Below are 60948 nucleotides of genomic sequence, written 5' to 3' on the forward strand. Positions count from 1 at the left end.
TAATATGGTTTCATTACATTGCTTAATTGTGGGTTTCATATCAATGACATTATCGTTTTTTTTTTTAAAAGCTTCCTAAATGCTCAGTGATCAAAGCAAGGTTTTGAAATATTTATCAGGGCTTTCTCTGAACTCGTCGATGCGTTGCTGACGTTCAAATATAAAAATTATCTTTGGTTCTCTTTGCTCTCATGCAGCAAAAATGAAATAAAAACATCCAATCAAAAAGATTTAATGAAAAAGTTTCTTGTCTGAGAGCCAATTTCAAGATTGCTTTTTAAAGTACTGTACAAGGACACATTCAGTGCTTCTCCTTCCAGAAAAGAGCTGAAGAAAGGTCATATTGTATAGTCATTTTCCAAGAAAGGGTGGCAGTAAGTTGAATGAAAGTACTCAATTAATAGTATCAATAAAATGTAATTATATTAACTTTTATTTTTCTTCTATAAAATGAAACTTTGTCTAATTGGTGAGCTTTTCCATGCTATAGTTCTGCCACGTTATACAAACAACTGGTCCTGCCATATATAATAGTACATGTAAAAATGCTAATATATGCTATATTATTAAATGAATACATAAATGAATCATGTAATAGCTAAATATATCACATCATTGTAATTTCTTCATTTGTTTATACATTTTGTATGTATTCTGTTGTGTATTTTGATGTATATTTTGTCATTTTCTTTCATCATTCATTTTGTGGTATATTATACAGTGTATTTTTTCATATATTCTCCCGTGTATTTAGCAATTTTGCTTTGTCATTTATTTATTTCAGTATTCAATTTTGTTATGTATTTTGTCATGTATTTTGTTGCGTATTTTGTCATTTACTTTTGACCCATTGGTTGCACAGTGATAAAATGTTACTCTGATAATCTGGTAATAAACAAATCGCCCAGTACGTGAAAAGATCAGCTAGTTGGACCGCCCCCCCTAATTTGAATAACATTTTGTTGTGACAAAATACATGACAGAATATACAACAAAGAACAGTACACACCAAAATATGGTACATGACAAAATAAATGAGGAACTACTTGACAATACACAACAAAGTACACTTCAAAACAAATGACAAAGTACACACAAATAACACTGAAAAAATTAATTAAAAGATACACAACAAAATTAATGAAAAAGTACACGCAGAAATACACAACAAAATCAATTACAAAAAACAAGACTAAATGAATAAAAAATATACAAGAAAATACACTACAAATTAAATGACAAAATACACAACAAATGAAATTACAAAATACACGACAAAATATACTGGAAATATTGAATGACAAAAGGTATACATTTACGAATACATTTACTCGATTACTTGATTCATTGATGTTTTCAGTATTTGTATGGTATATATTTGTTTATATTTATGTAATCATACATTTATTTCTACATATAACAGGAAAGGTAATAATGTTGTGCTTACGACAAGTATGCAACTACATACAGTAACTGCTGCACCATTTGTGAACTCATAGAATATTTTGAAGCATTTTGATTTCCGCATCCTCCTACTTGAACACGTACTTTTCCATTGGGAAAAAAGAGTGAGGCCACAAATCCTTGCAATATCATTCCGAAAGAGATCTGAGCATATCTTTGGCATTTTCTTGATCCTCTGCGTGGATTTCAAGGACTTCTGCCTCCCCGATGGTTTCTGAAAACATAAATGCTCTATCACATTTCGGCAACAAATCCACACACAGATACAAAACTCATTAAAAGCACAGCAAAAGGTGATAGACCAGGTGTGAGCAAACTATGGCCCAGGGGCCACTTTGCGGCAAGTCAGTCATTTTAATGCGTACCACCAAACTAAAATGTTAAAAGTATTAGGACAATTGATACAATAGTTAATGAAGTACAACAACAACAAAAATTATGTTTTCTTGTGTCAGCTATAGCCCCATTGTCCTTTTGTGTGTGTGCTACAAAGATACTACTGCAGGAATACTACAATATTACTACAACACTAAATTGAGTTTTTTAAAACAGGGACCCAATATATAATTTTGTTTTCTTTCTCATAAAAAAGAAATGTTACAAAAATTTAACACAACAAAACCAAATATCAAATATAGCTTGAAAACAGGCTTTTTTTCCACTTTCCCTTTTCTTTTTTTTATATTTTCCTCTTTTTCTTCTCTTTCTTTTATCTTTTCCAATTTTTCTCTTCTTCCTCTGTCCTCTTTTGTTTTATTTCTCCGTGAAAAGCTAAATGGTAAATGGATTGCATATATATAGCGCTTTGCCAGTTGCTGAGGACCACCAAATTGCTTTACAATACATTTCATACGTTAGTCATTCACACACACACACACACCAATCGTGGAGTGAGCCATGCAAGGCATCTACCTCCATATCAGAGGAATTAGGGGTTCAGTGTCTTGCCGTACGACACTTTGACATTTAACTTGGAGAACCTGGGAACCTGCAGAGGTAGCGCGCTCGTCTTGGGATCAAGAGATCGCAGGTTCGATTCCCGGCTCCTCCGTGTTATATGTCGAAGTGTCCTTGGGCAAGACACTGAATCCGTAATGCCCCCAATAAGCAGGTTGGCGCCTTGCATGGCTGCACGGCCGCTATTGGTGTGTGAGTGTGTGTGAATGGGTAAGTGTGAAGCACATTGTAAAGGGCTTTGGGAAGTCTTCATTGACTTGCAAAGCGCTATTTAAATGCAGACCATTTACCATTTACTCTATAGTCCTGAAACAACTGCTCTACCTCCTGAGCTACTGCATAGTATTGTGTTTTGGTCACTGAGTTTTCATAGTTTAACTTTTTCCTTGGGCTTCTTAGAACTCGTTTTCGGTTGCAAAACACCATACATAGGCAAGTTACTTTTAAAGTAATTAGTTATAGTTACTCACTACTTTTCCCAGAGAGTATCTGAGTTAGTAAAGGAATTATTTTGGAGTAAAAGTAAACAGTTAACAGGTCAAGTCTTTTTTTTTTTTTTAATAAGCTGTATGTCAAAAAATTGGGAATTTTTGAGCAAATACAAAACACTGTGGTGATGTCTTTGCTTTAAGTGTACCTGAAGAGAAGGGAATTCCGACTATTTTTAGAGAACCGGATTTTTCAACTCGGCTCACGAAAAAGAGCCGCCTCTTTCGCGTCCCAAATGGCTTTTCAGGTTTTTTTGTCTGTGCTTTAATTCCTACATTACAGATTATTAAGTAACCTTATACATGGTATGACTTAAAAAGGGGGAGGAAATATGGAAAAAAAGACAAGAAATGGAGGAAAATAAATACAATAACATAACGAAAAAGATAAATAATACAAGAAAAAAGAATGAACTTTATATTTTTGTACAAACACATTGACACAGAAAAAAACGGGATTTCGAAATCTGCAAAAAAAAAGGGAAAAAATCCAAAACACTAATTACCTTTTTACGCTGAACAAATTTAATGTCGTCAACACAGAATCCCCCAAACATTAGAGAAAAAAAAAGGCATTTCGGAGGGAGCCGCCTGTGTCTCTGGGTGGGAGTCGTCTCCCTTCGTTCACCTCCAACAGCAATCGCTTCCAAATAACAGCACTATTTATAACAGAATTATTCCCAACACTGGTTATATCTGACTAACAGTGTTATGTAACAGCGTTATTTTCTTCCAATAACGGGTTAATAACTTTCTACGCCGTTACAACGCCGTATCGTTACTGACTGTCAAAAGTGGTGTGTACTTTGGCTGTTGAACGCCAACGACACACCTGACGCTGTTTTCAGTGGCACGGTTTCCCCCTCTCTTTAGAGTTGTTTACGTCACGTCATGTCTTTTTGGATCATGGCACCATTCAAAATAGCGACTACCATATAGTTAGAGAGCGATATCATATTTACTCATGCGCAGAAAGACAAGGCAAATGCGTGCTGAGTTTTGACCTGTCTCGTGTCGTTCGCGAATGAATCATCTGTATGAGCTAGCTCCCTTAGTTCTCTTCCAAGAGCTGGCTCAGAAACGATTCAATCCCTATCAATCAACAGCTGGTTTCCTCCGAGACGCCTTTTTTCTCCTGTGATTGGTCAATATGCATTTTTGCGGATTTTGTGTTGTTGAGCATAAAAAAGGTAGCATTTTTTGTGTTCTGTCTTTTTTGTAGAGTTGTGTATATTTTAATTATATTTCCTGTTTTTCAGTGTTAATGGGTTTATATGAAAATGTAAAAAATTAATATTTTCTCAGGCGGCACGGCGACTGGCTCGTGAGGGCGCAGCTTCCCTGTGCGAAGTTTGCATGTTCTCCTCGTGCTTGCAAGAGTTTTACTCCGGGCACTCCGGTTTCCTCCCACATTTCAATAAACATGCATATCAGGTTAATTTGTCGGTCCAAAATTGTTCCTGAATGTGAATCAGCAGGTGAGTTGTCTGTCTCTGTGTGCCCTGCGACTGTCTGGCAACCAGTTCAGGGTGTCCCCTGCCCACTGCCTGAGTAAAGCTGAGCGACCCTACTGTGGATAAGCAGCGCCAAAAGTGGATGGATGGTTTATTATTTTTTTCTTCTTTTTGTTATTGTATTTTTTATTTTGTTTCTCTTTTGTCCACGTTTTTATCTCTTTTAAAATATATTTTCCCCTTTTTTTTAATTCATTGCGTAAAAAATGTTACATAATATTTTGGTAATGTATGGATCGTATTGAAAATATGATATAGGTTTATGTAATTGTAAATGTGACTGTGCCTCACCCGACACGAACCTCGCTGCACTTCACTGGATGCAAGTAAATGTGTCTTGACACTGGATGAAAGAAACAGCAAAACACGAGTGCACCACTCAGTGAAAATATGATCGAAGTTGCAATCATTTGTGGTGTTATCTCTCTTCTTGAGAGCAAAAAGCAAAAAAAAAAATCACGACAGCAAGCAAAAAGATTTTGGTTGAGTGCCATGTGAAAACTTTTCCCATGACAAGGCACCAGAGCAGGAGTCTCAAATTCAAGGAAACTTCTGATTCAACATCTTCTACTGTTCTCAAATATATATTTTCAAATTGGTAAACCAAATAAGATCTAAAGAGAAAAAAAAATGCTAGAATTGTTATTGGGGCGGCCGTAGCTCAGGAGGTAGAGACGAGCGTCTTGGGATCAAGACATCTTAGTTCGAATCCCGGCTCCTCCGTGTTACATGTCGAAGTGTCCTTGGACAAGACACTAAACGCCTAACGCCCCCAATAAGCAGGTTAGCGCCTTACATTGGGAAATGTGAAGCACACTGTAAAGCGCTTTGAGAAGACTTGACTTGAAAAGCGCTATATATAAATGCAGATCATTTCATTTATAAAAATCAATTCATCAGTAATGAAATGAACCCATAATTTGTGAAAGCTGCACATAAATAAAGGAACAGTATGTATTATTTGACCAGTGAATATCGCTGTGTTGTGTCTTGCAAATAAAATGTTTCGCTAAAAAGCAAAAGGAGAAATACAAACTATGTGGACTCAAAGCGACCAAAAAGCAAAATTGTTCCTCTCATTTACTTGCCCAGCCTTTTTGCAACTAAAAGAAAAAGGAAAAAGAATAAAATGATAAGAAAAAAGGGGAAAGGGGATAAAGGAAATAAGAGAAAAAAAGAAAAAGCTGGGAAAAGGAAAACAAGGAAAAAGGAATAAAGGTGAAATGAAAAAAGACGAAAAAGAAAACAAAAATGGATAAAAAATAAGAGGGAAAAAAAGAAAGAGAGAAGGCAGGGGAGAACAAGGGGGTACAAAAAATGATAAAAGAAAAGGACAAAAAAAGAAAAAGGGAATGGCAGGAAAAAAAAATTATAAAGGTGGAAAAAAGAAAGGGAAAGGAAGGTATCTTTAAAGGTGACATTGAAGAAGCATTGAAGGAGACCTTGAGGAACCTTGAAAGGAGACCTCGTGGAAGTTTTAAAGGAGGACTTGAGGAAGGTTTGAAGGAGATCTTAAGAAAGTTCTAAAGGAGACTTTGAGAAAGCTTTGAAGGGGACCTTAAGAAAGCTGTAAAGGAAACTGAGGAAGCTTTCAATGAGAATGTGAGGAAGCTTTAAAGGGGACCTGGAGGAAGCTTTAAAGGAGAACCTTAAGAAATCTTTAAATAAGCCCTTGAGGAAGGCTTGAAGTAGACATTAAGAAAGCTTTAGAGGAGACCAAGAAGGAAGCTTTGAATGAGACATAGCAGAAGCTTAAAAGAGACCTCAAGGAAGCTTTGAAGGACACCTGAGAAAGCTTTGAAGGCCTTGAGGGAGCTTTGAAGGGGACCTTGAAGAAGGTTAGGAGATCTTGGGGAAGTTATAAAGGAAACTTTGAGAAAGCTTTGAAGGAGACCTTAAGAAAGCTTTAAAGGAAACTGTGAGGAAGCTTTAAAGGAAACATGAGGAAGCCTTAAAAGGGTCATTGAGGAAGTTTTAAAGGGGTCCTTGAGGAAGCTTTAAAGGAGAACCTGGAGGAATCTTTAAATAAGACCTTGAGGAAGGTTTAAAGGAGACATTAAGATCGCCTTGGAGGAGACCACGAGGAAGCTTTGAATGAGACATAGCAGAAGCTTAAAAAAGACCTCAAGGAAGCTTTAAAAGAGACCCTGAGGAAGCCTCAAAGGAGAACATTGAGGAAGCTTTAAATGAGACCTTGAGGAAGGTATAAAGGAGACATTAAGAAATGTTTACAGGAGACAGAAGATCTTGAGGAAGCGTTAAATGAGACATAGCAGAAGCTTTAAAGGGGACATTGAAGAAGAGTTAAAGGAGACCTTGAGGAACCTTAAAAAGAGACGTTGAGGGAGCTTTGAAGAATATCCTTGAGGAAAGGTTAAAGTACGTCTTGAGGAAGTTATAAAGTAGACTTTGAGAAAGTTTTTGAAGAGAACCTTAAGAAAGCTTTAAAGGAAACTGTGAGGAAGGTTTAAAGGAGAATACGAGGTAGCTTTCAAGGAGAACCTTAAGGAATATTTAAATGAGACATAGAAGCTTTAAAGGGGACGTTGAAGAAGCATGTAAGGAGACCTTGTGGAAACTTGAAAAGAGAAGTTGAGGAAGCTTTAAAGAAGGTCCTTGAGGAAGGTTTGAAGGAGATATTGAAGAAGTTCTAAAAGAGGACTTAAGAAAGCTTTATAGGAGACCTTGAGGTAGCTTTAAATGAGAACCTTAAGGAAGCTTTAAAGGAAACCATCAGGAAGCTTTGAAGGAGACATTAAGAAAGGTTTAGAGGAGACCGGAGACCTCGAGGAAGCTTTTATTGAGACAAAGCAGAAGCTTTAAAGGGGACCTTGAAGAAGCGTTGAAGAGGACCTTGAGGAAGCTTTAAAGGTGACCTTGAGGAAGCTTAAAAGGAGACCTCGAGGAAGCTTTAAAAGGAGGCCTTGAGGAAAGTTTAAAGGAGACATTAAGAAAAGTTTAGAGGATACAGGAGTCCTCGAGGGGCAGCACGGCGGCGCAGTGGTTAGCGCTTGTGCGGCACAGTTCATGTCATGGGAACCTGTCGTGGGTTCAAATCCAGCTCCGGACTTACTGTGCGGAGTTTGTATGTTCTCCCCATGCTTGCGTGGGTTTTCTCCGGGCACTCCGGTTTCCTCCCACATTCCAAAAACATGCATTTCAGGTCAATTGGCCGGTCCAAATTGTCCCTAGGTGTGAATGAGCGAATGAGTTGTCTGTCCCCGTGTGCCCTGCGATTGGCTGGCAACCAGTTGAGGGTGTCCCCTGCCCACTGCCCGGAGATGGCTGGGATGGGCTCCAGCCCCCCGCGACCCTAATGAGGATAAGCGGTACGGCTAATGAGATGAGATGAGATGAGGAGTCCTCGATAATGCTTTACATGAGACATAGCCGAAGCTTTGAAGGGGACCTTGAGGAAGCTTGGGAGACCTCGAGGAAGCTTTCATGGTGACCTTGTGTAAGCGTTACAGGAGACCTTGGGGAAACCTTTAGGAAAATCACGAGGAAGCTTTATAGGAGAGCCTGAAGATCCTCTTTAGGTGCTTACCTGGCCTGGTGCTTCCAGATGTTACATTGGCCCTGCATGACCTGAGATAGCACACAAACAATAAATAAAAACTTGAAGGTCAATGACTTAAAGGTCACAGTCGGTCCCTCGCCTAGTCGTCCGGGGTGGGCATGAAAACGAGGGCCTGGACCCTAGGAAACGTTCCGGGTCTGGTGGCCGACGGCCCGATAAGTCTACCTTTTGGATCATGGCCATCACCAGTTCTTTCTCTGTGGGGTAAAACAGCAAAATACACTAGATTCAATAAAATGAGATAAACACGTTTGAGAAAATGTCATCCTAATCCTAATAAAAAGCCTTAAAAAGTATGTAATAAATGTATTCTTTGTTTTATATTGGACACCATGCTAAGGAGATTACATAGGATGCCTGATTGTTATTTCGAATATCATTGCACACTTTTTTTTCATTGTTTCAACTATTATGAACTATGAACTATTGTCTCTATTTGCCATTTATGTGAATATTCTTTGATTTCCACATTCCTGAGTGAGGATCTGGTTTTGTAAGCTTAAAGATTTATTTAAAAGAAAGGTAACAGGAGAGGGCTTTTAGAACAGGTTGGAATTTCTTATCTGAGGTTTGGGCTCTCTCCCCTGGTGTCCTTGCAAGTTCAAAATATCCTCTCCTTATTATGAGTGTCTACTGAATTATAAACTTATCATTATGGTAAAAAACAACAAGAATTTCAGGTGGTTTTTTTGGGGGGGGGGTTGCAATTATTACAAAAATTAAATTGACAACAGAATAAAGTAATTGGGCAGCACGGCGGCGCAGTGGTTAGCGCGTGTGCGGCACAGTTCTAAGGTCTTGGGAACCTCCTGTGTGGGTTCAAATCCAGCTACCGGACTGCCTGTGTGGAGTTTGTATGTTCTCCCCGTGCTTGCGTGGGTTTCCTCCGGGCACTCCGGTTTCCTCCCACATTCCATAGACATGCAATTCAAGTGGATTGGCCGGTCCAAATTGTCCCTAGGTGTGAATGAGCGAGCAAGTTGTCTGTCCCTGTGTGCCCTGCAATTGGCTGGCAACCAGTTGAGGGTGTCCCCTGCCCACTGCCCGATGATTGCTCGGATGGGCTCCAGCACCCTCGCGACCCTACTGAGGATAAGCGGTGCAGCTAATGAGATGAGATGAGATAAATTAATTGCAAAGTAATCACTTGGTTAAAAGTCTCCTTACAGACATTTTTGATACGTTGGTAAAGTATCCATCCATACATACATTATCTGCCCATCCCATCCATCTCCAGGCAGGGGGAGGGGACACCCTGAACTGGTTGCAAGCAAAGGTTTTGCAAAGCTAGCACATAGTTTCAGTGTCCTCGCAATAAAATGTTATTTTGCTGGCAAAGTGCCCTTGTGTTTATGGAAAGCTTTGTTGAGATATTGGATTCATCAAAAATATATTAAAAAAAAGCACTTATGTGAAAGTTCTGCTCGAAATGCACCTTTTCACAAAAACCCGTTTTTCTCAGAAGGCTTTTTGGGAAACGAGTACTTTTGATAAACTGTTTAGCTCTTGTTTGCTACTCAATGGTAAAAGCTAGAAGCATCCTTTTTACTAATTAAAGATAAGAGTTGAAGCTTTCTTCTGTTATATCCTATGCATATATACATACAGGGCTAAATTTTCTGTAGGCCTTCAAAAATGAGTCAAAATGGCAAAAATTGGCTGGCACCAGCTCTTCACATTTAAGGGAAACTGGCACTGAAAAAGGTCATGTGACTCAAATAAAGACAATGGCTTTTCTGTAGATTGTCCAGAGTTCATTAGCACCCAAACAGCCAGCTAAAGTTTGCCCTACATGGATTACAAGATTCAAGTTCCATCTAAAGCTGGTCTTTCCAGCCCTCATGTATAATTTTTGACGTCTATATTGTGCGGGCGCACGGTTGCCATGGCATCACGTTGAGAGAGGCTCCGTCACCTCTGGGGCCGGCCATCAGTAGCCAGCGCTGGACCGCCTGCAGAGAATCTGTCTGCAGGATCTGACAAAGCAGCTCCAGCACCTGCGGACACAGGCCAGTCAAATGTCAAACCTCATCTCCCTAATCACGGCACCACTCGTTTTTACCGCCGGCTTCATTAGAATTTCACCACCTTCTGTCCAATTCATTACTGATAGGATATTGTTTCATATTCAGCAGGAAATGAAAGAAACGAGGTCCAAAGTTTTCCAGTACCAAAAGTTCTTGGTCATGGAACAGTCTGTGGTGGTCCGGACGCTGGGAATGAGGTCGGCGGGGCAGAACCCCGACAGTCTTCGGGACCAGACGCCCAGTACGGGCTGAGTACTGCGTCTGCCGTTCGGACGGGTTGAACGCTGGCCGGGCCTGCGAAAGAGTCAAGGACTACTCTATGTCTGAATTTTTACAAACACACCAAAATCAGGGTTTGGTCAGTAATATGCGGTTACTGTTCTTGTCTGGTGAGGCACAGTCCAATTTACAAATACATCATACTCATAATTTGATTGGAAGAGCAAAAAGCGATATATAAACCGTAGCATAAAAATAAACGTAACTTATAAATGAATTTTTTGCTCTGCTCCTCTAGAGATGCGTAATCATTCGTAATGAAAATAAGTCCATGCAATGATAGTAAAAATACTAATACTATCATTAATACTATCATTAATTCTATTGTTTGAGGGAGAAGTGTACGCCATCAGAATTCTTAGTCTCACTATCGACCTCTACCACTAGGCAAGAGAACTGCGTGTCTCACTCTGGATCTGCAGACACTCAGCTTAGTAAAATGATACATACTTGTATTGATAATTTCCATAATGTAATGTGAAAAATTCTTGATTTAAAAAAAAAAAAGCTATGAAAAAGTTATAAAGTTTAACAAGAAAAATTAACACTGAATAAACATAACCGTTCAGAATATCTTAATTTTTAATTTTCATGCACAGCCTCCCCTGTGTCTCCTAATTGCACAGATTCATTGCGTCATAGACATCTCAAACATCTATTAAGTATCTGCATAATATCCCAACATGTTTTACTTTTTGGGGGTTTTAAACATTGACCAACATATAGTGTAATCAATATTCAAAAATAATTCAAACGTTTGTATAGGGACCTAAAATCAACTTATTTTAGACTGAATTTGAGCAAAGCTCTTGACCAGTACGTGTGCAAGGTTTCAACATAGGTTACGTACCTGTCAATCTCCACGGCTCCATGCCCGTAAAAACTGCCGTATTTTCCCGAACAAAATACAAAATAATCGTACACCATATTCTTATTTTTTTTCTGAATGATGCATGATGGGAAATCCCCAGGTGGCAGACGCATGCGATTGACAAATTTGCGTTTTTCCGTACAGATTTCCTTGTACGTCGTACTCATCTTAAAATGCATAAAAAACGTTCTTTGTACGGCAAAACCGTACAGGTTGACAGGTATGGGTTTATGTTGACCATTTCCGTACCGTAAGTGAGCGTGTTTGACTTGCTTTTATGAATACAAACGTTTGCCCCCTGTGGTTGAAAGCACTTGACCAGTAAGTGTGCAAGGTAGATGGAGTTGGAGATGGTGGCTGCTGTGTCTCCTGACTTTGCTGCAGTCACTGCTGATGAGCTCTCCAGTGCGTGTAAGGAATGTCCAGTGCTACAGAAGGTGCGACACCACATGCAGAAGGGATGGCCTCGTACTGCAAAAGGCCTTGACCCCCTCATCGTGCCATACTTCCGTGTGCAAAATGAGCTTGCCCTGCAGAACAGTGTCATTGTGCGTGGCACTCATCGTGTTGTGATACCACAACAGCTACAGGAAAAAATGATCCAAATTGCTCATGCTACACACCAAGGGATCGTCCGCACAAAACAAAGACTGAGAGACTTGTACTGGTGGCCTGGAATGGATTCTCACGTTGAACTCGCCATCAAATCATGCACCACCTGCTTGCAGCATGACAAAACCGCAACAACACATACTGCCCCATTACAGCCTGTGCCTACCCCAACTGCTGCCTGGGAAAAGGTTGCTGTGGACATTGTTGGTCCTATTCACTCTGCGCCTACTGATTGCCGCTTCGCCATCACCCTCATTGACTATTACAGCCGATGGCCTGAGATTGCCTTCTGCTCAAATGTTACTTCTGCCTCTGTTATGACTTTTCTTTCCATTGTGTTTAGCAGAGAAGGTAATCCACAGGAAATTGTTACTGACAATGGCCCTCAGTTCGTGTCGACCGAGTTTGAAGCATTCCTTAGTGACAGGAACATCACACACCATCGCAGCTCTGTGTACTACCCACAGGCCAACGGTGAAATTGAGCGTTTCAACAGAGTCTTCAAGGACTGTCTACAAACAGCCAACTTCACTGAGTTTTTACAGACTTACAGAGCTACACCACATGCCGTGACTTCAGTATCCCCCGCTGAACTGTTGCATGGTAGACCACTGAATACAAAGCTTCACATCACAGGTCTTCACTCCATGCGTCCGACTGCTGACAAAGGCAAAATGCTACAAAACATACAAAACAAACAATGGAAGTCCAAACGATACACCGACAAACGTCGCGGTGCAAAATCACCCAGCTTCCAGATTGGCTCTGCGGTTCGCATCCGCAAACCTGGAATCATTGCCAAAAGACACTCAAAGTTCACCAAGCCACTGACAGTGGTAGCCCAAAAGGGTCCAGCCACTTATCTGCTGTCTGATGGAAAGGTATCGAATGCTTTCCACCTTGCCCATTCTTCCACCTGTGCTGCTGCTTCAGCGCCACAGCTTGCTGATGCTGATGCTTGCCTCCTGCCAAGCAACCAAGGTGCTGAGCCACCTGAACCTGAAACTGTGCCCTCACCACATCCCTCTTCGAGTGCTCCGAGAATACGACATGCTCCTGCATGGCTTCAAGATTACGTGACTTAAAAAAAAAAAGATACAGAAAAGATGTGGTGATGTTTAAAAAACAAAAAGACATGATGAATGTTCATTGTTTAAAAAAATTGTCATGTTTGTTTATGATGTGATCCTCATACAGTCTGCTTACGTTTACAAGGTTTACACACTTTTGCTTACAGATATTGACAGTATAGTTCCTTGCAATATAGCTTACCGTTGATAAATATTTACCTCTAATCTGGTAATGAATATTGAAATGTATGTTTTCTATAAGCTCATACTTACCGAAGAGTTATTGCGTATTTTAGAGTGATGCTACTGTTTGTGTCCTATTCTAACAAAAAGGGAATATGTGGTGTCGTGTAATACACTCCCCTTCCTGCGGTGTCGCTGTATACTAATGTGCAGCCTTGTACTTGTGCTTGAAACTACCGAGGAAGAAGTTAAGTAAACACTCTATGAACGTACCGTCCGTGCCTGTCTCTGAATCCGACTACAACCCTACTACATACACAACAGTTTTGACATAGGTTTATTAGACTATTTAAGTACCTTAAGTGAGCGTGTTTTATTTATGTTTATGAAGATCAACAATCGAACAGTTTGAAAATTTTGGACTAGCAGTTGTGTTGGGTTTCAACATGTGTTACATTGATGTCTGACCAGCGTGTTTGGACGCTTTTGACCAGTACGATTGGAAGGTTTTACATAGGTTTGTGTGACCCTATCAGAACTGTGTGTGTGCTTCACCTATGTTTTTAAAGGCAAACGTTTCACCAGTGCATTTAAAAGAGGTTGACCAGTAGTTGTGAAAGGTTTTGACATAGGTTTGGTTGATGTTTATCAAATGTGTTTAAAAACATTAGACCACTATGTGTGTTAGTTTTTGACATCGGTTCATGTTGACCATTTCAGTACTGGTAGTGTGCGTGTTTGACCTGTCTTCATGAAGACAAACGTTTGACCAGCGCATTTGCGAACCTTTGATCAGTATTTGTGTAAGGTTTAAACATAGGTTTGGTTGATGTTTGACAAGAGTGTTTGAATGTCTTTTGACCAATACGCGTGTAATTTTTTGACATAAGTTTATGTTGACCATTTCAGTACTGTAAGTGTGAGTGTTTGACCTATCTTTATGAAGACAAATCTTTAACCAGTGCATTTAAAAGCGCTTGACCAGTAGTTGTGTAAGGTTTCGACATAGGTTTGGTTGATGTTTGACAAGTGTGTTTGAAAGCCATTGACCACTATGTGTGAAAGGTCTTGACAAAGCTTTGTGTTGACCATTTCAGTACTGTAAGTGACTTTGTTTGACTTGCTTTTATATTTACAAACCAGTTTAAGGATTTGAAATGTGTTTCATTAGCGTTCGGCCAGTGTGTTTTGAAACTTATGGCCAGTACGTGTGTAAGATTTTGACATAGGTTTATGTTAACCATTTCAGTACTGTAAGTGAGCACGTTTGACCTATGTTTATGAAAAAAGCATTTGACCAGAATCTTTTAAAGTGTTTGACCAGTAGTTGTATAAGGTTTGACATGTGTTTCATTTCACTCTCGAGTATCAGAGCATTTTAAGTTTAAGTTGCAATTGTGAGAGCCAATACTGGATTATGAGCCAGACAGAACCCATAGGGTGGACCTCGCATCCCTAAAGACCTGCTTGGTAATGGTACCTCATTGTTGCCTTCTTGCTCCCCAGACAACAAAGTCACATTGGCTGCTAGATCCCTTAGCTCATCTCTCCAAGCCTCTGAAAACGTTGCTGGAAAAAAAGGAAACATTTCATACATTGTTCAAATGCACAATACAAAATTAATTTACTACCTGCTTTGCTGGTATTGTGAGTTTGATGCGGTGAAAAAAGTAAAGCCGGCACGTCGGCTCTCCTCTGGATGTGACTTTTGAGTAGCGGGTGCGGGAATAACGAGGAGCTTACCAGCCAGTCGTCCCTCACCGAACAAACGGGCCTGCCGTTGAGTCCTGAGGGAGGAAATCGTGATTTACGAAGGACCCTTGTTGCCGGGTCACAGGATGATGCATTCATCTTTCGAGCTTTCATTTCCTTTGCAAGTGGCTACAACACCCAAATCCCTGATAAAAGTCCTGTGTCTAGTACAAGAGGGTCTCAATCTGATTCCTTGGAAAAGTAATGCACCCAAACTCTCTTGGATATGTTAACCTTTTTTAATAAAAAGTAAAGTAATATAAAGACTTTTTTTTTTAATTTGTTAATTAAAATGGCAAATGTTGCCAGTAAATACATATCAGGGCGGCATTAGCTCAGGAGGTAGAGCGCTTGAAGTATCAAAGTGTCCTTGGGCAAGACACTGAATCCCTAATGCCCCCAATGAGCAGGTAGGCGCCTTGCATGGCTGACTCCCTTTTGGTGTGTGACTGTGTGTGTGTGAATGGGTAAAGTGGCATTGTAAAGCACTTTGGGAGCTCTTCATAGACTTGATAAGCGCTATATAAAGGCAGACCATTTAACATTTATCAATAATAAAAATATTTAAAAAACAATTAAATTTATAGAAATATGATACAAATAAAATAAGAGAATGGGACGTATCGGAAAATTTGCTCATTTTTGTTATATCTTGTTTTTCAATTATAATCAGAAAAATCAAGTTAATATTCAGAGTAATATTAAAAAACATTACCTTAATTAAGCAGAACAACGTGATTGACAGAAAGATATAATTGAAATGGTTCTACCTCGATTTTTGACATTACATACAACAATGATAGAACTCCATAACCTTGATTTGCTTGTATAATGCTACTTGATTTATTTCAAAACATCTAAATGACATCTAATTTTTGACTGCACTGTACATGTATCAATGTTTTAAACCCGGCAAAAACCCAAGAAATGTTGCCATTGTTTGTACAACGGAAGAGTTATTTTAAATTTCGGATGAAATCATACAATAGAAAGTATTGGTTTAAAAAAATAAGCATAAATAAGAAGCATGTTTTATAATACTCGTCAAGAAATTTTACATAACTCACAAATCTGCCATCCTGCTGGTAAGACAAAAAACATAAGGTTTTCTTTTTTGTGTGTGTTTTTGTTCTTATTTTCTTTTCTTCATTTCATTTTTCTTTTTCTTCTGTTGTCTTTCTTTTCCAAATGTTTCAATTTTTCTCTGTCACGATTACTGATGGAATTCATCTGTGCCTGCTCTTTTGGCGCCAACCGCCGCGGGTTCTGATTGGCTCCCTGTTACTATTTGAACCCAGTCCTGTCAGTCTCCTGTTGTCAATCCGTCCGCAAGCCTACTCGGCGAGCCTTTTTCGACCCTGACTCCCACCTGTCCCGTTTTCGCTCCCGTCTGTCTCCAGCTACGACCTGTTTTGATCCTGACCACGTCTGCTCTCCCGTCCCGGCTTACGACTTTTTTTTGTCCTCAACTACGTCTACTCTTCCGTTCTGGCTAACGACTCGTTTCTGACCCCGACCACGCCTTGCTCTGCCAGGCCCGGCTAGTGACCCGCTTTTCCGTCCCTGACACCGCCATCGCTTGCTACGGAAGATCTACTTCCGTGTTCGGATCACAATCCGAGTACGAGAGCGACTTGCTTCCCGCGTCTAGCGAACACCGGATCGTGGCTGCAGCCCTTCCTCTATCCTTCAAAAAAACTGGTGAGAAACGTAATGCAATTGGGTCCTGTTTCCGTTCTGGTCCTGACATAAAAGTATTATTAGAAATACTTCGATTACAACTGTTCAGAACAAAAGACAAAAGTGTCATAAAAAAGCTGCGATGTAACAAAAATAAAATACTGTTTAACAAAGTCAACAAGAAAACTAAAATACATTCCACTGCACAATATTTTAGAAATATATATTCGGCTGTGTGTATCGGCTGCGGCTACATCGGCTCGCTACAGTTTTTTACACTTCGGCCATAAAACCCAGTCTTCGACTCAGTTTTGACAACGCACAAAGTAAACTCAAACTGCAGATTAATATACGATCGCAGTTTTTTTTTGCTGGATATGCGATCATCCAGACATCAAGCGCTCTGTGCTACGACCACTCTGGAGTGTTTATTTAGCCACGGACTGCTACGTCAACAAGACCCAGCGGCCTACAAAGCAGCGAAGCAGAGTGGCGAGAGAGCGGTGTGACCGGAGAAGGAAGCGAGGTTGTCGGGCTGGGCTAACCGCTAGGCTAAAGGCTAAACCCTTCAAAACGCCTCTCCCATCCATTTTCCTTTCCAATGTTCGCTCTCTGGACAATAAACTGGACCATTTACAACTGGAAGTAACATCGAACCGCGAGATGACGAACTGCTGCGCTAAAATTCTGACGAAGACATGGTTAATCTTATCTATTCCGGCTGACGCTCAAGGAAACAGTGCGGGTCAGATGTATCGACATTTCGTTATGTGTACACGTGTACACGAATGACAATAAAGTAAATCTGAATCTGAAATAAAGTCTGTTATGCAAATAATTCAAGTCAATTGTTTCTCATTGGCTCTGTTGCCAAAGTGGCAATGGATTGAAAGGTTTTAGTTCAGGAACAGTCACATCTATTACATTTTTGGTTACACCCAGATGCTCTTTGCGGTGTGAAATTTAAGTAAATTTTGTGGTGTTGCCACAGTAGCAGACCAACTTCTCACACAAATGAAACCAGGCGATCTGTAGATGAAAAGAAAACCTCACTGTGCTGCACTTCCTCTTTACCTCTATCATTTATGGTTTCTGATATGGTGGGTATAAGATTTCGCCCTCTTTATGCCTGGCTGGTAGGAAGGGAGAGGCACTAGAAGTGTGCCTGACAGTCACAACTCAGGCATAAAATTAGAGAATACACTTTGAAGGGCTGATTTATCTACATAGAAACGCCACGCTTTTAGCGATTTCATGAAGGGCTGAAGTTTTGATCCCAGGACAATTGTATCAATCCGATCCAAGTACTTGCTTAGTATCAATAATATTAATATGTGAATCTTTATGGCCACTACTACAAAAAATGTTTACTGTAGAAGAATGACATGGTAAAGTTTAAACACACACAGAAATACGCAAATCTCGGCGTTTGCAGGCTCACCTTGAATGTGCCTCACGCGATTGGGGTGCGGGTTGTGCCTGGAGAAGAAGGAGTGGTGGCTTAGAGCCCCAAACCTGGGCGTGCCCCCTGCTACCGGCACCTTGTTCCCTTCGGAAGGGGGCCAATCTGGGGGTGATGAGCGCCACGTGTGGGACATTTTAAAGTAGTTTCTGACCTACATTAGTCATGAGCCGAATTATCTCGAAGTGCAATTTGCAGTGGCGAAATGTAAACCAGGCAAAGAAAAAAAGGTCAAAGCACAGGCAGCCGGCAGGGAAAGGAGACCTGCGCTTTCTAAAGTTGGGACAGTCGCTAAGAAACTGAATCCTTGACAGAACGTATCCTCACAACCGCCTTTGAGACAGGAAACACAAAACATTACACAATGCTCTTGAAAGGCTTTGTGCGAAGCTTCGCTTGGATCGCGGCCCTAAAACTATAGAACAAATTGGCCTTGAGGGAACTCTCAACAATAGAATAGCATTAATCATATCACACTGCACACTAATTTGACATTGTCAAGTTGGATAGTTTCAATACAGCCGTTAATAAAAGACTCCGATTCTCTCAAGTAGAAAATGTGCCATTGTGATGAGTTTGATAAATCGAATTGTTGAGAGAAAAAGAGGTATTGTCAGGACATAAGGATGTGGGAGGAGAACGAGCAAGAAGGCCGAAGGGCGGGAGAAAGAATAGAATTATCCTATAATTTTCACATTTATAGAGTTGAAATAATTGATTTTATTTACACTCATCCCTTGATACATCACGGTTTACTTTTCACGGTTTCGCTACTTCGCAGATTTTCATTGTGGAACAGAAAACTGGGGCCACATACGCCACATATATATATATATATATATATATATATATATATATATATATATATATATATATATATATATATATATATATATATATATATATATATATATATATATATATATATATATATATATATATATATATATGTGTGTGTGTGTGTGTGTGTGTGTGTGTGTGTGTGTGTGTGTGTGTGTGTGTGTGTGTGTGTGTGTGTGTGTGTGTGTGTGTGTGTGTGTGTGTGTGTATTGGCATTTCCTTATTCCTGCATCTATCTTGTACAGAAAAAATAACTAGAAAACAGTGTTCTCTACTTTCATCTGTATTTATTCCTTTCGCCCAAAGTTGCTGCTACATGTCATTGTCTTGGGAAGAAAGAGGTCACATGTCGGACTCCCAGCGTCTTTAGGCAAGACACTGAACCCTAAATTCCCACGATGTGTGTGTGTGTGTGTGTGTGTGTGTGTGTGTGTGTGTGTGTGTGTGTGTGTGTGTGTGTGTGTGTGTGTGTGTGTGTGTGTGTGTGTGTGTGTGTGTGTGTGTGTGTGTGTGTGTGTGTGTGCATGTGTGTGTAAATGGGTAAATTGTGAAGTGCATTGTAAAGTGCCTTGGAGGTCCGCAGTGACTAGTGAAAGTGCTTTAGAAATGCATTCCATTTACCAGTCTATAACCACTACTTTGTAAGTATAACCTATATACCCTATTTCTTTGTACATCTTATTTTTTATATATAGGTGTTGTCTGGAATTTGAAAATGTTCTACTCGCTGAGGCCATCTTCTGGCTTAAGTTGTCAGTACAGCCTTTTTCAAGGTCCCTGTGTGGCACATGCAAGTCCATGCACTTCTTAGACGGGCTCGGATAAACTCTTCACTTTTCATATTTTTCTGGGTTTAGGTTGGTGTTCGGACTGTATTTAAAGAAGGCTTTTTCTTACTTTCACCATTTTCATGCTACACAAAAAAAACACTGATGACGAGCATGAAAGCACTCTTCCCCTCCCGCCCCATTTTCCTGATTCCTAAAATAATGCACGTCCCGAACAGCTCTGATTAAAGTAAGATAGAAGCAAATAGGTGCGTTGGGCAAAAAATGATTAACACATACTTAGAAAATATTCCACTTTTTAAGGAAACCTCAAACGACACACTCAGACTTTAAGTTTTTTTGTTTGTCCTAGGTAGCAGAGCAAGAGAGATCCTTCAAAGGCTTCATTTACAGAATGTTCTGGGAATAAATGTGCTACTGTAAGTGGCTGTAGAAATTCATATATACGCAGGCTGAGTTGGTCTACCATCATTTACTGATTGTAAATCTAATCTTAACAAATGTATGTAACCTAAATCCATCTAAATAAATCTAATCAAAATCCAAACTTCTTTATAAATCCATACTTTTAGTGTGTGTGTGTGTGTGTGTGTGTGTGTGTGTGTGTGTGTGTGTGTGTGTGTGTGTGTGTGTGTGTGTGTGTGTGTATATGTGTGTGAGTTGTATAGGGTCCAAAATGGCTGCACTGATTTCTGTGAAAATTTACACAGTTGTACTTCAGGCCTCTGCGAGTATCCTTAGCTATTTTTCATACAAATAAAATCAATATTGCCCCTGGTGGACAAATTGGCTATTGCAGCTCCTAACCACTCAAAGCAGCTGAATCCTCTATCGCCCTCAACGCCTGACAATTTTGCTTGTCCATTACAAAGGTTAAAATTATTTATCAGATGGGTACCGCTGTTAAACAGAGCACTGGTCTACTGACAACACCCTCATCATCCTTGTGGAAATCTGACCAGAATACCAATAACATTTGCCTGAGAAACTCAATTGTACATTAATTAACAGGGATGGTTCGGATATCGCTTGCTGTGTTTTTCTGCACTGGCGCTCGGGAATTTGCCCGTTTACACATTAGCTGAAATGGATGTTTCCTGTCCTTTGAGACTTCTTGTGATTAAGGGCTATACAAGTAAACATGACTTGACTTGACTCATTGTGTATTCCACTCAAAGAAGTAAGGCAGTGGTCAGCAATCTATGGCTCACGATCTATATATGGCTCTTTTCATGAGTACATCTTGCTCGGAAATCTTTTAATCTTCCAAATTCAGCATGTGCAAAGCGGACTTGTGTACATGTGAAGCTTAAGCAACACTTAAAATTGTTGTGGTTAGGTCCAGTTTATATAGTGCAAAGTATCAGTCAAAGTGTCACTCCAATAAACCCCGTTTTGGCTATAAGTCATTAAGGAATATTTTACATGAAATCTTGGTGAAGCATAAATGTTCACTGTTGAGACACTTCTTGATGAAAACCCACAGAACCAACTGCAAACACCCAAATATGCCAGTCAAGCAACTGGAGCAACCTGAATGGATGACATGTAGAGGTGGGCCGAGCTAAGCACACAGCTCACTTATTCCCTTCTCTCTGTCCAGCGTTTTCTGCACCTAAGGTAAACACATCAGTTATCTTTGTTTGGAATATTTTGTGACATATTTACAGGAGAACTTTGGTTGCACCTCGTTATGAAAGGAGTTTGTTTTTAATATCTCATCTCATCTCATTAGCTGCACCGCATATCCTCAGTAGGGTCGCAGGGGTGATGGAGCCCATCACAGCAATCATCGGGCAGTGGGCAGGGGACACCCTGAACTGGTTGCCAGCCAATCGCAGGGCACACAGGGACGGACAACTCGCTCGCTCATTCACACATAGGGACAATTTGGACCGGCCAATCCACCTGAAATGCATGTCTCTGGAATGTGGAGGAAAACCGGAGTGCCCGGAGGAAACTCACGCAAGCACGGGGAGAACATACAAACTCCGCACAGTAAGTCCAGTAGCTGTATTTGAACCCACACAGGAGGTTCCCAAGACCTTAGAACTGTGCGGCACACGCGCTAACCACTGCGCCGCCGTGCTGCCCTGTTTTTAATATATCATTCTTTTTTTTTAATGTTATTATCAGATCAATTATGTATTATTTTTGCCACTAAGACATTCAAATATAGAGGGACAAGTGTGGTTTACTTTTACTATTGCTATGTTATCTTTCTTACCTACGTGACTACATTAATGTTGCCGCGCAAGTTTCCGTCGTTTTTAATGACGCGGCTCTTTTGGCTCGGCTCACTAAAAAGAGCCGGCCACCAAATGGCTCTTCAGATTGTTTTTGTTCCACACATCCATCCATCCATTACTGTATCTACACTGCTTTTCCTCATTCCAGCTATTGTTGGGTAGTAGGCAGGGTCTTGGTTGCCAGACAGTTGCAGGGCACACAGACACAGATAACTCACTCGCTCATTCACACCTTGGGGACAATTAGGAGTCACCAATAGGAACGTTTTGGAATGTGGGAGGACACTGGAGTGCTCAGAGGATAACCACGCCGGCATGGGGAGAACATGCAAACTCCTCACAGAAAGGCTGGTAGGTGAATTTGAATCCATGACCTCAGAACTGTGCCGCGGACACGCTAACCACGAAGCTGCAATGCTGCCTCCGTCCATCCATATACAGCATAACCAATTAACAATATGCACAAAATGACATAAATTGGTAAACAAAAAAAAATAGGCGAAAAAAGAAACAAACAAAACACAAAAGCAGGGAAAGGGATAAATAGAAATAAAAAGAGAAAAAAGAAAACAAAAGCAGGAACAAGAAAAAAAAGAAAAGCAAAAAAGAAGGAAAGTGCTTGGTTTAATGACAAAAGGAAGAAAATAATAAAAAAATCAAAATAGAGAACCAAATAAGAAAAATAGCTAGAAAATAAATACACACAAAGTTAGGGAAAAACTATATAAAACATTTCTTACGAAAAGTGTATGAAAAAAAATAAAGAAGATGAAAAAGGTAGGAAAACCGATACGATTCTTGGGATCCCTTTGATCTCTCTTGTGTTACATTCATCCATCCATCCATCCATTAGCTTCACCGCTTATCCTCAGTAGGGTTGCGGGAGTGCTGGAGCCTATCTCAGCTTTCTTCGGGCAGTGGGCATGGTACACCCTGAACTGGTTGCCAGCCAGTCGCAGTGCACACAGGGACAGACAACTCGCTCGCTCATTCACACCTAGGGACAATTTGAACCGGCCAACTAACCTGACAAGCATGTTTTTGGAATGTGGGAGGAAACCGGAGTGCCCGAAGGAAACCCACGCAAGCACAGGGAGAACATGCAAACTCCACACAGTTCGACCTCATGACCTCAGAACTGGGCCGCACACGTGCTAACCACTGCCCCGCCGTGCTGCCGTTTCATTAATATAATTTGCAAATTATTTGAATGTATCAGTCAATCTTTACGCCAACATTGTACTGACACTAAAAACAAATACCTTTCTGTATTGTGCAACCAACTAAATAAATCCACAAAATGTTAGAATTATGTGACAAAATATACTTTCTTAAAAACAGCCAGACTTGGGATTGATGTTACTCACCGTTAGTCCAAAAGACGCCCAAAGAGTTTGTGTGATACGTCGGGCGTTAAGAGGGAAAATTGAATACAACTGAAGTTACACAATTAGAACAAAATAGATAAAGATTTTGAAAAGAAATTAGCAGGAATGAGGTCTAAATGTTTTTGAAGCTAGAGCTCTTGTTGGGGACAGGAATGAGTGGAGAGGTGTTGTAAAAGGATAGTGGGATGTTTTAGACGTGTTCTAAGGGATGGGCACCTGTATGATGCAGCAGGGGTAAACCAGTAATTAAAACAGTTTATTAACCAAGTATCATACAGGCCCCCTTGAATTTTTTAGTTTATTTTGGCAATGAAAGAGGCAGAAATCGTGTTATGAGTGATTACTTTACCAAATGCATTACTAGTTATGCCCCCTCTGTGTCATTGCCTGCCTGTGATTGATCCGTTGCCACATGTAGATACCTATGACAAATCATTGTGGGAAGTTGCTGCCACCTGGTGGGTGTTTTGGAGAACTATTTTGATTGTTTTTTTATATATATCGCTGCAAAGAGTTACGTGATTTGTGATTAGGGCAATACAGATAAACCTTACTTGACTTGACTTGAAGGAGAGAGAGAGGAAGAGAGAAATACAGAAGAAGATGTGAGAGAGGGGGATAAATATATATAAAGATAGAGCTTGATTGATTGAAAAATAAATTCCACTGGTCATCGTATGCAAGGTAAAAAAATCAACTTATTTGATTCAAAATTGACAGAGCAGAAGGAAAAAAGGGAAAAAAAGCGGGAACTTATTTTGGTCCTGTTCCCCTAATAACCAGAACACTTTCACATTAAACATGTAATGTAATCATTTGAGTCTCATAAATCACATTTTAATCAAACGTGTAAAATATAAATGAGCATAATCATGTTTTACATAATGTGTCTATTTCACGTTTGCCTTCATGTTCGCCTTGACATCTCACTTTCATTATTGATAATTTGTTTTCACTAATTAAACTTAATTTCAATTTTTCTTTCATGTGTGTTCATTTCATTTTTACGAAACGAGCCAAACAACCGGTCGATAAGTCATTGTTTTCCATTTTGATGTTGAGGACCTCTAACTTGTTGTTGAATTTATGGAGATCAGCATTCAGCTGCCCAAGGCGTTTTGGAGCGCGGTGGTCCGGTCAGCGTTGTAATAGAACCTCAGTTACAGCAGTCTGATCCCCTGATCAGTTGATCGGGCATTTTCCTTAGCCTCCTCAGATGGAAAAATCATTGAAAAAATATGCAGAGAAATATAGAGTGAGAAAAAGAGAGATAAGAGCAAAAAAAGATGGATAAACAAAGAGTGATATGGAAAGATGAAGACATAAAGAAATATGTATAGAGAACAAGAGAAAAGGGGATAAAGAAAAGAGAAGGAGGGGAGAGTGAGAACGAGAGAGATTGAGAGAAAATGAGAGATAAAAACAGAATAAAAGAAAGATGGAGAGAAAGATGGAGAGAAAGATAGAGATAAATATACAGAGAGGACGAGAGACAAAACAATGAATAAAGAGGGTAAGAGGGAGGAAGTGAGAGAGTTACAAAATGCTAGAAAGAAAAAAGAAAGATGGAGAAATATACAAGAACGAGAGACAAAAAGGATACAGGAAGAGGGAGATAGGGAAATAAATAGAGAGAGAGAGAGAAAAAAGAGAGAGGCAGAGAGAAAGAGAAACAGAATGATAGAAATATAGAGAGGAAGATATAGACAAAGATAGAAAGATAGAGAGTAATCTTGTGAGAAAGATAGACGGAAAGATAGAGACAGATATAGAGAAAGATCGAAAGATAGAGAGTAATCTTGAGAGAAAGAAAGACAAAAAGAAGAGAGAAAGAGAGATAGAGAGAGAGAACAAGAATTATAGAAATATAGAGAAAGATAGAGGGAAAATAGAGAAAGATATAGAGAAATATACAGTGACAAAAAGGAGAGAGATAGATAGATAGATAGAGAGAGAGAGAGAGAGAACGAGAATGATAGAAATATAGAGAACGATATAGAGAAATATACAGGGACAAAAAGAAGGAGAGAGAGAGAGAGAGAGAGAGAGAGAGAGAGAGAGAGAGAGAGAAAGAGAGAGAGAGAGAGAGAGAGAGAGAGAGATTGAGAGAGAGAGATTGAGAGAGAGAGAGAGAGAGAGAGAGAGAGAGAGAGAGAGAGAGAGAGAGAGAGAGAGAGAGAGAGAGAGAGAGAGAGAGAGAGAGAGAGAGAGGAGAGAGAGAGAGAGAGAGAGAGAGAGAGAGAGAGAGAGAGAGAGAGAGAGAGAGAGAGAGAGAGAGAGAGAGAGAGAGAGAGAGGGGAAACGAGCGTTTCAAAGAGAGACGACCGGCTCCTTATTGACGGGGGAGCCGGCTCTCGCCGTACACTTCTAAGCGCCGGGTCCTAGAGCCGTTCCATCGCCGACAATGCCGGCTCCTTCCCCGGACTCCTGGCTTCCATCCAGTCGGAGGATCACGCCGGAGGTTCTGCGTGAGGCTCTGCAGCAATACAACCTGAGCCGTGAGGAGTTCATCAGCACTTACAAAATTCCTCCGCTGGTTTACGTGGCGGAGCTGCCGCTTGGAGCCAAAACTGCCTTCGTGGTTATTTACGCGCTGATTTTTGCGCTGGCGCTGAGCGGAAACACTTTAGTTTTGTCAGTTATTTTAAAAAAGAGAGCCGTGAGGACTCCAACTGATGTTTTCATCTGCTCGCTGGCTGTTAGCGACTTGCTCATCACTTTCTTCTGCGTTCCTTTTACGCTTCTGCAGAACATCACTTCGCAGTGGGTTGGAGGTCAGTGTGCATCGAAGCAACACTTTAATACAGTGTTATTAGAAAACATGGGCGTAACCAGCCCGTTTTGGAGGGTGCTCAAGCATATATAGCATTTTAAAAACTTTTCCGTTATAAAGGACAGGATATGCATGAACATGACTTAAAAAAACTAAATAAAAATTGTAAAAAAACAGACGAAATGTGAACAACGCAGCGTTGGTCCATTTGATTCTCAGCACCAATCCTGGGTGAAGTCAAAAACATCCTTTGCAGGTATAAATTCAAGAGGTTTTCTGATAATTATGTATTTGCTCCTCAACATTTGATGGATCAACTATAATTGATTTACTATCAAGATTTTTTTTTTCAAATGTATACGTATTTTTATAATACTGAATTCTCATCTTCTTAGTAATAAAACCGCTTCTGTCTAAGAATGCAGTATATGTGTCTGTGTGTGTGTGTGTGTGTGTGTGTGTGGCTACAGCTTTACACACTGCGAATATAGTTCACAGTTGACAGATCCCTTGACCACCAGAACATGTGAAAATACTTATAATAGATCTTTAATTACTTAATCCTTAATTACATTGCTTCACGTGCGGCTTTTATATGTTTGGTGAAATCACGGGCGTAACCAGCCCATTCTGGGGGCTTATGAACCACCAAATTCAACCAAAGCACCCACAAAAAAACTATAGCATTTTTAAAACCCATTTCCTTAGTAAAGGACATGATAGGCCTAAGTATAATGAAAAACGCTAACTAAAATATAAAAAGTAAAACAAAAAATGTGAACGATGCAGCGTAGGAAATACTAAACTGCCGTGAAAGGGTTCAGTCCATTTGATTCTACCATCGCTAAAGCCCCCCTCCCTGTTATCTTTTCGCTCAGCTAGTTTCCTTGTGCCACAAGCGCCAGAGTCTGTGGAGGCTCCAGAGAATTACTGTGAGAGTATGTTTTTATGGAAGCTCAAAGGCACCATAATGCAATTAAAAAAAATGAACATTCAATTAATAAAATGCATTGAAATGACCATTCAACTGATGAAAACGGCCTTTTAAAATATTTTAATTAAAATGTTATCATAATTGTATTTTATATGTTATATCACTTTAAATGAAATGAAAAAAAAAATGTTCAAAACCAGTTGGACGCTCTGGGTGCTTGGCACCCCTGATTCTGAACCTATAATTCTCCCTGTTTGAAATACAAACTTTTTTGACATAATACATCTTTTTGTTGTTTGTATTTAATGTCCATATTAAATTATGTTTTTAAATGAATAGATAGATGGATAAATAATAAATAAAATAATCCGATTCCCCCAAAAAAGAAATAAATTATTTAAAAAAGGTACCACACAATTTAAAGTAATTTCCTTAAATAGATCATCATTTGAATGAAGTGGTTCCATAAATGATACATAAATAAATACATATCTACATGGCTGGGAAATAAAAATGTACTTAACCAGCAACTGGCAACAGAGTAAAAAAAGTCCCTTACCCTGCTCAAAAGTGCTACCTGGCGGTTGTTTGGGTCACTGGTCATATTTAATAAATACATAAAAAAATCCCACTAAAGGAAACAAGGTATCTGACAAAATAAAGGCGCCGACACATACTTACGTGGAAGGGATTTGAATAACGGCTTCAATATAGCCTAATCTAGCGGAGTAAGAGTACAGTTTCTTCTTCACAAATCTACTCAAGTCAAAGTAAAAAGTATATTGATTTAAAATTAATCCCGAAGTAGAACATGTGCCAAAACTTACTCAAGTAAATGGAACGGAGTAAATGTAACCCACCTCTGAACGAAATTATGGTTCTTTAGAAGGTTCAGTACGTTTCCCCCCCCTGCCAATCTTTTGACGATTAAAATCGATTGTTTTTTTTTTAACACAGGAAACAACCCGTCTCTAGAATGTGAATAAACAAATAAACAATATGTGCTTGTGTCAAACCACAAGTGGCAAACTAAAATAGAAATCTAATGCTATCGTTGGAGCAGGTTATTCAGGCACAAAGACTGAGTCCCTTGAAAATAAGGTCTAAAGTACTAGTTTTGAGTAAAAAATGTCGTTGTTGTTGATTAGATTTAAAAATGCGGTAGATTTTTTTTTTTAAACTGTTAGGCGTTTTAAGGGAAGGAAAGAGGAAGTCTAATGAGTAAAAGTCAAGTCATGTTTATTTGTGACGCCCTTAACACAAAGAGTCTTAAAGGGCAGCACAGATCAAAGACTATTGCAAACTACAGACTATCATTTTTCAGATTCAGATTCAGATTCAGATCTACTTTATTGTCATTCTAGTACACGTGTATACAGAACGAAATGTCGATGCATCTGACCCCCACAGTTTCCTTGAATGTACAGATATAAATAAAGTTGTATTGTATTTTGGCTACGTATAGTATTTTACCATAGTGCCGATAGTGCAAGAAGAGTAGCTAACCAGATGTGCAAAATGGGCAGTCAGGTTAACAAGTCGGTACACAGTAACATTAACACTGTAACAATAACGCTGTAATTACAATAGTGCAGAGAGCAATGTGCAAGGAGTGGCAAGCTATAAAAAACTGCCAGTAGTGCAAAAAGTCAGATTAGCAGCCTTTTAGATTTAAGTTAACTATATGTTAGATTGACCATTTAACAGTCTAATGGCCAGGGGGACTAGACTATTGCGGAGCCTGGTGGTCCTGCACCGCACACTGCAGTACCTCTTCCCAGAGGCTAGCAGAGTGAACAGTCCATGATGGGGGTGAGAGGGGTCCCCAGTAATGTTCTTAGCATGGGATAGGCAGCGCTTCTGGCCAATGTCCTGAATGGAGGGAAGTGTAGTCCCGATTATTTTCTCTGCTGTCCTCGTTACCCTCCTCACACTAACCCAGTCGGTAGCGCTGCAGCCTCCACACCACACAGAGATACAGCTGGTCAGGATACTCTCTATGGTGCCCCTGTAGAATGTGATGAGGGAGGGTGGGGGCAGGTGGGCTCTCCTCATCCTCCGCAGGAAGTACAGGCGCTGCTGTGCCCTCTTAACCAGTGATGCAGTGTTCACGGACCAGGTGAGTTTGTTTGTAATGTGCACCCCTAGGAACCTGATACTGCTGACAACCTCCACAGCCTTGTTGTTGATGCAAAGTGGGGCATGGTTGGGCTGGTTTTTCCTAAAGTCGACAATGATCTCTTTAGTTTTGTCAACATTCAGGACCAGGCTGTTGTCCCTGCACTAGCCCACCAACTGCTCCACCTCCTCTCTGTAGGCCAGGTCGTTGTCATCCCTGATGAGGCCCACCACTGTTGTGTCGTCAGCATACTTCACGATGTGGTTTGTGGCGGACCTAGGGACGCAGTCGTGTGTCATCAAGGTGAACAGCAAGGGGCTTAGGACGCAGCCTTGGGGGGAGCCCGTGCTGAGGTAGATGACATCTGAACTGTTCTGACCTATCCGCACTGATTGGGGTCTGTCACAGAGGAAGTCCAGCAGCCAGTTCCGCAGGGGGGTGTTGAAACCCAGGAGTCTCATTTTGTCTACCAGATGTTGTGGGATGATGGTGTTGAATGCTGAACTGAAGTCCAGGAACAGCATCCGCACATGGGTGTTCTTCTCCTCTAGATGTTTCAGGCTCAGGTGAAGAGCAGAGGAGATGGCATCCCTGGTGGAGCGGTTTGTCCTGTAGGCAAACTGAAAGGGGTCGAATGAGGAGGGGAGACTGGAGGTGATGTGCTCTTTAACCAGTCTCTCAAAGCACTTCATTATGATAGGAGTTAGTGCAACGGGCCGGTAATCGTTGAATGATAAGATCTGTGGTTTCTTTGGCACTGGGATGATGTTGGCAAATTTGAAGCATGATGGTACTATGGCTTGGTCTAGCGAGGTGTTGAAAATGTCTGTTAGTACACAAGCCAGCTGATCGGCGCACTCCCTAAGTACCCGCCCCGGAATGTTGTCCGGGCCTGGAGCCTTCCTTGTGTTGACCCTTCTCAGGGTCTTCCTCATGTCAGATGAGTCCAGGTGGAGTGCTCTTTCGTCCTGATTTGGAACCGCTTTCGCTGCAGTGGTGCCGTTTTGTGCCTCGAACCTTCCAAAGAATTTGTTGAGGTCATTCAGAAAGTCCATGCTAGTGTCCTGCACTGGGGCGGTGGTTGGCTTGTATTTGGTAATGGCCTGAATGCCTTTCCACATATCCCTGGTGTTGGTTTTATTGAGGAAACGTTCCTGGATTTTTTGACTGTACGTTCGCTTTGCTAGTCTGATAGCACGGTTCAGGTTAGCCCTCGCTGATCTCAGTGCCTCCTTGTCACCAGATTTAAAGACAAGGTTCCGTACTTTTAGTTGTTTGCGTATCTCAGCAGTCATCCAGGGCTTCTGATTGGCACGGGTGCATATAGTTTTGGTATTGCTGACGTCTTCTGCGCATTTACTGATATAGGCTGACACAGAAATGGCGTACTCATCTATATTTATTTTGTTGTTGTAGATGATGTAGTTTTCCGAGCGCATCATGGTCATCTCATCATCTGCTAGATCCAGCAGTTGCCTCATCTCTGAGTTTTGAAGCCTCAGTTGACTCTGACTGTAATTAAGCTGGGCAATTTTCTCAAGCATCTCTTTCAACGTCATGTTTTCATTTGACACCTCCATTTTTAGCTGCCTTAAATTGCTTGTCTCATCGCGTTAGTTTCCAGGTGTCGTCAATAAAGTCACGCTAGTCTTGAAGAAAAAAAAAGCTAAATACTTGATTTGCCTTTTTTTTTTTTTCCACAAAGCAAAACAGACGTCATACGAATTTCTATGGCCATTTTAGAAATCACACATGAACGTGGCAAAACCCAAATTAAAGCCCACCATTTTGAGACGGTCATCTACATTTGACATCATCCCATCATCTAAAACCTACATGAGGGCAAATAATTCACAGATATTGTCAACCTAAATTGTAGGTTGTTCATTTGCTAAAGAATAGAAGTGTGTTTTAAGTTTAGATTTAAACATTTCCACTGAGGTTGCAGATCGAAATCGCAGGGGGGAAAGCATTCCACAGCACCGCGGCCCGAATGGAGAACGCCCTCGAACCTGCGGACCTCTTCTTGGCTCTTGGGATCACGAGTAGACCAGCATTTTCAGAGCGAAGGTTCCGGACCGGAACATAGGGGGAAATTAAATGTGAAAGATATGAGGGAGCAAGTCCTTGTATGATTTTGTATACGACCAACAGAACCTTGAAATCACATCTTAAGATAACAGGGAGCCAATGCAGGTCAGCGAAAATCGGGGTAATATGATCAAACTTTCTTGTCTTAGTTAAAAGCCTCGCTGGAGCATTTTGAACCAGCTGATGGCTCTTGATTTTGGACTTCGGGAGACCGGAGAGTAGTGCATTACAGTAATCAAGACGGGAAGTAACAAACATGTGAATTATAATCTCCGCATCGGACTGAGACCGCATAGGCCAGATTTTAGCAATGTTGCAAAGATGGAAAAAAGCTGTTCTTGTAATATTCTTAACGTGTGTTTTAAAGGACAGATCGGGGTTAAATATGACACCTAAGTTTTTCACTGAGTTACTCTGCGTGATATTACATTTGTCAATGATCAAAACAGTTTTTGAGAACAAGTCACGGCATTTAGATGGACCAATAACTAGCATTTACGGTCTTTTCAGACTTACGGTGCAAGAAGTTGAGTGACATCCATTCTTTTATCTCAGTGAGGCAGGTCTCCAAATTTCCACAGTTTAGTGTGGCAGATTCCTCCATATCAGAAGATATAGTGGAATGTCATCTGCGTAGCAATGGAAACGGATATTATACTTAATATCACCTAATGGAAGCATGTAAATGCTGAAAAGAAGGGGCCAAGTACTGAACCCTGTGGAACACCACAGGTAACCCTAAAGGGCTCAGATTTCATTTCACCATATTTAACACAGTGCGTCCTATCTGTGAGGTAAAATCCGAACCATAAGAGGACTGTTCCTGAGAGACCAATCCATAAAACAGAAGGGTTGGTGACTATGGATAAATTAAGCTCGTTGTTGCTGTCATTTGAACTTTTGCATGATTAAAAAAGACAGAAGTCCCTTCACTGTTATTAAAAACACATTTTTTATTATTTTACATATACCGGTAGATTTTTGTTATTGTTTGAATTTGAAAAGCAGTATATAATTTTTTTAATCGGTACGCCTTTTTAAGGGGAGCAAAGCACTCATCCAACGCGTGTCTGTGAATATAAATAAATCAAGCTTGTTGTTGCTGTCAACTGGACTTTTTGCATGATTACATACTCACTAACACTACCTTTTTATGCGTGCAGGGATGTCAAACTCAGTTTGTCTCCGGGGTCAGATCCAGACTTTCTGTTGTGAGGCTGGCCGGATCAGTAAAAGGATGTCAACTTTAGTATTTTACTTTATCATTCAGCTTACATTAGTAACCTATCCTACATACAATAGGGACAATAGGGAAAATATATTTACATGTTTGGCTTTAAATTTTTCATCTAGTTTGTTTTAACAGTTGAGTGAATGCAGTTTTACACCTGAACCAACTCAACACGCTATGTAAACAAAACACTGCCCTCTAGCGACCAAAGAGATCATTTGATTTGCATTATTAAAAATCTCTGTTGGTGATAGAAAGGAGTGGAGAGGTGTTGTGAAAAGATAGTGGGATTGTGGACGCGTTCTTAAGTATGGGCTGGGCACCCGTATGATGCGGCAGGGGTAAACCAGTGAAAGCTGTCGGGCCCTGCTGTCGACCAAAAGAGTGTGTTGTGTCACCCTGACCCGAATGACATGGCCGCTTTCTGGTGTCCCTTTTCATCTGGAGGGACGAAAGCATGACCAACTTGGGTGCTGAGGTGCCTAACTTGTTTGGGTGTTTGGGCAATTGGGTTGGCCATGGTCCCAAAAAAATCGTGTTTTTGTTTTGTTTTTTTTGTTATCTCCCTTTTATTTTCTTTGTTATTGTATGTGTGTGTCTTGCTGTCGGTCACCCCTCTTGAGGGATATGACCAAGGTAGATAGATAGATACAAATCATCATCACTTTTAATAGAACTGAAGTTAGGATCCGAATGAGGTTGGGTTTTCCACAAAAAACGACAGTTCAAGTTTTAACCAGCCTTTCCAAAGGAAAGACAAAACAAAGGGAAAAATATATTTTTGAATAAAACAAAAGAGGAAGAAAAAAGAAAAATGGGAGTTAAAAGAGAAGTAGGAGAAAACAAAACAAAAAAAGGAAATAGGAGAAAAAGAAAGTAATTAAAGAGACATAAGCCAAAACGTGGGGGGAAATGCAATTTACTCTCTTTTTTTTCTTTTTCTCTGTTTTTTACTGTATTTTTCTTTTCCTTTTTTTTGAGTTTTATTTTTTGTCTTATTTCTTTTTTCATTTGTTTCTCCTCCTTTTTCTTTGTTTGTTCTTTTTTTCTTGCTTTTATAAAAATGTCTTTTTTCTCTTCTCATTTTTCTTCTTTTTTTTTTAAAGTATTGCGGGTTTTTTTTGTATTTTTTTCTCTTCCATCTTGCTTTCCGATACAGCCACATCTAGTGGCAAAATAATACACCTACTCTTTTAAATGTCATATTAAGGCAAACTAGACCCCTGACCTAAAGACTTGCTTTCTTTTTTGGATGTACCCAGAAATTCCTGGCCGGCCAGATCAAATCATTCAACGGGATGGATTGAGCCCCCAGAAATATGTTTGACATATCTGAGATACATACAACCACTTTACTTCCCTAAAAAAACAAAACAATCAAAAAATAAATAATCTACTGTTTTAGTTAAATGTTAACAACAAAAATCTTGACCCAAACCTGTGTTTTAGTCTATGTCAGAGCCAGAACAGATGGTAGACCCAAATGCATAACGTTTCACACAAAAGTTTATTGGGATATAGAGGAAGTCAGGTGCGGGGAAACAAACGCCAGCGATCCAGTGTTCGCTGGACAGGAGGAGCAAGAAGCTCACGGGATCGGAGCGTGATCGGAATGTGGAAGTGAGTGGATTTGCGCGGTCAACGGGCAAAACGGGTCGATAGCCGTAGCGGAAGATCAGAGCGTGGTCGGCGGGCAAAAACGGGTCGATAGCCGGAGCGGGTGATCAGACCGTGGTCTGTGGCCAAAAACAGGTCAATAGTCCGAGCGCGAGATCAGAGCGTAGGAGGGGAATCAATCAGGCAACGAGCAGCAGCTGGCGCCAAACAAGCAGGCACAGGTGAGGGCAATGAGTAATCATGACAATGGCTGCCTTATTTTAAGGCAAAACTAAGGCTGAGTCCCATTCTTCGCACTTTCACTCGCTATGTGCCCTAGTCACTCGGTTTGCGCGTTCACGTGAAAATGGGGTGTGTCCCGATACTCTCAAGACCGAGGCGGAAGTGCCCTCAAACCATGTCGTAACCACTTCAAGACCGAGGGGGCTCTCGACCTCACTTGGCAGCGAAGTGACTACCCAGAAGGCTTTGCGAATTCTCAATATCAACAAACATGCCTGAAAAGGAACCGCACAAATGTAAGTAATTTTCCACAACCAGGCATGTATTTGCAACAAAATGTATTGAGATATCTTAGTTAGACGTAAATGCAATAGAAAATCGTATTTTCGCGTTAAAACACGAACATTGCAAAATCGCTACTTTACGAAGTGCACTAATCTACCGAGGGAGCTGCCAAAAAAAATCTTCACGCTACAAACTGTAAAGTAGGATAACTGTGCAGAAAATCACGGTTCAGCCCATCCCTGTTTTTATCTTAAACGAGTCGTGCTTTTACATCTACAAGGCCAGTCGCTAAAGGAGCATAGTCAGAATAACGTTCTGGACATAAGCGCTTGTTTACTGCACACAATTTCGGGTGTCGTGTTTTATTTGCAATATGATTCAGAATGCATTAGTTTTCATCATGCATTATGAGTAATTTCTCCGAATTTCACGTGGAAATACAGTTGAAACAAACTACTATCACATAGTCCACTGCCTTCTCTGTAAACACATATTAAGTAAACTAATTACCTTCTCAAATGTGGAGAAAATTCTAAAGCATATGTGATGCTGGCCAATAGAAGGCTCATACAGCCATAAGAATAACATGTCAATTTTGTGTATCTATTCACTATCAAATAATTATCCAGAACACATTCTATAATATCCTGTCTCACATCAACTTGTTGAGCATCCTATACACAGTTGTTTTTGTACAATACATCAGCATTAAGTAATTCTTGTTTTTTCCACCCAACCTAAAGGCCACTGTAGAACGTCCCGTGGAAGAGCTGGTCACCATCACAGCTACCACGCCATCCACACCACCGGGCACGTCGTTGGCACCTTCTAATCCGGCGCCAAACCCCAAATCACCCAGAAAAAAAAAGAAGCACGATACACTCCTTGACTTTTTGAAAGTGGAGTCTGCCGGAGTGAGGAAAAGGCTCGAAGAAACTGTGGCCAAAACTGAGCGGTTCCTGTCCTTTTTGGGAAGCTCGTGGACAAATTTCCAGAACAGTGACATCTCTGCAATGTTTCCCTTTGTTTTATAAAAGGAAAATATTTTTTTTTTATTAAGAACTCAATGAAGTTCCAGTTTGTGTTTTCCAGCTTCATGGAAGTATTGGTATATTTTTGTTAAAATTTGTGACACATTATTTATTTACTATGATGTATTTTGGCCCAATGTGAGTTTGTTTTTCTGAAAGTAAACTATTATTTAAGCTGGAGTGATTTGTAGTTGTTTTCTGTCCAACAGTCACATCGTTCACACACAGTATCTCACATCATTATGAAATAAACCACCAAGGTGTTACTCAAAATGAAGATGTTTATTGAATAGTAATGCAGAAAAGCACATAATGCAAATGTGGGTCTGACTTAAAGAGCCTAAAATATGGCTTTTGGGCAATTTATTCCATATTAACTGTGGACAATTCTTTGTACGGTGGACCTGGGAACCCTGAAGACCCGTGACACCACACGGTAGGACAGAGCGTGGGCCAGCCAGTACACGTAGATCAGGACCTCCAGCCACGGCCCTGTTCCCTCTTTAGCAGCTCCTGCAGGGCCCACATAACCTTCTTGCTCAACCTTAAGTCCTGAATGAGTTCTGACTCCACATCCAACCATAAGCACAGGATGGGAACATTCCTGTCCAACCTGTCCACGCTTATGGGACAGCCACTCTGGAACACAACAGATAACAAACAATTTAGACATAAATGTGGGCATAGAAAAGAAAAAGACCGCTTTAACTGTGATGTAAGCATCATGAAAAAATGTTGAAATGACCTTTTTTATATCCAATGACAACTCTTTTGAATTAAATTCCTTATGAACTAAGGTTTTTGGGTCGTACAGGGAAGTTTGGTGACGATATTATGTCAGCTTAAGGGTCAGGTGGACTGTTCTTGTGTTTGTTTACTTTTCGTCATGTCACACATTCAAGACCCCTACTATATGTCATAAAATGGCATTAAGATACTAATAAGTAGATTGCCATTTATGTCTACACAAACATAGGGTATTATGTGAACGTGCATTGTATGTTAACTCTTACTGTATTTGACCGAACGGGTCATTTTTTTTAATGAGTGTACGTACCTTGTAAAGATGAATCAGCACTACATAGCGCCGAAGCTGTCTTCAGTATAGCACATTTCTCCTCCGTTGATTGGAGACACGGAAAAGATGATGAGCTTTTAGGCAATCGGTAATAACACAGCTGTAGCGGGCATTTTTAACGTTGCACGAACTCTCCAACTGACACACTACAGGTTGAGACTCGAGTTGTTTACATGTGACGTAGACCTTTACGTCACTAAGGTCTACAGCCAATTAATATTACCGCCATCTCCTGGACAGGGGTGGAACCTTGCAAGTCTTGTCCAAACTATCTCCACTTTGCACTCCATTCGCGGAGGGCACTCCTCTATCGAGGGACCTCACTGCAGGGTTCTCAGGGCCGAGTGAGAGAAATGGGATTGGGCCTAAGTCTTTGTGTGTCTACATATTTACCGCTCCAACGATCGCATTAGATTTCGGTTTTGGTAAAGGTTTGCCACTTCCGTTTTATGTTTCTTTTACTTCTGTAAAAATAGTTGGCCTGAAGGGGGATGGGTGCCACCTGGCGGTACTTACCCAAGACACACCACAGGAAATAGTGCCTCTACGACCCTAGTGGTTGAGGGATCCAACCAACTGACTAAAAATAGAGTGCACTGTAAAATTTAATGTGTTAATGTCAAAAGGTTGGCATGTATTTACTATTGTAAATACAAAACATGTATTACTCCCGCCTGTCAAGGTATAATATTAGTTGATATAAACTGCACTTTTTGAATTATTTCAGTCTAGGGCAAAGTTTGGGCATGGACGCAGGGGGCGTATCCCCACCAATGTCGAGCAATCATTCTTTTGTCCGCATAAATATGAAGTGATTACTTAAAAAATGTCCCCACCAATGCCAGGACCAAACCTACATAATTGATTTCAATTATTAGTGCCTTGCGGAAAATGTGAGACATAATTGAGAATCTTTTTGGCTCCACCTGTCTTTCCAACAACTCTAATGGTGCATTTAAACCCAGACATAATGAACTATGACATTGTTAGTCATTTAGATTGTTATTAAGGCTATTAAGGAACTTCTGGAGTCAGTAGGCTAAACTGAGAGAACATGGGGCCAATATTTTTGCAACACCTATTTTTCAGTTTTGTTGCTGTAAATATGATATGAAATGTTGAAAAAAACTTGGTTCCACTTCACAATTGTGTCTCACATGTTATTGATTATTGGAATTTTTTTCGGATTTTTAGATTAGGGTTTTAAGCCTGAAATGTGGCAATATGTCAAAAAGTTATTGGGGGAAATATTTTGGCAAGGGACTGTACTTATATTTAATGTTGTTGTTGACTTTGTATTGTCTGTTGGTGCCCTTGCAACATCCATTGCATCCTGGAAGGGGGATTACTTTTTGTTGACCCATGAGCTGTTTACGGCCATACCACCCTGAGAACGCCCGATCTCGGGAAGCTAAGCAGGGTCAGGCCTGGTTAGTACTTGGAAGATAGACCGCCTGGGAATACCAGATGGTGTAAATCGGTCATTTGGTGCGCGCTCTGCTGCGACACCACTCACTGTACCCCTTGAGCGCGCACTAAAGTGCAGCTTCAGGTTTACTTTGGGCTCGGTCCATCAAATCAAGTTTATCGGTCAGGTTCGGGATTTTGTACTTGCGGGTAGGGTCGGGCGGGATTTTTTAGGCCTGATCTTACCTCCAGTTGTGGATAATTAGTAACAAGTTAAATGGTAAATGGTCTGCATTTATATAGCGCTTTTCAAGTCAATTAAGGCCTCCCAAAGCCAATGTGCTTCACACTTGCCCATTAACACACACACTCACACACCAATAGGGAGTCAGCCATGCAAGGCGCCTACAAGATGTCTCAATTGTGGAACTCATCTGTTGTTGCTTGCATGTCCTACACTGGAATGCGAATACACTTAAGGACGAGGACGGAGCAGCTAACGATAACAATAGCAGTGACTGGTGAGCCATAGCCTGCAGCCAAGTGCCTAACATAAGTGGCTAGTGAAGAAAACAGTGGAAAAAGGTGTAAGATGCCTGGAACTCAGCAAAGTTCACTTGCATGACCATTCTAGAAGGTGACACCGAAGAACAATGCAGGAGCAGCTATCAATAACAATAGCAGTGAGCCATCGCCTGGAGCCATGTGGCTAACATGAGAGGCTAGAGAAGAAAACAGTGAGGAAAAAGTGGAAGATGCCTAAATAACATGCAGTACTCAGCTGCGCACTGTGTGTTTTCCAACCTGTAAGAATCTCCTTTGTTGGGCGGATTGATCACACCTGAGGAGATGTTGAAGTTAAAACCCCGTTTGGGGCCCACTGGTGGTAGGAGGTATGTGAGACGCTAACAGATGATTTGATGATCTGATTGAATAAATAAGAGGTTGCTACAGTTATTCAGTACTTGAGTAGTTTTCACCAAGTACCTTTTTACTTTTACTCAAGTAATTGTTTGGATGATGAGTCATATAATTCTAAAGTAGAAGTACTTTTACCTGAGGCTCTTTTTGGTCTACCATACCCACTTATCTACAAAATTGCCATTTTGAGGAAATAGCCAATTTGACAGACAGCTTGAGTGAGGTTTTGTTGCATTTTTCTGCAGATTGAGTGCAGTTTTGTTGTGTTTTTTTTTTTGCAGGCGTGCTTGTGTGCAAAACAGTTCCCTTTGTGCAAACCACGGCAGTGGTGGCAGGCATCCTCACCATGACTTGCATCGCCATCGAGAGGTACCTTGGCATCGTCTTTCCGCTTCGAATGAGGCGACAGTCCACATCCAAGAGAGCCTACAAGATGCTAGGTATATTTTCCATTCTTGTTTCATCCATCTTTTTTATACTTCCATTTGCAATAATATTGCAATAAGATTGCAATTACGATCGCGGTTATCAGCCCGGAGCATGTTAACTTGATTAGATGTTGGGGGTTGGTGAATGACAGGCAATTAGGCTTCACCTTTTATTGAGTCACTTTGAAGGTCATGTAGCTAACAAAAAAATGCATTAACAAAATAAGAACATGCTACAAAACCTTTATTGGTGACAATGAAGCACTGGTTTGGATCAGGGGCCATATCAGGCCTACAAAACGATGCAGAGAGATGCATAAGTCAAAAAATAGAGCCGCTTCTAGTCAAAAATTGAGATGCAGTTATTTATATGTCCACTGGAGTTCGCCAAAAACATGCACCACTCCACCCACTGAATGTAGAAGCTAACTAGAGGTTTTGTACAGGTGCTCAAAATGCTTAAATTTCTTGTCATGTTTCTGGGGTTAAGTGTTAGGCTATGGTTAGGAGCTAAGGTTAGGGCTTCAAATAAGGGTTTTAAACATATTGTATGGTTCCAAAATAGGATTGGAGCTAGGGTTAAAAACTAAGGGGCTAGGATTTACGACTAGAGTTCAGTGTAGGTTTAGTGTTAGGAAAGCTACAAGTTAGGGTTCGAAACTGAATGTAGGGTTCCGAAATAGGTTCAGAGTAGGGTTACAATTTGAAACAGCGTACCTGTCAACCTGTACATTTTTGCCGTACAAAGAACGTTTATTATGCATTTTAAGACATGTACCACATACGAGAAAATCTGTACGGAAAAACGCAAATTTGTCAATTTTGGGTACCGACTATCACGAAACGGCAAATCAATCAAGTCAAACGAGTTCGAGTTGTGTAGTGAAAGGAAGTCCGTCTCTTTTTAGAGAAGCAGCTTTTTCGACTTAACTCATTAAAGAGAGCCGGCTCTCAAACGGCTCAATTGCTTTGATGGATTATCTTACGAATTATTATGTTGTATAAAGAAGTTAAGAAAAAAGTATAAAATGAGAAAATGAAAAGAGACAGGTTTGTGGTTATCCCTTTCATGAATATATTACCAACAATAATTTAATGCAGAAAATGAATTCATAATTTGAATAAGAAAATTTATCATTCTACCTAATTATATTTGCATGTATTTTTTCCTTCTACAGTGAACGTCCAAGCTACTTAATTTTTGAACCTTTTTTTTTCATAATAAACCTCATTCATGTCGAGTAACTCAGACCTTACAACAAAATGTTATTTACCATATATTTGATATAACAAAACACATGTACAATATAACTTGTTAAACTACATAAATAAACACGTTTAAAAAAAAATATGGTGTAAGATTATTTTGTAAGGGAAAATACGACAGTTTGTAATGGCATAAAGCCGTGGAGGTTGACAGGTATAAAACAGGGTTAGGGCTAGGGTTACACCTAGGATTAGATGGAAAGGTATGGTTTGGGCTGCAAGTTAGGGTTTTAAACCAATTTTAGGATTCCAAAATAAGGGGTTTGAAACTAAAGTTTGGGCTCTCGTTCTGTTGATCGGCAGTGGATTTCTTCGTTTAATGGTACTGGAAAAAATTGAAAATTGGCTTTGAAAGTCCTTAAAAAGTGCTTGACTAACTACCAGGTATCAAAGAGAGAACAACGCCCGTCCCTATGTTATTTGATCTAAAATAGGAGTATTTGTTTAAGGCAATACTATTGCACGCACACGGAATTTTTAGCCTGTGTCTCTTTGTCAGGGTCCGTATACCTTCTTCAGGCAAAATTCAAGCACTTTTTAAGGACTTTCAAATCCAACTTTCTAATTTCTCAAGTACCTTTCAAAGAAAATACATCAGAGCCACAAATATATCTGCGATTTTCAGAGTTGGGTAGTTACGAGTTACATTTACTTATGAGTCAGTTTTGGGACATTTGGTGCTTCTAGGAATGTAGATTTGTGAAAACAAAACTGTACTGTTACTTGGTACATTAGGCTACATTGAACCCATTACTTAAATCCCCTCCACTTAAGTAAGTGTCTGTCACTGCTAAGGGGCATTCACTCTGTCAGGGACCTTGTTTCTTTTATTTAGATTCGACCAATGACGTAGACAACCACCAGGTGGCACTTGTGAGCAGGGTTTTTACTGTACCCTCACATATATACAGTAAAGATTTTTAATCCACAGTAGATTGACCCAAACAAACTGTCTGAGTACACATAATTAGAATTACACAAACTTGTTATTTATTGTTGATTGGATAGTGCCAAGAACCAGAACAGCATCAGGACCCAATCGCGTGACATTCTCACACAAACCTTTATTTTACGGGAAATGGGGAGTCATGCACGTTAGGCAGCTGGTCTGGTGTGGAAAGACGGGAAGCCAGAGACCGACAAGATCGATAACAAATCAGGATAACCAAAATATACAGGAGAAACTTGACAGGAACAAAAACTAGAGAAACTAACAAACAGGACAAAAACAGACTGAAACAAAACTGGAACCCGAAATCAAACAGGACAAAAACAAACGGGAACAATACCGGACTTGAAATACCAACAGCAAAAGAGGACCGAGTCAGAACCCACGTCTTGTGGGGCAGAAGTTCGTTTGACGGGCTGACCAACAAAGTAAGAGAGCGCTGAGCTTTTTATAGTCAAGTCAGGTCAAATTTATTCATATAGCCCTTAATCACAAAAATGTCTCAAATGACTGCACAGGATTACAATGACACAATTACCTGATCTTAAACCAACATGCGGGCAAGGAACAACTCGAAAACCTCAGCGTGAGGAAAAAGAGAAACCTTGAGAAGGGACCTCACAAGTGGTATCCCCCTTTCAGGATGACCAGGGTGAATTACATTTAGCATTACAGTACACAAACATAGTAAACACTAGGTAACATGTTGAAAATTTGTCCGGAAAGTGCATGACAGCAGCGACGCCCCCAGCCTGTAAACTAGTCCAGAAAGTCTATGATGGGCTATAGACGGTCTATAGACAGAAAGCCAATCTCTCAACGAGCCACAGCTGGCGCCACATGGGAGGGGCCAATTGGGCACCTTGGCAACTGTGACGCGCACGGGCAGGGCCAATTGGGCACCATGGCAACCGTGACATTCACGGGCGTGGCCAATTGCGCGCCATGGCAACCATGACAGATAGACTTTTGTAACTTATTTTCTGACTGAATGGCTGTTTTTTTTTAAATAAATCAATAAGAAATAAGTTGCTACAGTTACTCAGTACTTGAATATGTTTTGCACCAAGTACTTTTTTACTTTTACTGAAGTCATTATTTGGATGTCTACTTTTTACCTCTACTTGAGCCATATTATTTTAAAGTAACACTACTTTTATTTGAGTAAAACTTTTGGATACTCTACCCACCTCTGGATTTACATATGCGATTTTTAATCTTGCGCGTGTATTTATTAAGATATGATTTTTAGACCTTGAGTAAATTGCGTATACATTTGTTTTTTTCTCCAAACTATAGGCTTTACTCTAAACTACGAAATTCAATGAAATATTCGTCCACGGTGTTCCTTTTATCGGTAAACAACTCTCTACACACGAGAAGTAGACGCACAGCGGCTTCCCTTTTACCCTTCTACGTCGCGGTCAAGGTTGAAATGATCAACACAACCTTAGGGCGCCCTCTTGTGGTTTAGTGTGAAAATAACGTGTGAAGTGATGTAGAGTACTGGTAATAAAAATTTAAAACTTTATGATATAATAATAATGTGTTAATAATTTCACATAAAAGTCTCACCTGAGTATAAGTCACACCACCGGCCAAACTATGAATACATTTCCGATTCATAATCTGGAAAATACGGGACATCTGGCACGAAGAAAAAATAGAACTTGCAATTATTTAAAGCGTTGTTACATTTGAAGCAGACTGTAGCACGTCATCGTAGGGTTCTGTCCATTATATAGAAGGCACGGTTTTAACTATATTGCAGACATGGTGTCACACACGTAAACAGGCACAAAAACATAAATAAAACATGCAAAAGCGTACATAAACGTACACAAAAACATTTGTAAACACGCACAGAAACGTACTTGGACACACGCAAAAATGTACATAAAAATACGAAACATGCATAATCGCACACACAAAAACATACGAAACGCACCACTTTTGACTGTCAGTAACGGTAACGGCATTGAAACGGTGGAAATAATAGTTAGATTTGCCCGTTACTGAAAAAAAATAACACGTTACATAAATGGGTATAGGGCAGCACGGCGGCGCAGTGGTTAGCGCGTGTGCGGCACAGTTCATGTCATGGGAACCTGTCGTGGGTTCAAATCCAGCTCCAGACTTCCTGTGCGGAGTTTGTATGTTCTCCCCGTGCTTGCGTGGGTTTCCTCCGGGCACTCCGGTTTCCTCCCACGTTCCAAAAACATGCATTTCAGGTGAATTGGCCGGTCCAGATTGTCCCTAGGTGTGAATGAGCGAATGAGTTGTCTGCCCCTGTGTGCCCTGCGATTGGCTGGCAACCAATTCAGGGTGTCCCCTGCCCACTGCCCGGAGATGGCTGGGATGGGCTCCAGCCCCCCCGCGACCCTAATGAGGATAAGCGGTACGGCTGATGAGATGAGAGATGAGATGAGATAAATGGGTATGAGTGAGCATATAAATGGTTGTCTGTTTCTATGTGTCCTGCGACTGGCTGGTAACCAGTTCGGGGTGTCCCCTGCCCAAAGATTACTGGGATGGGCTCCAGGACCCTGCAACCCCACTGAGGATAAGTGGTGCAGATAATGGATGGATATTTATATTGATATGGGTCACAGGGCACGGCAGAACAGTGGTTAGCGTGTGCATGGCACAGTTCTGAGGTCATAGGTTTAAATCCACCTACCAACCTTCCTGTGCAGGGTTTGCATGTTCTCCCCGTATTTGCGTGGGTTTCTCCCGGGCACTCCGGTTTCCTCCCACATTCCCAAAACATGCATTTCAGGTTAATTGGCCCAAATTGGCCCTTGGTGTGAATGAGCGAGTGAGTTGTCTGTCTCTGTGTGTCCTGCGACTGGCTGGCTACCAGTTCAGGGTGTCCCCTGCCCACTGCCCAAAGATAGCTGGGATGGGCTCCATTACCCCCGCGACCCTACTGAGGATAAGCGGTGCAGGTAATGGATGGATATTTATATTGATATGGGTCGCAAGTTCTGTCATTATTATTATTTCATACATTTATTAAATCATTTAACATCACACAGTGAAATGAAATGTGTTGAAGAATACGTATTGCTCTCAAATAAAAAAAAATGTCTTTGCCTTTATGGCATGGGTTATGTGGTACATGATTTCAAGCATAAATAAAATTGCTTTGAAATAATGACTCCTGGAAGACTGTAATTGCCGTAAAAGCACTTGACCTATATGCAATGCTCTTTACGGACCCCGAATGGCCCTACTGTTGTTTGCTTAATGCAGGGGTCTCAAACCTGCGGCCCCAAGGATGATAGTTTGAGGCCCCCGCCCAAATATTAAAGTTAAAGGCCCAGTGTGTATTATTTTCCCACTAGATGTCGCTGTATTCTGTCATGCAACAGAAAACAAGTGCTAAAAGCACAAGAAAAATAACAAAATACAGAGACTTTAAAAGAAGAGAAGAAAATAAAATGAAAAAATAAAAAAACGAAAAGGAAAATATATAAAAACGAGAGAAAAATGAAGAAAAAAAGAAAGAAAACATTAAAGAAAACTCAAAAAAAGAAAAGAAAAAACTATTTCTTTTTGTTTTTGTGTTTTTTCTCTTTAATTCGGTTTCTCTGTCTTTCCTTTTCCCCATATTCCTTTTTTTGCTATCTTTTCCCCTACTTTTCTTTGTATTCCCATTTTCCTTATTGCCCCCTTTTCCTACTTCTTCTTCCTTGTTTTTATTCCTTCTCCCCAAAAATATTTTCCCTTTTTGTCTTTCTTTGAAAAAGGCTGGGTAAAAAGAGTGCTTTTTGCTCACTTTCAGTTTCTGTAGTTTGTAGTCTTTCTTGGACTCATTTGGTTGTTCTACACATTACAGCGACATCTAGTTGAAAACCCTATTTGGCCCAACCATACCCGGATCCTAGCTTCAGCGTCCCCCAACTCAATTGAGTTTGAGACCCCTGGCTTAGTGCAACTCCAAGGCTTCATTAGCACGCTGTGTAAATGTTTTTTTGTTGCAGGGCTGGTGTGGATTGCCTCAGTGATTGTGGGCTCACCTATGCTGTTTGTCCAGCAACTCAAAGTGAGTCCTGCACACATCCTAACGCAGAAAGAACGGACATTTGCAATTAGGAAAGAACAACAGACAAAAATAAGTGAAGGATTATTCATTACATATGGTGTTTCTAACCAGTGATGGCAGTGAATGGTCAGTGCAAGTTACAAATACAACCAGCTCATTGGCCCTAGGGTTGGGAAGTCACAGGTTCAACTCGAGTCGTACCTAAGACTTACAACATTGGTACAGATTGCCTCCTTGCTTGGCGCTCAGCCTTAGGGGTTTGGAATTGGGGGTCCTGGTCACCGAATAACTAAACATCGGGAAAAATCAATAACAAAACATATAGTTTAAAAAAAAAAAAAAATCCAACATAGTGTCCCGACTATAAGTTGCAGGTTTTTTTTCATCGTTAGGTGCGACTTACAGTGGCTTGCATAACTATTTGGCCCCCTTGAACTTTGTGACCTTTTGCCACATTTCAGACTTCATAGATCAAGATATAAAACTGTAATTTCTTGTGAAGAATTAACAATAAGTGGGACACAATCATGAAGTGGAACACACTTTATTGAATGTTTTAAACTTTTTTAACAAATAAAAACAAAGTGGGTGTGCAAAATTATTCAGCCCCTTTACTTTCAGTGCAGCAAACTCTGTCCAGAAGTTCAGTGAGGATCTCTGATTCAATGTTGATCTAAATGACTAACAATGATAAATGGAATCCACCTGTGTGTAATCAAATCACTGAGTAAATACACCTGCACTGTGATAGTCTCAGAGGTCTGTTTAAAGCGCAGAGAGCATCATGAAGAGCGAGGAAGTCAAGTCATTTTTATTTGTATAGCCCTTAATCACAAAGAGTCTCAAAGGGCTGCACAGGTTATTACACAGACTATTATTTCAGACAATTATTACACCATCCCCTGATCTGGAACAAACATGAGGGCAAGGAAATACTCAAAAACCTCAACATGAGGAAAATGAAGAAACCTTGAGAAGGGACCGCACATGTGGTATCCCCCTTCCAGGATGAGCAGGCTGCAATGGATGTTGCAATAACAAATAATACTCAGATATTGTCCACAAAAAGTATAGGTTATTCATATGCTATACAGTATAAGTGTGTTTTAAGCTTAGATTTAAACATTTCCACTGAGGTTGCAGATAGAAATCGCAGGGGGACGAGCATTCCACAGCACCGGTGCCCGGATGGAGACCGCTCTCGAACCTGCAGAACACTTCTTGGCTCTTGGGATCACAAGTAGACCGGCGCTTTCAGAACGAAGGCTTCGGACCAGAACATAGGGGGAAATCAGATCTGAAAGATATGAGGGAGCAAGTCCATGTATGATTTTGTATAATACTAAGAGAACCTTGAAATAACATCTTAGGCTAACAGGGAGCCAATGCAGGTTAGCCAAAATCGGCGTGATGTGATCGGAATTTTTAGTCCTAGTTAAAAGCCTCGCTGCAGCATTTTGTACCAGCTGAAGACTCTTGATTCTGGATTTCGGGAGACCGTAGAGTAGTGCATTACAGTAATCGAGACGGGAGGTAACAAACGCGTGAATTATGATCTCCGCATCCGACTGAGACAGCATAGGACGAATTTTGGCAAGGTTGCGAAGATGGAAAAAAAGCAGTTCTAGTAATTTTCTTCACGGGTGTTTGAAAGGACAGATCGGGGTCAAATATGACACCTAGATATTTAACTGAGTCACTCTGTGTGATGTGACATTTGTCAATGTTCACAGCAGTTTTTGAGAATAAGTCACGGCATTTAAATGGACCAATAACTAACATTTCGTTCTTTTCAGAGTTAAGACGCAAAAAATTGAGTGACATCCACTCTTTTATCTCAGTGAGGCAAGCCTCCAAATTTCCACAATTTAGTGTGGCAGATTCCTCCAACGGAAGATATAGTCGAGTGTCATCTGCGTAGCAGTGGAAACTGATATTACACTTGCGAATAATATCACCTAATGGAAGCATGTAAATGCTGAAAAGAAGGGGGCCAGGTACTGAACCCTGCGGAACACCACAGGTAACACTAAAGGGCTCAGATGTCACACACCAGGAACACACCAGGCAGGTCCCAGATACTGTTGTGGAGAAGTTTAAAGCTAGATTTGGATACAAAAAAATTCCCAAGCTTTAAACTTCCCAAGGAGCACTGTGCAAGCAATAATATTAAAATGGAAGGAGTATCAGACCACTGCAAATCTACTAAGATCAGGCCGTCCCCCTAAACTTTCAGCTCATACAAAGAGAAAACTGATCAGAGATGCAGCCAAGAGGCACATGATCACTCTGGATGAACTGCAGAGGTCTACAGCTGAGGAGGGAGAATCTGTCCATTGGACAACAATCAGTCGTATACTGCACAAATCTGGCCTTCATGAAAGAGTGGCAAGAAGGAAGTCATTTCTTAAAGATATCCATTAAAGGTGTCATTTAAAGTTATAAAGGTAGTGTGATCCCAATCGATGTAAGCCAAAGCACGGTACAGTTCCCCAGTTTGCCATACAGTGGTACCTCTACTTACAAATACCAAACATGTGGAAGAAGGTGCTCCGGTCAGATGAGACCAAAATCGAACTTTTTGGCAACAATGCAGGACGTTATGTTTGGCGTAAAAGCAGCTCAGCCCATTACCCTCAACGCACCATCCCCACAGTCAAACATGGTGGTGGCAGCATCATGGTTTAGGCCTGCTTTTCTTCAGCAGGGACAGGGAAGATGGTTAAAATTGATGGAAAGATGGATGGAGCCAAATACAGGACCATTCTGGAAGAAAACCTGATGGTGTCCGCAAAAGACCTGAGACTGGGGCGGAGATTTGTCTTCCAACAAGCAAAGCGCCTTTGTTTTTACAGGAAGCATTGTTTAGATATCTGAGGTTTCAAAATTACGGTATATAATAAAAAAAGAAAAAAAAAGCCCCGCAGTGAAAGTTCTATTTGAAATGGATCCCTTCACAAAATGCCGTTGTTTTTTAAGTTTTCTTGGAAACAGATATTTTCAAGAAACTTAGCCATCTTCAACTGTTTTTGCGCTAAAAAGCTAAATTTTCTGCTGGCCTTAAAAAATGAGTAAATATGGGAGAGAAAAAAATCTGGCACCCACATTTGAGAAAAACATAATAAGTTGAACAAGTTAATTGAGACATACTGAGGGATCAGACTCCTGAGGCATTTCATGATGATAGGTGTAAGGGTGACTGGGGGATAATCATTAAGGCTGAATGCAGGTAACCTTTTTTTGAATAAAGGAAGAATAATAAGTAATAATAAGTTATTAGCTGCTAAAAAGAGTGTACTTTTTGGGGACACTCAATTTCAGGGGTCTCTAACATTTTTCAGATAGAAAGGCAAACGGGTAATAAATTGAAAGCTGGCCCAAAGAGTAAAAAGCTATCTGAAGAGCGAAATAGAAAGCTTAAACCTAGATAGCTAGCTAGAAAAGAGGCCAAAATGTAGCTTGACAACTAGCAAAAAAGATAAAATATTAACTACAAAAAATATCTCAAATGCTAACTAGCTAGCCTGTTAAAGGGGTAGGAAAATAGCTAGCTATAGAGCTATGGTAGTCAGAAAGCTAGCCAATCTACCTATCATCAGTTTTTGCTCATTTGCTCTATAAAACCCATACATTGGAATTTATTTTTTTGTATTTCCCGTTAAATATAATAAAAAGATGAATAAAGAAAAAATAATACATGAATAGATTCTCATTCTTTTGTTTTAGTGAATTGCTTGAAAATAGTTGTCAATACTTGAATATACTGTATATTTTTGGAGTGGACTGGAATTTATTTGAATTACAAAAAATTAACTTATGTTATTATTTTGTTGTTATGATGTTATAAACCTGTTAATCAAAAATGGAGTTAAATAGACTAAACCAATAAAAAAAAATCATTTTATTAGAAAATCACTGTGACCCAGCACTAGTGAGTTATATTTAGAACCGATACGCGGGCACCTCACCTGTTGGATACCCTGAATTCAACGGCAGCGAATGAGTTAACCGTCAGACGGCAATTCATATGTTCAGCAATCTTTGGTCAAACATAAATTCCATTAGTTCCAAAGCCATGTGAACCAATGAATGTGTGACATTTAAAGGTCACACTGGTTTGACAGCCACGCTCATCTTGAAGTATCTTCTTCTTTCAATGGCTCAGGTCAAGTATGACTTTGTGTACGACCGCCACCACGTGTGCTGCCAAGAAAGCTGGCGATCAGTGATGGACCGGCAGGCGTACACCACCTTTATCATGGTGGCACTCTTCCTGCTTCCCCTCATCACCATGCTCTATCTGTACACCCGCATCGCCTTCGAGTTGTGGATACGCAAGAGGGTCGGCGACTCGTCGGTCCTCAACACCATGAATCATCGGGAGCTAGTCAAAATGGACAGGTAGGATTTACCCTAAATTCCAGACTACCTGAGAAGGCGCATGCTCAAATTGATTACTTGTGAAGGTTACAAAGTCTGTGATCCTGCAGATAAACTAAATACAGTTATACATCTACTTAGGATTGTAATTCGTTCTGGGAGTAGCTCGTAACCTGAAACATTTGTAAGTAGAGACACCTTTTTAATGTAAATGTGCTAATCTGTTCCAACACCTGCAAAAGTACGATTTTTTTTTTTAAATAAATCTTAAAAGATGACCGCACAATAAACAAAAACGGGAGGCCTATTATGTAAAATAACAAAAACAAAGAATAAAGGAAATAAAAATATTCATTCGACTTTTTGCCTCGCAATTCTTGAAAAACAGATCCAATACACTCTGCTTTTGACAGCTTTTGGAAATCCGTCAGAAATGCGCATAGCAAACCTAGCGATAGCCCAACTTGTCAACACTTTCCCCAGGTGATTCCTTTCCACAAATTCCAAGACTTCATGGAATTTTGCTAAAATGTATTTTATTTGGGCTGATGGAATGATGGCTCTGTCTTCTTCCCTGCCATCTTGCGGGAGCCTCTTCTCCTCGTTGTCTCTGAATTCTCAACTGTGACGTGACGCGAAGAGCATGCTGGATACACGCATGTGCATCAGGTTGCCAGGCAGATTAAAAGCGATAGCCAGTTTGCTTACTTTCTGGGAAATCTAGAAGCGGTAAATAGCTGCGCCTACTGTACTGTATTTTTGACTTTGTATCCTTTTGCGCCTTTCGAGTGTGCATGCATTCCTTCTCTCCCCAACATATTGTGAACACGTTACGCTATTGGGTCCTCAATCCTGATTCCTGCCCTGGTTTGTGAGACTTTGTATCTAGGCAATCTAAATTCCGGACAACATAGTAAACCTGATTAAAAGCAATTATCTAAAATTTAAGAGTGAAACTCAATTTTTCCTTCATAGACATCGCCCCGTATTTTAATCTGCAGGCTTGAACAGCCATAAGATAAAATAATTTACATTAATTTCTCCCATTTTCAAACCTGGTGCACACCTGCTGCTAACCGTAATTTTCCGTTGATGTCTTAGGCTGCAGAATGCCAACAGCGCCGTGCCCTGACCCCTTTTTTAGATGCGTTTTTTTTTTTCCAGTTACGCTTCGGGTTATTTACATCATGTGTTTTACAAAGCAAGTACATATTTCCTGTATGGCTTAAAAAAATAAGCCCTATAGTCCTAGACAACAGCGCCAGGGCAACAATACTGTAGAGAATTGTGCTAGATAGCAACATAGATATGTCTTTTTGAGTTGTCATTTGTGGTTGCTGCAATAATTCGCCAAATTAAATTCACTTTTTACCGTTCCTTGTATCCACAAGAAAACTAGAGCAACCTGACATTGGCGCAGATGATACAGAATTTAGAAGTGTAATGTTTCTGATATCTACTCTAATGTATAAAACAAGGACCTGGTTCGTGAGTGAAAAGTTGAATTATTGTAATGAACGTTGTAAACATTTATTAAAATACTACTCTCAAACCGTCCGTTTTGCTCCTGTATCATATGCAGTGTTAGGCGCATTACCTTTAAAAGTAATTAGTTATCACTACTTCTTCTAAAACGTAACCAAGTTAGTAACTGAATAATTGTATTGTAAAAGTAACTAGTTACCAGGGAAATGTTGTAGTATGTCAAAGAATTTGTAACTTTGCGAGCAGTATTCAAGTCAGTTGAATAAAAAAACAGACCAGGACCTCATAATATTTAATGTACCTTAACCACTAGATTTGTAGAGGCACCATTTCCTGTGGTGTGTCTTGGGAAAGTACAGCCTAAAGTGCAACAAAAATAAACATTAAACAATACAATGAAATAACAATCGGCATGTACATAAACTCGCACGATAAAGTACGAAAACACGCACGAAAATGTACGTAAACACACATAACGTACGTAAATACACACAACTTTTGCGATGCTGCAGGATGAATTTGCATGTCTGGAATTTTATCTCTGAGCCATTTGTACTCATGAAAAGAACCATAACTGGCTTGCGAGTCATCGATTCCTGACCCCAGCCTTAGAACACCCTCTCATCTCTCCTGCACCAATCATGTCATGTTTATTTGAATAGCTATTAATCACAAGAAGTCTTAAATGGCTGTACAGACGATACACAGACATCATCAACATTAAATATAGTAACATAATTCTTATAATCTATTAAATACAATTGTGTTTTAAACTGAAATTAATAGTCAAGTTTATTTGTATAGCCCATAATCACAGAGTCTCAAAGGGCTGCACAGACCAGATTATTGCAAACCACAGACTATTATTAATACCCTTCCACTGAGGTTGCAGATCGAATCTCAGAGGGCAGACTCAATTTTAAGTATTTCTTTTTACTACCCAAGTGAAAAGTCTCATAACAAGAAGAAAAATACTTGAATATGAACAACTTTCTGCACATCGGGTAAGAATTTATTACAGTACCAGTTCCTCAGAAAGACAATTTTAGAGACTGATGTCATGAAATAGTAGGTTTAGTGGGCAAGTGCCGATACCAGTTACAGTGGAACCTCGGTTCTCGACCATAATCCGTTCCAGAACCCTGTTCGAAAACCGATTTGGTCGATCACCGAAAGTCGTTTTTCCCATTAAAAGTAATGTAAAATCGTTTTAATCCGTTCCAACACCCTGAATGTTTACCATGAACGTAAACATGAGGCTAACCCAGGCTAATCGTACGTTGGCGTTAGCGTAATCTTTCGTATGCGAGATTACGGTAACATGAACGTGTAAAAATTAAAAAATCAGGTCGTTTACACGTCATTTAGCACCCGGGTCTCCACAACAAGTGGCTAGCGCTTCATTGGAAAGGGAGCTCCGTTCCAACACCCTGAATGTTTTACGTAAACAAAGCTAACCCAGGCTAATTGTACGTTCGCGTTACCGTAATCTTCCGTACGAAAGATAACGCGAACATGAACGTGTAAAAATAAAAGAAGGATTATAAATAGGATTTCTTACCTTTGTGGTGGACGGTGGGGAGAGAAAAATCATCAAAAGTTTTTCAACCTCTTCCAAAACTTGCGGCAGTTGCTTGCTTAGAGCGCTAACTTCCTTAGCCGCATCACTTGATTTCACAGCCTCCTTATTCTTTACTATCGTATTGATAATAGATTTAGCCATGCTGTATTCACTAGCAAGATCGGAAATTCGTACACCTCTTTCATATTTAGCTATTATGTATTTCTTAAAGGCAATAGTTTTACAAACAACTTGTCTTTTTTCACCTGTCCTGCTTGCACCGACCTTCTTTGGAGGCATAATTGGGGGCTAAAACACCCGTACGCCGCTCAGCATCGCACCCTAGCGTACTGGCGTTCAAACTCCGATTTTTTGACCTAACAGCGAAGCAAGAATTTTTTGAAATTTTGGGTCGAACACCGATTTGTCCGAACTGAGAAGCGTTCGAAAACCGAGGTTCCACTGTATCAGAAAAGCTCCAATACCCGACTGTAAAGGCGGGGTACGTAGTTTGAGGTGCCCTTAAAAATTGAAGCTTAATAGAGAAAATATTTAAGTATGTGTTAACAATGCCCAACTGACTTATCTTACCTTTATCATCGGAGACCATTAGGCTGGAGAAAAGGAGCCAGGGGAAATGGGGGGGAAGAGTAATTTCACACGTGTGGTCAAGGTTTTATTTTCTTCGAGGATGAAAATGGTGAAAATAAGAACAGGATTGTTGGGGCGGCAGTAGCTCAGGAGGTAGAGCGATCATTTTAGGATTAAGGGATCCCAGTTCAAATCCCGGCTTGTCCGTGTAACATGTCGAAGTGTCCTTGGGTAAGACACTGAACCCCCCAATAAGCAGGTTAGCGCCTTACATGGCTGCACAGACCACGGCCGCTATTGGGAAATGTGAAGCACAATGTAAAGCGCTTTGGGAAGTCATTGACTTGAAAAGCGCTATATAAATGCAGATCATTTAATTTCATTTTAAATACAGTCCAAATGCCAACCCATACCCCAAAAAATATTAAACTAGACCAGTTTATTGGAGCACATCTAAGAGACTTGTACGTGCATGCGCCACACAAGCAGCTTGACAGAGGCTGCAATGAGAATTTCAGCCAGAAGATGGCATAAGCAAGTTGAATATTAAGTAGTTACGGACGCAACCTTTAAGATATTAATACTTAAATGCTAGCCAATAGTAATAATCGGGTGGCATTAGCTCAGGAGGTAGAGCACTCGTCTTGGGATCGATCGCAGGTTCGATTCCCGGCTCCTCCGTGTTATATGTCGAAGTGTCCATGGGCAAGACACTGAATCCCTAATGCCCCTAATAAGCAGGTCGGCGCCTTGCATGGCTGCATGGCCGCGATTGGTGTGTGAGTGAATGGGTAAGTGTAAAGCACATGATAAAGCGCTTTGAGGGGTCATGGACTTGAAAAGCGCTATATATAAATGCAGACCATTTAATATACACTGCTTTCTAAAGGCCATTTAACAATCAAACATAAAATATATGGACAATTATCTTTAAATAAATTCAATACAGAGGGAAATATTTTCAGGGAATTTTCTATAAATACACCAATCTTTTGTTGAAGGAAAGGAATGATATGCATTAATTGCATAGGTAAGTATCAAACCAGTTAGGTTTTTCGTGTAAGAGTTCTAAATAATGGAACAACTTGCCCACAGAAATCAACGCCATTACAGCACAAATTACTCATGTCTAAATTGATAATGTGGTAAACTATTAACCATACATAATTAGTAAAATATAATATTTAAATTAGCAAAACCGTGTAAGTTTTAAAATAATCCAGGACCGGAAGTTGTCAACTAGCAGTTGTTAAACTTTGTTTGCTCAACATCAGCTGGAATCTTTGTATTCTAGCATGATTACACAGTCCCTGAAATCAATAATAATGAGATCTGTGACAATTCCAAAGCAACAGAGTTGATGTGGTTTATATAGAATGTCTCGAAACGTGAAACGGTCTTAGACTCTGGGACCTTTGGGATAAAAAAAAAATTCCTAAAATACTTAAAATACAGAGGCCAAAATGCACACCCGAAAGGAAAACTCTTAATGTTTGTCTTTCAGGAAAAAGAAGAGAGCCGTCAAGATGATGATCATAATTGTTCTACTGTTCACCGTTTGCTGGGCACCTTTCCACACCGTCCACATGCTCTTCGAATACTGTAAACACATCCGACAAAGTACATAAATCTTCGCTGTTTTTATGTTGCAAAACCATCACGACTTTCTGGCTTTTCTTCAGACGACCTGGAGAACAAGTACGATGACGTGACGCTCAACATGACCATAGCCGTGGTGCAGGCTATCGGCTTCTTCAACAGCTTCAACAATCCCATTGTGTACGCCTTCATGAACGAGAACTTCAAGAAGTGTTGCGTTTCGGCGCTCTCGCAGTGCATGCGGCAGCCCGGCCAGCACCCCGATGTTCAGGCTCCGCCTGTGCAGTTCATCAAACCTCAAACCAGAGAGGCCTTCCTGGAATTGGACTCGGGCCACGGCTCAAATCGGCGAGTGGCCGAGCAGGGGCCGTCGGGCTCGTCGCGTGGTGAGAGCTCCCTAGAGGAACTCGGGGAAAAACTCTCCACCATTCAAACAGAGCTTGCCGCTAACTCTAATTCTCAGGAGAAATGATCACCTAGGGCACAGTATCTAGCAAACTTAATGAGATTGGAACAGGGTTCTTTTGAAGCGGTCATTGCAGATGACTATGCAGAAATGACAGCTATGTAATTAACACTGTTTGTATGAACAATAAGAAAATAGTCTCATGGCACACTAACACTATGGCTATCGTACCGTGCCCCAAGGACGCTTGCTTTTGAAGAGCAGTTATAAAGGTAGTGTGATCCCAATCGATGTAAGCCAAAGCACGGTACAGTTCCCCAGTTTGCCATACAGTGGTACCTCTACTTACAAATATCTACATACAAAGGTTTCAGGTAAAAAAGTATCTGAACGAAAAAAAACTGCCTCTAGTTACAAAGGGTTTTCAGGATACAAAGTCAAAAATACAGTACGCGCTGCCAATCGCCGCTCCCGGAGTTCTACCTTGCCCATCCAGTGGGAATGCTTGAATCCCAGCATGTTCTTTGTGTTCCCTTCCTGCTTTGTAAACAGTCGTCTATATCAGTATTTTTCAACCAGTGTGCCGGGGCACAGTATTGTGCCGTGAGACCTTGTCTAGTGTTCTGCTGGAATTTGCCCAATTTTATCTTTCCAAAAAAAATCAGGCCATTATTCAGTATTTATGCTTTCTTAAGATGAGGAACTGTAAAAGTCATCCATATCAGTAGGTGGCAGTAGATTTTTATATACTTTTTATATACTGATTATCTGCTCATGAGATAGCACACTACATTTAAAAACTTTAACAAAGCGGTTTAAGAATGCACTGTAAAAAATAAAATCATAAATAAAGTACATCATTCCTATTTATTTTAAGTATTATTTTCTTCTTTTTGTATACTAATTATCTGCTTGTGAGGTAGTACAGTAAAATATTTGTCATAATTTCCTTTTCAAGCATTTTCGACGGACAGTGTGCCTCTGAACTTTTTTATAAATAAATGTGTACCTTGGTTCAAAAACAGTTGAAAAACAGTGGTTTAATGGTACTTCTATGAAGAGCTATCATTCACAAGTGGACAAGGAGAAAAAATGAGGAGAAGACTTTTTCTGGACAAAAAAAACAAAGCAAGAGATAGCAGAAAAGTATGAAAACACACCGCCATGCAGGAGGAGTTCAGGGATCACAAGGAGGATGCAAACATTACATTAGCCCAATTTCAAGACATTTTGGCAAAATTCCATTAAGTCCCAGAACTTGTGAAGAGGAATCACCAAGAAAATGTTTTGACAGGTCAGGCCATCATTTTAAGGATGTCTGCCTTGCGCATTTCCGATGGATGACAAAAGCAGATGTCATTGGATCAGTTTTTCAAGAAACACGAGTCAAAAAGGCTGTCTCTACTTACAATTTTTTTCGGTTACAAAGCTACCCCCAGAACAATTTAAATTCATAAGTAGAGGTACCACTGTACTTGAGAGAGGTGGGGCAGAGAGTGGTACGATCGCCCGGACTTGCACAGTCACACGAGCAGTTGCTGCGCGAAACATAACCATGATATCCTCATTTTGTACAGGAATGTTTTTTTAAAACAAACTGTTTAGACTTCTCGTATTGCCCATTTCAGCTCTAATCCCGATCGTCTCAGTCACAGGTAGCAGATGACCTCATCAAAGATTGCTAATATTTTTGCAGTATTCTACAGTCTTTCTTGCTGTGAGTAAACAGGCGCCATGTTGCGTTTGTAAGGTTTATTAGCGCTTAATAAGGGGAATTGCAAGCATTAATAAGGGGAACAATTGGCCAATGGCAAAGCCCTGCCTCATTTACTCACTTGGACAAACATTCTAGGAAGAGCGCAATGGCAAGTGTTACAGTATGAGACATTTGACAGGAGGCAAATTTCGCTTTTTGGGCAGACAAATATCACTTATCATCCCAAATTCACCAATAGGACCTGAACTATGCGTTGGAAGGTTAAGGAAGTTGATAAAAAGCTTAATCTCGTCTAAGTCCAAACTGCACATTTTCGCAGGGCAAGGCTTATTACCATCTGTAGGCTACCTCGAGTGCTTCACCGATAGTTAGGTGCTAAAGGATTTACGTTGATCAATTAGCAAAACATGTTATCTTAGTTATTTATAGGTAAATTAAACAAGCTAAGGTAATGTAATACTAGAGTCATTTGGAAAACAGCTAACAATTGTGTATGATTACCATATTACAAAATACTAGCACTGAACTCCCAGTAAACAAAGTGATATGATGTACAACGCAGCCAAGAACTAACGTTAGCTAGCGTCAGAGATGGTAACGTTATAGCTTTTTGTATTGTATTGTATTTATTTATTCAGCCAGTATAAACCATAAACATGATATATAGAAGAAATCATTTGACACGCAAACTCTCAATAATGATAATATAATAGATGTTAAAGAATAAAAATAATAGAGTAAAAAAAGATACTGTAGTGTATAATACAAGGTATAGAATAGTTTAAAAAAAAAGGAATATGTAAACAACAAGACTAGAGTAGAATAGGTCGGAGGAACGCCGTTGGCATAATACTACTATACATAATAACGTAAATCAATTCCCGTTGAACAGATGAATAGCGGAAGGGTAAAAACGCTCTTTAAGACGTGTAGTCTTGCTCACAGTGGAGCGAAGACGGCGACCCGACGGCAGGTAATCAAAGTACCTGCGAGCAGGGTGACTGGGATAGTCTATAATTTTTAGTGTCCGTTTTCTAGTTCCATCAATGTAGCTACTTTGCAGGGACGGGAGGCCAGTACCTATCATTTCCTCTGCCGTCCTCACTACTGATTCCATCTTTGACAATTCTTTCTGATTGACGCGACCAAACCAAACTGTGATTGACCTAGTTAAAACGGATTCAATGATAGCACGATAAAAATTTACTAGAATGGATTGACGGGCTCTGAATGATTTGAGTTGACGAAGGAAGTAGAGCCTTTGTCTGGCTGACTTTAGAATATCAGTAGCATTGACAGTCCATGTGAGGTCAGCTGACAAGTAAGTACCCAGAAACTTGAATAATGGACCAGTTCGACCTCACTATCATTACTTGACAGTGGCACACGTGGGGGAGGCTTAGTACGGAAATCTAATAATAATAATAATAATAATAATTTCCTTTGTATTGTCATTCTTTGTAACAATGTACACAGAACGAAATGTCGATACACCTGACCCGTTGTAGCGAGCCTATTATCATCTCCTTAGTTTTACCGACAATCAATAACAGATTACTCTCATGACACTTTTTATTCATCTCCAGCAAGTCACAATATATTGCCTCAAATAATATGTTGACTTCACTTGGAACTGATGTAGACATCCTTATTAACGTTATCCACCTTAAGTTGGTGCTGTGGTCAAATCGATTTAAATGTCGCTTGGGAATGGGTAAAAAATAAACCCCATCGCCCAACTGACAAACTGCAATGCATTTCAATGGACGTGGGAGCAGAGATTGTCCAAGTATATTGAGTTGGCTATGCACACTGATTGGCTCATCACGTTTGCGAGTGGGGCTTATCCATAAGTCAATTGGCTCAGGTGACAGGTACATATTCATTGTACATACAGTGGTATGAAATACCCATATTTCTGCATAAAAAAACCCATCAAATGTGATCTGAGCCCAATTGAGTTGGGGTCCGCCGAAGCTAGGAACCGGGTGAGGTTGGGCCCACTGGGGTTTTCCACTAAAACAGTGCTGGTAAAAGCAATCTGCTCTTCTTAAAGGGACAGTGTTTAATATTTGCTCACTAGAAGTCGCTGTAATGTGTAGCGTAACCAAAAATCAGTCCAAGGAAGACAAAAAACTGCGGGGACTGAAAGTGAGCAAAAACAAATTTTTTCTTCCAATTTCAACTCAGATTCTCTAAAAAAAAGACAAATAGGAAATTTTATATATCATATTCTAAATGAATAAAAAACAGGGAAGGAGGTTTAAGAAAAGGGGAAAAAACGAAAACATGAATAGAATGAAAAGTAGGGGAAATAGAAGCTCAAAAAAAGAGAAAAATTAAGAAAAAGAAGGAAAGGAATTAAAGAGAAAAAAGACACAAAAAAAGTAATTTTCTTTTTTAATTTTTCTCTTTCTTTTTTGGGGAGTTTAACTTTTTGTCTTATTTGTTTTATTTTCATTTTTATATTACTTTTTTTGAGTCGTTTTTTCCATTTTTCTCGAGTCATGCTTTTGTCTTATTTGGTCTATATTTGATATTCCGCTTCTTTTTTTCTCTTTTTGTCCTTTTTTTTTTCATTTTTTAATTTCTCTTCAAAACTGATAAGGAACATTTTGGTCATTTTGAGTGTCTATATTCTGTCTCCTCCCATTGTGCTTTTAGCACTCGTTTTTGTTGGCACTACAGAATACAGTGGCATCTGTTGAGAAAATAATCCACACAGTCCCTTGTAAATTTTCATATTAAGGCGGGGGCCTCAGACTATCATCTTTTTGTGGTTTCCCCAATTCATTCCCCATTTTCATTGTGCATTGTGTTCTGCATTCAGATTGGCTATGACTTTGGGATGTGGCTTTTAAAACCGCTTTACAGGGGTGGCTTATATGCGATGTAGGCTTATATGCAAGTATATATGGTAGTTGAAGTGATGTTTTACGGGTAATTTTGTTTTCTGAAAGAAAAGAAAAATGTGAATATTTTCTACATCTGCTATTGGCACAATATTTTCTTTCGATAAATTTAAGAAGTGGATTTTTTTTCTTGATTTGGGTCGCAGCTTGTTATTAGGGTGGAATGGAGGGTCCTTAAGTCAGACCAGTTGAGAACCACTTCTAGTGCTCTTTTTATCCAAGTATTCCATGCAGAACTCTTGGCACGGGAAAGAAGAAACAAAGTCAAACTCTCTCCAACTGAAGACAACTTTCGGGGTATTGATCCAGACCTTTACAGATGGTTATGTATTACGCAATTCCACAATTCTTGATCACATGTCTTTAGACAGTTCTTTTGAGCGTGCCATGGTGGACATAAGACAATGTATACCGGTTTGTTTCCTAGTAGGCTATAAAGCCGAAATCACCCGTCCTCCACCCGAGTCCTCACAAATAAAAAACAAAATTCGAGTTTGCTTCGGGCTCGGTCCCTCAAATCCAGTTAATTGGTCGAGGTTGGGTTGGTTAATTGCTTCAGGCATTTTAAACCTGCGGGCAGGCTCAGGCTGGATTTTTTGCGGACCAATCGCACCTCTATTACAGGGGTCGGCAACCTATGACACGTGTGCCACTGAGGGGTTAACCAGTGGCACGCAAGCGCACGGCAAAATA

At 40.2% G+C, this 60948-nt stretch overlaps 2 protein-coding genes and 2 long non-coding RNA genes across 4 annotated transcripts; 2 read left to right on the forward strand and 2 right to left on the reverse strand.

The window, feature by feature from the left end:
- Positions 1 to 1455: 1455 nt before the first annotated feature.
- Positions 1456 to 18075, reverse strand: tbata (thymus, brain and testes associated). The gene is made up of 8 exons (XM_088324239.1): positions 17919 to 18075; positions 14677 to 14832; positions 14526 to 14614; positions 10175 to 10324; positions 9919 to 10000; positions 8083 to 8200; positions 7971 to 8011; positions 1456 to 1678 (listed from the first exon to the last, which is right to left on the reverse strand). The coding sequence occupies exons 1-8, from the start codon at positions 18073 to 18075 to the stop codon at positions 1593 to 1595; spliced, it is 879 nt and encodes a 292-aa protein (XP_088180365.1). The 3' UTR covers positions 1456 to 1592.
- Positions 18076 to 25596: 7521 nt separating this feature from the next.
- Positions 25597 to 55715, forward strand: qrfprb (pyroglutamylated RFamide peptide receptor b). The gene is made up of 6 exons (XM_088323458.1): positions 25597 to 25978; positions 39195 to 39353; positions 45543 to 45604; positions 49770 to 50005; positions 55126 to 55223; positions 55304 to 55715. Exons 1-6 carry the CDS (start codon positions 25609 to 25611, stop codon positions 55690 to 55692), a joined length of 1314 nt encoding a protein of 437 aa, XP_088179584.1. The 5' UTR covers positions 25597 to 25608; the 3' UTR covers positions 55693 to 55715.
- On the forward strand, positions 34357 to 35687 carry LOC148346933 (uncharacterized). The gene is made up of 2 exons (XR_015848032.1): positions 34357 to 34487; positions 35220 to 35687. It is a non-coding gene; the product is annotated as an uncharacterized LOC148346933 (long non-coding RNA).
- Positions 35771 to 36662, reverse strand: LOC148346934 (uncharacterized). Its single transcript, XR_015848034.1, has 2 exons — positions 36565 to 36662; positions 35771 to 36146 (listed from the first exon to the last, which is right to left on the reverse strand). It is a non-coding gene; the product is annotated as an uncharacterized LOC148346934 (long non-coding RNA).
- Positions 55716 to 60948: the final 5233 nt, after the last annotated feature.

The sequence above is a fragment of the Urocampus carinirostris genome, chromosome 19, assembly GCF_059441175.1.
Source record: "Urocampus carinirostris isolate Australia breed hairy pipefish chromosome 19, RoL_Ucar_1.0, whole genome shotgun sequence".
Taxonomy (NCBI): domain Eukaryota; kingdom Metazoa; phylum Chordata; class Actinopteri; order Syngnathiformes; family Syngnathidae; genus Urocampus; species Urocampus carinirostris.

Excerpts from the sequence above, each read along its gene's own strand:
- tbata (XM_088324239.1), bottom strand. The coding sequence starts at position 18,075 with ATGTCCCACACGTGGCGCTCATCACCCCCAGATTGGCCCCCTTCCGAA. Across the intron at positions 14,833-17,918 it reads TCGCGTGAGGCACATTCAAG|GACTCAACGGCAGGCCCGTT; the intron begins GTGAGCCTGCAA and ends TTCCTCCCTCAG. Across the intron at positions 8,201-9,918 it reads ACTGATGGCCGGCCCCAGAG|AGAAAGAACTGGTGATGGCC; the intron begins GTGACGGAGCCT and ends TTTACCCCACAG.
- qrfprb (XM_088323458.1), top strand. The coding sequence starts at position 25,609 with ATGCCGGCTCCTTCCCCGGACTCCTGGCTTCCATCCAGTCGGAGGATC. Across the intron at positions 39,354-45,542 it reads GAGAGCCTACAAGATGCTAG|GGCTGGTGTGGATTGCCTCA; the intron begins GTATATTTTCCA and ends TTTTTGTTGCAG. Across the intron at positions 50,006-55,125 it reads GAGCTAGTCAAAATGGACAG|GAAAAAGAAGAGAGCCGTCA; the intron begins GTAGGATTTACC and ends TTTGTCTTTCAG.